At 34.9% G+C, this 72,089-nt stretch overlaps 1 protein-coding gene and 1 long non-coding RNA gene across 2 annotated transcripts; one reads left to right on the top strand and one right to left on the bottom strand.

The window, feature by feature from the left end:
* Window positions 1–30,621: 30,621 nt before the first annotated feature.
* On the bottom strand, window positions 30,622–35,408 carry LOC149806024 (uncharacterized). Its single transcript, XR_016419841.1, has 4 exons — window positions 35,283–35,408; window positions 33,477–33,581; window positions 31,235–31,342; window positions 30,622–30,855 (listed from the first exon to the last, which is right to left on the bottom strand). It is a non-coding gene; the product is annotated as an uncharacterized LOC149806024 (long non-coding RNA).
* LOC149806023 (noggin-2-like) lies at window positions 34,541–54,404 on the top strand. The gene is made up of 2 exons (XM_089950873.1): window positions 34,541–35,771; window positions 51,715–54,404. The coding sequence occupies exon 2, from the start codon at window positions 51,734–51,736 to the stop codon at window positions 52,466–52,468; it is 735 nt and encodes a 244-aa protein (XP_089806999.1). The 5' UTR covers window positions 34,541–35,771; window positions 51,715–51,733; the 3' UTR covers window positions 52,469–54,404.
* The last annotated feature ends 17,685 nt before the right edge of the window (window positions 54,405–72,089 follow it).

The raw sequence follows: 72,089 nt of genomic DNA, 5'->3' as shown, positions 1-72,089 counted from the left end.
AACATTTAGTGACTCATTTTGATCCTCGTTCTTCTGCTAGAAACGATGTGAAAGTAGATCGATGGTTTTGTGACCATTATGCTTATCTTTTGTCTCAAGCTAGGAAACGTAGTGTCCATCAATGGCCTAATGATTTCCAACAGTGGAAATCACAATTTCATTCACAACGTTGTCAGCCTTGCTTAAAGTAGATTGTATTTGAAGAAAAAAATGTTTGTGATTAGAAAAAAATTGTTTCATGTTATCATGTTGGATTATTGTTAAAAATGTTGTTGTTTAGTGTTAAGTGATTTTTGAATAAAAAAATGTTGTGTTTAGAAAAAAATGCCTTTGTCTTTTGTTTAGCTATAAGAATGTTGGATTGATGCTCTTTCATTTCTTACTATCCCTCTCATGAACGTTGCGGCTCGAAAACCGTGTGGGGGATGTTTTCCTTCACGTCCGCGCTTTCACTTTAAGAACCGGGTTGTTCCCAGTCTAGCCATCCATTGTCGACTCATCCTCCTAAGAAGATGTGCTCCAAACTAGCTAAGCTCAACGAAGCCTACGTGAATTTGCATAGGGTCAGACACAGTCTGATACCGAAGCCAGAAGAAATAGAGAATGTGAGAATGTTAAAAATCACTGAAGACCTGATAGAAGAGCTCTTCAGAGAAGAAATGAACAGGGAGAAAGAAGAATGGACAGAGAAGTACAGACTTCAGAAACAGCAGCAACAGCAGCAACAACAGCAACAGCAACAGCAACCTGAAGCTGACAGAGGCTTTGTCGATTGCCGTATCGACACCAAAGAGTTCTTCTTCTCTTTCCGAAGAAGCAGACCTATCGCCAGAAAGTCTATCCTCAGAGGACATCGCATTCTTAGAAACTAAAAAAGAATGCCATAGCAAAAACAAAAAAAAAAAAAAACAGCCCTTTTCAGGGCTACCCAATACTCTAGAAAAGAAATAACGATCGATTTGCCAATGTGTGTAGGTAAAGTAGTGTGAATATAAACACTAACTCTTTATTAATAGTGGAAGTGTATGTGTTTGTGTGTTTGTGTGATTGTGTTTGTAAGTGGTAAAATAGGTTGGTGTGGATAGTAGATTAAAATGATGTTAGTCTTTTTTGGCTGTTAGAGGTATATATTTTGGGTTAGATTGAATTGCTTTGCGTATGTGGATAGTCTATTGAAGTGATTTATAAAAATTTTACAATAGTGATGGGTAGCATAAAAAGTGAGTGAGTGTTTCTTTTAGGTCCGCGCGTTGTTGTTGTTGTTTGGTTCATGATCTAGGTAAGATGAATTTTATGTTATTAGGGGATGTTTTCCTTCACGTCCGCGCTTTCAGTATAAATTGAAACTCGTTCGGCAGTCCAGCTACCCTTGTTGATTGATCAACACCAAAAATGAACACGAGACTGGAGAAACTGTTGGAACTTCATGTGCATCTGGAATATGCCAGGCGCATATTAAATGAACTGGCCGCTGAAGCCATTGTCGAGGAGGGAAGGATAAGAGAGGAGGAGGAAAGAAGAAAAAAAGAAGAGGAGGAGAGAAGATATAAAGAAGAGGAGGAGGAAAAGGAGAGAAGAAAAAATTTCAGAATCCCAGAGAGTGAAAATTGGGATTCTGAAGCGACATATCCTGCCTCTGCTCTCTCCCCCCAAAAGGTAAAAAGTAACTGGGGGATAAGATGTGTATGTGGCGCCAGGCCTGGAAGGTGCCACCATTAACCAGGTGTCCATGAAGTTCCAAACAAAACAGCCCTTTTCAGGGCTAACCAATACTCTAGAAAAGAAATAACTATTAATTTGCCAGTGTGTAGAGGTAGAGTAGTGTGAATATAAACACTAACTCTTTATTAATAGTGGAAGTGTGTGTTTGTGTGTTTGTGTTTGTAAATGGTGAAGTAAGTTTGTGTGAATAGTAGATTATGGGTTTCTTAGCGTAAGTGAAGAGTATAGTTAGGGTTATATTATATGAAAAAAGTAGGGGATGTTTTCCTTCACGTCCGCGCGTTGTTGGGTCATGATCTAGGTAAGATCCATTTTATGTTTTTTAGGGGGATGTTTTCCTTCACGTTCGCGCTTTTCGTATAAGAACCCACAGTGTTGGTCGTTCAAACCATTCTGCAAAGAATAAAAAGAAGATGGCGTCAAACCAAATGGACAAATTACAAACCTTGCAAGACGTTTTAGACAACTTAGGAATAATGGAACAGATGCTAATAAGACTCGTTGAAGACCATTATTCCTATAGTCCCCATCGTGTAAAGATGGAAATTAACAATTTAAGGAAAGCAAAGGACAAGATTAGTGGTGTCATGAAAGAGATCAAGGAGGAGAAGGAGGATGAAGAGGAAAAGATAAGAATAAGAACATGGAACGAAAAAATTGAAAAAGAAGAGGAAAATGAGAAGAGGAAGAAAGAAGAAGAGGAGGAAGATAAGAAAGAAGAGAAGGAGAAAAAAAAGAAGAGAAAGAGTGTTGGAGATAAAATAAGAAGTTGGTGGAGGAAAAGAAGAAATTAGAAGAAGAAAACCCAAAGGCCCTTTTCAGGGCCAGCCATATTTCTCGAAAAGAGATAGTCTTTGAATTGCCTACCCCTTTTTTAAAAAAAAATCCCATGTTAAATTCCCCTTGTCCGTAGAGTGACCCACGATTTATTGCCATGTTAAATTCCCCTTGTCCGTAAAGTGGCCCACGATTTATTGCCATGTTAATTCCCCTTGTCCGTAGAGTGCCCCACGATTTTTCTCCATGTTAATTTTCCCTTGTCCGTAGAGTGCCCCAAGGGGTCTTGTAATGCTAATTCCCATTGTCCGTAGAGTGCCCCCCTTCACTACTCTCGTTCTTTTCAACCAATCACAAACAAATACTATATGTTCTCTACATTTGTTTCTCAGTACTGACCTTTCCACTGTGTAACAATCAATGCAAATCATATGTTAATCTAAAATACCTTCAAAGATGACTTCACGGTGAAGTTCTTGTCAAAGGTTGACCTGCTCTTTTTTGAGATGCTGGACTGTCAAGATAGCAGCATATAAACAGAACACAGATTTCATTTCCGGATCATCACCAAAGCCTTATTACTCACTGTGCACTGTCGCCGAAATACACACAGACAACAACACCATGAGCTCATATTATCAAGAATAAATAGTTACCTTTAAATCCCTACCAAAAATGCATAAATAAAACTCTTCTATCACCACCAAAATGAGAGAGGAAAAAATGTTCTAAAAATAGACTAGAACTACATTTGTGGGTACTGAACTGGAAGTATTAATTGTAACCCGATTCCTAATGGTGGAAACTCGACCTCACGCGCAAAATCAGAATTGTATAACCTGCCAGATTTATTCTACATTTCCATGCTGCAGAAGAGACGCAAGACACAAAGGCGTCTTTAAGGTTATAAAGGATATGCATTTCCTGCAAACACATTATTTGCAAGATCTCAGGCCTTTCCGCAAGCCGAAGGAAAACACCTCAAAACTGTAATGTGCTGCTCTGATTGAAACACACGATAACACAGGACTCCGCCCTATGTCCAGTTGCCTTATTGCATGTGGCTAATTGAGTAAATGACCGGACTTACTGCGAATGTACATTTAAATATCTCAGTTGTATTACATTGGAGAATTGTTTCCACTCGCGGAAAGACCTGAGATGTTGCGATTGCGCAATAAATTTCATATAAGAGTATGACCTACAAAATGACTGACTGGGATGGGTGTGGGGTGTGTTTGGTAATGGTGTTGCTGGTGATGTTTAAATATGAAACTGATAAGAGAATCTCTCAGGTTTAAAAAATGTTTTTTTTTTTTTTATAAAACTTCAATGATAAGGATAAGTGTGTTCAGACTTACTGATATAGGTTAGGTATTTGTTGTGCAATGCTAGCAAGAACAGCAGTACAAAACCTACGAATATGCAGCTTTCCTGTGATAATAGCTTCTGGATCAACAAGAATATTTCAACTTCGTTATTTGTTAAATATTTGTATATTTAAGGGCTACTTCCTAAACTATTGATCTCGTTACTTTTCATTTAACCAGCTATGATACATCAGGAAAACGTTTTAGGCTTAACTTTACAAATCAATGGATAATATTGGGAAACTTGTAGTTAGGGCAATTAACGAAACATATTATATACGTTATGTCTTTTCCAAAAGGTTTACAAGGAATTATAACTTGCATATCCAATCAGAGATAAACAAAAATAGTATCTACAAAACTGGCGCCTTATATCATTACTCGCTGAGGTCTACATTAGGATATACTGCCTAAAAGAATTATTAGTAATGAATAATATATACATGTATGATGACAAAACTGTTTTTATTAAAGGAGGATACATTGATAAAAATACAATGATTCTTTATAATGTAAGGCAAATCACTGATGAATTATATCTGCACGGTATCTTATAATTAACAGATTGTTAAGAAGCTTTTGATTCCATTTCATGGAAATGTATTCGTCATGTCCTAACCTTTTATAACTTTAGACCGACGATAAGACATTGAGTAAACACTTGTTTTTGTAATATCTCTCCAGGAGTATGTCACAACGTCTTTATATCTCAGCATTTTAATGCTTTTAGAGACTGAAGACAGGGTGACCCTCTATCTCCATATATTGAATTAATATGTGTGTAAATTTTGTTCATATGATTAGACAATAGAAACAAAAAAAAAAACGAAAATTAAATAAAAGGCATTAAACTGAAGAAAACAGAATATTTGCTTTCAAATCTTTTTAATCTTCCATTGATGTATTAAGTTTAGTTGCAAGGATCTCAGGCATGAAATCCAATAAAACAAAACCAAAGCAGTCTTAATAGGAAGCAAGGAGCTTAGTGCAGAAACCTTTTATCACACGTTAAAACTACAGTGGATTACTAAATTGATTCTTTGGCGTATAAAATTCTCAGTTGACTTAAATAAAATGGTACGGTTAATTTTGATAGTATAACACACATGAAAAGGACGTTTCTGATGAATTGCGTAAAACGAACTCTAAAACCAATTGATACAAAAACAGTTTTGAAATCTTAGTGATTTCAAAATTAAAACATTTGTTCATTTTCTTGCCAAATTCTCCGCAAAAATGTAATCAGTTAACCGAATGAAATATATTTCACATTTATATAGAAGTCAAACGTAGATAGAATTAAAAGAGAGATTATGTTTAAGAATATCCACAAATATTAAAGATACAGTATTAAAATATGTATTTTGTAATACACCTAGGGTATGTGCTTGTTGTAGTTACGTTCCCGTGTATAGCTTTGTTAGATTTTAGTAATTAGTTGTTGATTATGGGAACATATTTCTCAAACCGAGTAAATACCCAATTTCTATTACCAGACATCATAAATGTACAACATTCGCGAGGCTTTATGACAGAATGGATTGGTTTCGTAAAATACACCCTTCATAATTTCTTAACATAGGAAATTATCTGGATATTTTTAGGTATAAGTGCTTCGTAATTTAAGATAGGAAAAACGTCTTATGTTAGGTGTTAGGGTCGTGTTTTGTATTGCTTGTCGTGAGGTACTACTATTCGGTTCGGAAAAGCTTACCGAGGAACCATACAAACGTGAAACAAGAAAAATCCTGCAAGTGTAAATTTATTAGAAATTTCGTGACGTGTGGTCATTAGTTGTAGTGTTAGCGCGTTCAATAACCTTTAAGTTGACAACTACTGTAGTCCTTAAGTCCGTGGAAATAGTGGAAACGTGTACTGTCAAAGCCAAACTCATGCAGACGTTCTTTGATTCGCTCAGTAATGAGACCCCAATATTAGCTCGAAAAATAACTTGGATTCGTAGATATCTTACAACTAGAACACCATTTGTTCTCTTCTTTGCGAGATCAAAACATTGCCATATTAGATGGTGAATATATAAGTAAATTATAAAGGGACAATAAACTTGTTTAAAGTATGGTGATTATCGGCTTGGAAACTTTCATAGAAAGAAATATACTCCAAACAGGAGAAGATCTTACGACAGCGAACTTGCAGATGAACACACAAATAAAAGTAAACAAAGTACCAGTCATGTACAAGAAACCAGCACTTACTCTCTGTCTCTTTCTCGCTCGCCCATCATTATATTTTTAATTTATTGTCGTATCACTCATTTAGATATTATATTTAGAATCTGTTGGTAATTGTACGAGAAAAGAATTTAATGTTGTGACAAGGCGTAGTCTGATCTCGTTGTCATTTTGTATAGAAAGCAAAAGAAAGGTCTTGAGAAAAAGATGGCAATAACGTAACAGAAAGTGAGAAACGACCCCTTACATGATTGATAACATGCGAAACGTATCTTCTATACATTTTAGTACTTACTACTCTATTGATCTCTTAAATTGTTTGCTAGAAGCCAAGATCAGCCGCGAATGATGAGTCAACCCATGATAGTTCTCGTTACTTTTCATTTAACCTATAGTCCTCGTCTTACCAGTACACCACAAACATCAGAAAGATGGACCGCGTCATTAGCACAGTCTCAAGGGGATACAAAATGGAAAAGCTACATAAGAAATAGCCAATACATATGGAGAGACGAATAATACTTAATGCTTAGATCACAAGCTAAGTCAAATATTTACCAATTAACTTTATTTACCTGGAGTCAAACTGCAATTTATACTTTTCTTCTCTCAATAAAAGACAGAAATTCAAGAATGAGTTTAAATCTCGATTATCAATTCCCACATAAGAGCGATCATTGTGATGTCTCCGCTTCTATTGTAGAATGTCATCGTCGCAGCTTTGCTAATTCAATATAGCAGGGAAAGAGCGTATTGTTGTATCACGTACGTACAGTCTGGTTCTGACGCATCCCGCTTTATTTAGGCCCCCTGTGAGGACTCGATCTTCTCTAATTGGATTCATTTTGTTACACTTTCATTGAGCTGATCAGGGTGCTTCCACTGGAATGTGTAAGACTGTCAGCGGTTTTAAATTGGTGATCTTATTATCACGCTCTCTTCTTTATGCCCAAATTAACTTCTTTACTTTAACATTTCTGTTTGGCTGGATCAATACAACGATGAGTGGCTCTCCCACGGTTCTATGTATCACGAGCGACGTGTATTGGAGAGGAAACGAGCATCAAGAAGTACCGACTTATTGACTATTACCCATAAATTGAAGACTATAATATCCACTTTGCGGCAGGCTATTTTTTCTCTTTTGGTGGTTGTGGTGTTCGAGTGGAAATTTTGTGTTTTTATGAGCGTATTTGAACGTAGTTAAACACGGATACTTGGATATGCAGAGACTAAATTCAATTGCTCATTTGGCGATTAATGTGAAATTGTTTCAAATGAATCTTTATGTAAAGTATTAAGAGTCAAATATATATTCTGCATGAACGAAAATGTTGATTTCTGAAGTCATGCGTTGGTAAAATATGTCGACCACGAAACAGTATTAAAATATGCAATGGAGACTAGAAATGTAAAATTTATATTGAAGTGTAATATAAGTGTATCAGGCGGCTGTACAAAAAACACAAATACATTTGTCATCAGACATTTATACTGGTTATGCCAGAATCACACCTACCCACGCGAATATTTATTGGTATTGGTAGGGATTACTCCAACTACAAGTGTTCACACAAAGAACTTAGCACCCCTTTATATATATATATATATTTATGGGGACACATGCCCATAAATGTAATGTTCACAGATGACTCTTACGGAGAAGATTCACCGTATGTCATTTATTATAAATGGACTTTTAAAACGTAAGAAAAATGCACCTTTTTCTTTCTCCATTATAATACAATACATTCATATCCTCTTCAAAATTAAAATGACACAACCCTCCAACTTTCTGTACTATAAACAAAACAAACAAAAAACCATAACATGTCCCTCAGAATATCTGAGATGATAGTGACGTATTTAATATGGTTATGTCATACATTTTATTATACCGACCTTACCCCAACCCCTTTCTGGCTAAAATATGTTCAATATCCATTTTTAGCTGTGGCGAGCACTAAAACCCTGATCAGTATATTTAACCTTATCCTAGCCCTTATGCAAGCCAATTTAAGTTAGGTAACACTAAAAGCAGCTTACATGCACGGTCGGGGTGAGAATGGACCCTCTAACCTCAGAGCCATCCATTAACATAATGAAACACCGCAACCATTAACACGTATCTATTAACACGTATACCTTTTCAAACTCTTCAGAGAATGGAGAAACCGGACCGTTAAAGAAATTGCCATGGTAATGCTGATCCTTGTTTGAAAGCACCCTTTAACATCAACACACCCAACCCACCAAAAAACCTGGTCTTCAACCCGGTTAATGCCTCTGTTTTTTTAAGTTGAGTTTCCTCCTTTTGCAAACAACATGTATTCATGCATTCTTGACACTACACCAATAACGAGGACCAAAAAGATTTCACATCAGGTAGATTTATAAGTGAAAATGTTAGTGTTATATATGACTTCTTTTTTAAACTTAAACATTAAAAATACCCAAACTGATAATATATATTGATTTTAAAGCCGTTATTTCTTGGGATGTTATTATCAATATATATCGTTATTTTCATTTTGGTGCGTCATTAGTTCAATGGACGTATTTGTTTATAGATGTGGTAAATTATGTATTATACAAGATGACTTCATGTTTGAATTCTTATACTTAAAAAGAACATTGTCAAAATCAAATATTAGACTTGGCCAAAATATTAAATTTGACGGGAATTAAAGTGCATTTAACATTTTGGAGTAATATTTAAAACTGATTTATTTAATAGATGGGAAATTATTTCAAAGCGCATAATAGACGAGACAGTCGTAAATGAGAAATTTGGGTAAAAATTACCCTTCGTGATAAAGTGAGTATTAATAAATCATTGACAATATCTGAATGTACGCATTTATTTGTATCCGTACCCAATGCACTTTCTAAGTTAACTGCATCTTTCGAATTTTTATAAAATGAATTAATTTGGAAATTCAGGAGCTATTAAAATATAAAGGGATGCAATAATTATAAAGGAGGAAGATTAAAAATGACAAATGTAAAGTAATTGATTAATGCATTCAAACGCACATAGTGTATGTTTAAGGGTAATCACGAATGGTTCAACATCTCAACCATTGATTTTTCATAATATTTATATCATTTTTTTAAAAGTAGAACACTTTCAGTTATTACAAACTATTGTTGGAGAGATAGTATAGTATATTTGTAATGAAGTTTAAGAAAGTATGTCAAAATTTAGTGGTAGTTTATTGCACAATTTCGATATAATTCTAAAATTAAACCAGACTAATATATTATTGGGAATTCTGAGTAAAATAAAATATTAAAGTTTTGTTGTTGTGGATATTACAAATATTGTTTATAATAATTTCATTGAATTTTAAAGGTCTTCTCTATGCTTTCAAAAAGTTAAGTATATAGATGATACCAGTAACTTGTATTTAAGAAAAGATCTAAATATATTTGGAAAATGGTCTCCAGTCCATATGTATTAAAAAAGATGACAATTTATGTACTTACACTAATTGTTTTCTTTAAATTATTTTAACATAGTTTTGAAAAATTGAAAGAAAGATATATAACTAACTGCTGTATAATTGATTTTTGTTGTGTCAAAATCTTCGTTAATGGGATTGTAATTGTCAAAACATACCTTGTCACTTGGACAATTAGATAGATATGTTTAGTATTTTGAACTTTTTTATTACACGTAAACTTTACTTGACATCTATTCTGAAATATTGAATGATCATGTACTTTATGATAATAATAATAATAATAATAATAATAATAATAATAATAATAATAATAATAATAATAACAATAATAATAATAATAATAATACTCGTTATTAGTATCATCATCATCATCATCATCATCATCATCATCATCAGTAAAATAATAGATAACTAATAATAAAAATCCAAAACCAATTATACCAAAATATTTAGTGCTACCTTAGATGAAATCTGATACAGTCTAATCCATGTTTCCTGATAAGATGCATCACAGCCCCTATTAGACCACTGGAAATACAGAATTTAAATTCCTGGGATGATAAGGATATATTTCAAGAAGACTTAAACAGTATTAGCTGAAAACATTGACACCCTGTAAAAGGATGTTTTCAATTACAAATTTATGAACGTTTTAATGCTTTTAGAAAAAGTCAACGCGTTAGAAGAAAGAAGCAGATAAGCATTCTTTGAAACTTCTACGGGCTGTAAGAGTATTCGTTTACTCTAAAATCTTTTGGAGAGGTCCGCGTCCGCGAAGTAAGAATTTCCTTTATCAAATCACACAGCTAGCTGAGTGTTTGTGGTGAGTGATGGAAAGATATATGAATATGCATCGTGCCAGAGAAATGGAAACAAGACAAGAAACAACGAAAGTACAGAATACATTTAATAGATCAAAAGGTCCATTTAAACACTCAAAAACAAAAGACTGGGGTCGAATGTAACAGTAAGGCACGAAAAGCATGCTGGACTTGTAAGTGTTTAATTCTTATTTAATAACCACGTGCTTTCGTTTAGACACTAGTACGAATACTTTTAATAAGTTACTAGCAATGACGATTATTGTGACGGTAAACCGTCTATTGTTTATTGTGTCAAATTGATAATTAGTTTTATGATAACTGGGACTTCTCGAGATACGATTTTGCTTACCTGTACTACCTGTCAGGTGAAGTACTCGAGATACGATTTTGCTTACCTGTACTACCTGTCAGGTGAAGTACATTTAGTTTTCTCCATGTGAGTGAGAATAACCTTCGCTTTGCAAATACAATGACTACGCACAGAATACATTCCAATCACATGGTTCAGTGCTCATACCTTTTTTAAACCCTGGTCCCCGAAATGTGCAATAATTGTGATAAATACATTGTGGTTTTACAATCAATTCGACACTAAGTACCTGCGATATGCAAAAATGTAACTGCAGTTCAATAAATTTTTTGTCCAATTTTTAATATAGGATCCATAAAGAACTAAACTGTTGTCAATCTATCTAAGGGAGAACAGACTGGCAAAGAGAATCGTGTCAAAATATTTAATTTTATTCTAAATTATTTTATAATTACAAGAATCACAGAAAACTGCTTTGGCCGATTACAATCTACACGCATCTCTGACACATATCCTATATGATTTTAATTTTATATATCAAGCTGTTCCCATTAAAAAGAGTGTTATCTAGAATTCGTTTCATACAAAAGTCCTAATATATAATATAGACTGTTCAAATCGTGTATGTAATTCTTATTATCTACCGTATGTACTCGATTATAAAACGAGACCTATGGAAAACTGCAGAGATCCAGATCTGCCGTCGTGGATCTGGTTCTGTGCAATTTGTTTGGATTAATCAGTATAACGAACAATAGAGACCTTGATCTGCAGGCGCATTATGCTACTGGAGATCCGAATCTTTGCTGTTTACAATTTTGAGTCTACTTATAAGCGAGTACAGCTATTAATTTTAGAGGAAATGATTGGCGTTATCATATAAGTTTTGTAAATGTGGTTTAACTGTAAAGAGTCTAAATCAGTCAAAGTGTATATAATGAAAGTTATTACAGAGTTTGGAAAAAGCACATTGTGCGAAAGACAATGCAAGTCGGAAATCACTATTTGTCTATATTCAAAGCGCAATTTAAAAAACCCCAAACGAATCAGCACTATTGTTAGTAAACGGAAATAAGCCGTTCACACATTCTTAAAAGCTATGATAGAACTCTGAAAATGTTATGAGAGCGAAACTTTTGTTGAAATAAGCAATATAAGTTGAAAGTGTACATACCCAAACGTGAAGATTACTTAGTCCTATCACAAGTAATAGACTTTTCAGAGGTCGGGGTGTTTCAGTGATCAATGGGCTACCACCTTTATAGGAAGCATTAAGTTAAAATTGAGAAATATGGCAACAACAAGCAAATAAATAATTAAAATAAAACAAAAACCAACCAATTTTCTGCTAAGGGAAAGAATCATAGTTTTTGAGCGTATAGAGTACTCTCAACGGTCAGATCATACCCGGTGAATGTGTAAAATCTCAAGCAAACATTGCATGTCCTTTAACATTAAAATGAAACAATTATGAAGGTTTGGTCCACCGGACAATTAGGTATATATATATATATATATATATATATATATATATATATATATATATATATATATATATATATATATATATATATATATATATATATATATATATATATATATATATATATATGAACGCACACACACACATGAAGTATGCACTACAATATACCTTTTCATATAATGGTCTAAGCCCTTGTGAATATCCCACTCAAAAGCGAAAGCCGACATATTAGTCTTCGTGACCTCCTGGATTTTCTTATTACGTGTAATTAAGGGATGAATGTATATTAATACTAAGCAGAAAGGACACCAACATCATATCTTAATTTTTTTCCTTCTTTTTCTGGTAGGAATATTTTCTTATTTGGCATGTATCCGTCATAAAAATGTCAAAGAATAAGTAAATGATCGTTTATTGTGTAAAATTGAAAAACGCAAATAATGGCTCTTAAATAATATTTAAAAAATATAGTTTTGATTCTCTACCTAAGAGGTGGGATATTGTTTTGCCAGTAGTCTCACCGGAGAGCTAACGAAGATCTTGATTGGCTGGCACATTTTACTACGGTAGTTTCGGTTTCGGCTGCCAACCTGTCTTTTTTTAATGAAGTATTTACATTTGTGTAGGAAGACGTGCATACATTGTTGCTCAGTCTAAAAGGTAAATTCCAAATCTGATTTCAAGCTTTGTTAAACAGAATAAATTGATGTTTTTGAGGATGATTTCAGGCAACTTGACAACATAGTGACTGTGGCTAATTTTGATCATAAATATGCACGAACTTCGAAGTAGCGTCTTATGTTTTCATTCTTTGAATCTAGATGACGATACAAATTAAATAAACTGAGTCTTATTCATCTTTTTCACAAGGAAAGGTCTGTGGATACTGTAATGTTGAAAGAATGTCCTTCCTTGTCAATAGCACGTGAACTCTTTCCGCACCCAAAGTAGCCCAATGAAACAATGCCCTGCCTACCGTGTCTTATCTTCGTAAGCGAGAAAGCCGCCCAGAGAAAGCATCAAGAGTTGTTCACAACTTAAATAAAGCTGTTGAGAGCCACAATTCTGGCGATTTATTGATTAAGAGAGAGCTTTGATCTGAATAAAATCCAAAACCGTCCTCTTAAATCCGGCTGTAGATCTACCAACAATAAACGTGTCAGACGTTGGCCGCATGTATACCGTTAAATCAAGTTTAATATTTATCCGCCGTCAGTAAGAGCTTCTAGAAATGTTTCAAGTGTCAGGCAGCGAGAATAATGATGTATATCGAACAGTAGGGGTCCTACTAATAAAAGAAATAATCAGCAAGTATTAGTTTCAAATATTTTACTTCTAAATGCGTCCATTTTATGTATCTTTCGCCGATCAACAAGTGTCACTTTGCGTTCCCCTGTTCCCTCCCACGACGTCATCAGCCGTGCCCTCGAATAGCGTAGATAGCAAATGTCGGCCAGATTTACACTAAATAAATTGGAACACAGTGACCCATGTTTGAAAATATCTATATAAAGAATGCGAAGTAGCACCGTCTTCAATAATTTGTTTCTCGGGTTAGACACGTATGTACGAAAAGGAAAGGTAATCGATTAGTGTCTTTTTTCTTTGTGTTCTATTCATCGGAAGGCAAATATTCTGACAAAACAGTATAAGAACTATCTTTTTATGTACATGGGTTCACTAAACTGAGTTAACAATATTGAAAGAAGAAAAAAAAAACCCAGAAGATCTTTCTGCCTGACGATATCCCAAATAACAGTTGAACTTCTTGTTCTCGTAATCCTTGTTCTTCTTCTTTTCTTCTTCTTCTTTTTTCTTCTTCTTCTTCTTCTCATTGTTATTATTAATATTATCATTATTATTGAACGTCATGTGCAGGTGAGAGGGTTTTGATATGTATTGCCTGTTACCCAATACCGACTATGCTGAAATACAAAAACAAAAAAAAAACAAAACAAAATGAACTAACACTTAAACACCAGTCTCTTTGTTAATCCACAGTGAAAACTAATGCGATTTATAATCTATTTTTTAAATTAAAATTTATAAAATTTGCTACATCGCACATGAATCAAATAATATGTTCCAGTGGCGCTTAAACTTCATGAAATCAATATGGTAATTGATTCATTGTAAAAATAATACGTGTAAGCAAAACTTAACAATTTTGTGAAACCTGCAAGTTTTTGTCACTTTTGTTTTTAGTTTTTTTGGTAATAAAAACTAGATTTTTTTGTATTAAAAGGAAAGTAAATATTTCTCAATAAAAAGGCTGAAAATACTTTTAAAATAGAAAATCCCTTGCCTATTGTCTTCCTGAAGACCAGTAGTGTATCATTATTGAACATTGCTATGGCTAATAAAAGATCATGATCGAATATTTCTATGGTTAATAAAATATCATGATCGAATATTCATATGGCTAATGAAAGAAAATATTCGTATTTTCTTTATTATGTTCTGATACTGGGTGAATGCATCTGATTTGGGTTTCCTACTTTTTCACGTATATATGGCGTCCGAGACGTACATATAATTATGTGCTTTCTTCCTTGTGGTGCTTTTATATATGAGAAGTGTCCTGTATAATTTATAAAGTCGGTCTACACTGCTGAGTTCATACCTTACAATTTATAAAGTCGGTCTAAACACTGTTGAGTCTGATAACTGATTGTTACAATTTCTTTGAACGAAATTTTACCAGACTGCTATTCTTGAAGTGTCTTTGTTCCTACCGTAATCACCATCCTCTGAGAATACCCATTAATCAAAAACTTGATCGGAACGGATGATATCTAAATACGTGTCAGAAATCGTTCGATCTATATATTTGTCATATAACCAAATTAACAGCCCTGTCAACCATTCCTTTATAAAACGCCATTAAACTACAGTATTTAAATTGGTTTGAATCATCTGATTCATCTAATATAGAAAGAACACATACCACAGAAAGCAAGAGCAGCTGTGGATTCTTTTTTAATTCATGAAATAAATGAAATGTATAAGTCGTCTTTCCTATCATTAAAGTGTAATCTTTTCAATGCATTATACCAGAAAGCAATTTTCGCTAGCAAAACCTCTGTAGGCTGCTTTCGTTAACGATTCTAAACAAATGCGACATCTGTATTGTTGGCACATTAGTTGGTACAAACAAACAGCTAAAGAGAGATGTGGTGCCAAAATCTTCGCAAAGGAACGGGCTTATCTTCTCTTGGACCTTCCCCGGGGAAATCAGAGCCGCGCTTTTCTATTTATGAAGATAACTCTTGGGTAGAATTAACAACCAGCTAAAATAGTTGCTGACTATTAATTTGGCATGAGTCAACACTATCGGCAACACTGGTATCACACACTTCCAGGCTCTCTCTATCTTTGACTGGAAATTTAGATGGGCAGTACTTTTCTCTGACCAGCCCTTAATTGCCCGAAGCCCGTTTGCTTGCCAAAAAGCAAGTATTTTGATACTATATAGATAAGCAGCCAGACAGACAGACAGATCAAGACTGTCACGGGGAGAGGACACACTTACAAAGAACCGAGATTTATAAAAATTGATCAGAACTGAAAAATCATGACAAGCTTTGCCCCAGTTGAAAACTAATTTGCTGTAAATTGCACAACATATTTAATTTGCTCTGAAGGTCTAAATCATGGTATACGGCATCATATCACTCGTACTAAGTATTTACTATGCGGAACATGTCATAATCCACCACGACCAACAAAAATACATCACGTAACACTGCGGTAAGTGGGTTGACGTTTCAATTTTTTTCCTTCCCGATTAGATATATTACCTTTCATCTTTATATTGGAGTAGTAAAAATGTTTTATAAAATAGTTGGAACGAACAATGCTTTCCAAATTACATTTTGAAATAATATTCCATGTTAACAAGGTAACTCTCTCTCTCTCTCTCTCTCTCTCTCTCTCTCTCTCTCTCTCTCTCACACACACACACACACACACACACACAAAAAGCCCCACAATTCCTCAAATTTAACAAACGTCTACATTCATTCACTACTATTTCTTAATTTTTATGAACTGTTGGAATGCCGCTCTTCATGAGATGATTACAAAGCACCAGGGACGAACGTTTGTATTTCTCGTGTTAGCGATATACGACAAGATTGTTGTTTGTTATTTGTGGGTGATGTTCTTTCTATATCTCCAAGGCTTTCCATATGTTCATTAGATTGCAATACTGAACAAGGCTGCTTTCTTCATTAAGAAAACTTTAAACTGTAAGAATATACAATGTTTGAGAGAAAAATCCTGTGGTAGTAACGTTCAGTTCTTCTTGCAATATTTAAAAACTCATGATGAAACGAAAATATACTCAAGAATGTTACCATCTTTTATTTTTTGTTGCAAGTTAATCCCTCAGATGATTGTCAGACAGACTGCGTCCAGTTTGATTTATAGACTTGCTATGTATATTTAATTTGTATCATTTGTTGACTTTTCTTAATCATTATATGTTATATACATTTGTATTTTGTATCTGGCCTTGTCCATAATTAAGTTCACTGTGTACATTACCAGGGACATTTATTTTGTAAACAACATAATACATAACTAAAATTTTATCTATGATTATGTATTAAATGTTCAGATCATTATATTTGGAGGTAAACATATTTATTTAAATATGAGCCTAAGACATAGTTTTTCGCTTGGAAATTCCTAAACAATTTGGCAACTTTGAATGTTTTCTAGCGGAGGCTGACCTACATCCGGGATCTATTATTGTGTCATAGCTTTTTATATCACCAGTTATTATGTACTTTTGAGAGAGTAACGTATGTTAGGCGAAGTTGTTTGCATTTGAAACATGTATAGTGGAGAGAATGTTGGCATACCTATATATGTAATTTGGCTGACATTTCTTTGGATATTGTACTTATGGAAATTGTACATGATCAAAGCACACTGCTAACTAAAATGGCTGCTCCCTTGTGCTAAAAAAATTACCCTGAATTAGTCTAAAGTACACTATCTTTAGCAGCTATTAAAATAGAGAAAATAAACCAGACAATGTCAGCTTCTGAAAGCGCAATTGATAAATTGCTACATATAGAAAATGTAAAACTAGTTATTTTTAAAAAAAAATAAAACAAATTTTACATTTTTTTAATACAATTTACCTCTGAAGTCCAGGAAGTGAAAATGACCAAACGGAGCTAGCAGTTTTTGAAAGGTGCACATCTGGAGTAAGGCCAAGTTGTAAACTCTCTAACCCATTTTACACCCATCAATCATACACCAAAATAAAGGGAATTAAAGGCTATTTGAACAATACCTAGATATAGAAGGAATTTTTTTTAAATAGCCAGTATAACTAGTGAGGAAACTCGGGAATATTCTTTTTCTTTAAAATTCTAACCTTTGCAAAATAAAAATATTGTAGAGCGCCACCAATGCTGTTTAAAAACAAATTAATCATTCCTACTTTAGCAACCTAAGTGGAATCAGTCTTATTGTTGTGTTCAGTTCTTGCATTTGGTTGGATTTATTTATTTGAATCATTCACTGGAATAACACATTACTCATTAATACTTCTTGGACTAAATCATTATTTTGGAATTATAGCGAATTCAGTCGAGGACATTCTGGATTATATTGTTGTGATTCATCAAAATACTTTTTTTTATAAAAAATTTGTGACAAACATTCATCTCTTGCCTCTCTTTCTTCGCCTCTTATCTTGTCTATTTTCTTGTTTTCTTTTATTTCTTCTCCTTCATTTCTTCAACGTTTCTTTCATTTTTTTTCCATCTCTTTCCTTCCCCCTTTGTTTCTTTCCGTGACTACCGTTGTATCCACATGCATGTGGAGGAAATATTGCTGGTAATAAATTACAGATTTTAAGCTGATACATATAAATCACCAAACTTTCCTTTTCAGGCATAATCAAACTTTCCTTCTATTCCACTATAACTTGGGAATAACCAGACTCTCAGTTTTTTGCACCATAACAGGAATATCAGACGTTCCTTCCACTGCACTACAACTCAATCATTACATAACAGATCACCAAACTTTGCTTTTAATGCACTAAACATCAATTTGGCATTACAAATGTGGAGAATTTAAGTACTGATACTTGTACACACAATGATTTCAGGCTTTTGGATTATTTCATACACACGTAAACACATAAAAAAGATTGTTTTAATAAAATGAAAAAATGAAAATGAGAAAATGCTGTTTATATTACATTAGTATCAGATGCATGGTCACGTCAGTACAATACAAACTTAGCCAAAAACAGAGAGTAGAAACAGTGATAAAACTGGGACCGACAAAAACGTAACATTAATTATCTTTATATATATTTATCTATCTATCGAGTGAGCATCAGTTCAAAGTACTGATTACTTTCAAGTGTCTCTTCTTGTGTCTTTTCTTTGTTGGAAGGATATAAGGATTACAAGAGCAAATGAACGCCGCTAGAGCAGAAACCATCCAATACATTTGAACAAAAACTAGGATGCAGTTCGCCGATCTTCTTTCTGTGTGATTAGATTGAGTAAACAAGCTCCGTCTTTGTGTATTGTTTTGAATCGAATGTTTTCGGTATGTTGTATTGGTGTTCGTTGTCAGGAATATGAGAGACTTTTCTGGCGGTAAATGAACATCCTAATGAGTGCACATGATGTTACCCCTTTACTCCCGTAACTGTAACTAAAAAAAATGTTGATCCTATTAGTGCGAGAACGTGGGGCGCCACAATAGCAGGTATAATGTGTGGTTAGGTTTAATTTAGGTAATCACATTAACCGCCTCCGGTCACCATGGCTAGCTCTCACGACAGACTACAATTCTTGTCTCCACAGGGCCTTGTAATGATATGGAAACACCACCGACATTCATCCGCCCCCTTGTCAATCATCCGGGTAAAGGCCAAGACTGGGGCCTGCATTTGTTTGAAATTAGAGTGAACAAGATTTATTTTTTGTTTCTTTCATCACAAGTACAACAAGAAGAAAAGGAACTACGAAAATGGCAATAGAAACAATAATAATCACAATTGTAGTAGTATAAATAATAATAATAATAATAATAATAATAATAATAATAATAATAATAGTAATAATAATGACGACGACGACGACGATGATGATGATGAGAATGATCATCATCATCATCGCCTCCGTCGTCATCGTCGTCGTCCTCATCAATTCGCATCTATAGTGGAAACAATGGGCAACTACAAATGCTCTGTTCGTTCTATGTCCATTGTCCCGTAGGTCATAATATCGGGTTCCTATATCCATAAAGTCATTTCAAGACTGACAGAACTTACTATACCAATGCCATCTCAAGATTGACAGAACTTACTATACCAATGCATCATCATTATATCGTATTCTTAATACTCCTGTCTATAGATCAATGTCGGAGATGAGGTCAAAGGTCGATCAGAAATCTTTGATAAACAAATTAGATCAAATATGTATGCAATAATATCACGGAAGATCGCACACTACCTTTTCAGGGTGGGTTGTTTGCCCCGCGTCAAGTATATTATTTTCGTAAATTATTTCACTGATTTCATTCAGTTTAGTGACAATATATACGAAATCCGTAAGAAAGATAGTGTAAGTGCAAGTTAGATTAATAATTTTATTTGTATATCAATACAAGGGCAATAAATATCAAAAGTAAAAAATGACTATACAGTTCATATCTTTGTGTACGTTTTTAAAAATAAAATAAAATAAATGACTTGAATATTCGATCTATGAGGTGATTTAGCGAAAATTATAATATGAAATATTTGCCATTTACAATTTTAACTATTAAAAAAAATCAGTTACAAAGTATTAGTACATAATTAGCCCAATTCATTTGATTGTACACTACATGCACAAAGTAGAATCCAGTACACCGTTTACAGGCATACAGATTTGGAAGATGGATTTCTTTCATAACTTTCATTTGACATATAATAATAATTATATTCATAGTGCACAAACAATTGATACAATTGATGTTTGAGACACACTCGACTACGAAATATTATAAATACGAGAAAACTGATCGAGGAAATAGAAAAACAAAATACAAAATAAGATATGTAAAGATTAAGTAAATGAACCGAGCTTAAACTGGTATTAATGTGGAGGAAATGAAATCATAGAAAATCAGTAAAGAATTACATTTGAATCTAGAAAAGTGTTAAATAGGACCTCAGTGGGTTTGCATAAAAACATTCATGGCTTTTGATGTTTTGTAAAAAGTGTTTTAAATTTTCATCTACATGCCATTACGTATTTCTGAAAGGTTGAGTTAAATAATTCACAACGAGGACAGTATGATAAAATACTATGAACTTAGTGGCATACATTTTTAACAGAAGCAGATAAACAGGACAGTACATATAGTAATATGTGATTGTGATATTTCCTTCATGTATTTAACATAAAACTATACCATAATTTATCCAATCAGTATGCATATTGCATGGGTTTCTTTTCCAATATGAAATGAATGTATGCAACATACTTTTACCTGCTTACCTGCTGATGATAAATTTTTTTATTTGATCAGCAACTTTTTTTAAACATCTGAACAAAAGCATGGCTGGAGGTACCTGAAGGAATAACAAAAGCAGATAAAACAACAACATACACTTGACTGACGGGCCACAAGAATAACAATAAGTACGTCAATGTTTTGGGAAGCCAGTAACCATTGTTATGTTAGCTTCTAACAAACGTAAACACACATATGGAACAGTAATATTGAATACTGGAGATCATTGGCAGACAAAGATGAACCTATTGGTCGGACTTACTTCATTCTGCAAGATAGAAACGGAATAACAAATGAAGGTATTATATGGTTAAATCAAATTGTAGGGTCCTATGTAATCTGCATATCAGGTGAATATTTTCAACATAATTCCCGTTACACAGTCTGCTTCAACAGTATCAGATAATATTAAAGAGTAAAAGGACCTACTAATTTTGGACAGCAAAGTTACAATACTGATGATAACACGATGTATACATAAGACAAGTGAAATTAAAAGATGCTGTTTAAGACAATGGTCTCTTTCTATTACCGAATGACATTTCCATGCCTGGGTAATATCGTCATATAGAAGAACAAAATGTGTGTCTGTGTGTGTGATTTGGATTTTTAACAATTTTTCAGTCATATCGCTACGAGGTCTGCAGTATTTCAGTTTATAGTAATGTCTAGCAATGGGGCATCATGACATGTAGTCACGTTATTCCGACACCAGTTCTAACACTTACCTCCTAATGCTGAGGCAGCTGTTAGCAAAAGTTTGTTGAGTCTTTGGTATGACTCAGCCGGGGTTTGAACCCGCGATCCTCCGCATTCGATACGGACGGTCTAACCTCTCGGCTAGCAGAGCGGTCGAAGAACAATTTATATCGACTCGTTTAAATTAAGGTCCTACCATTACTGCTAATGAACGGTGTTCGACAGGCCGATACGATCAACATGCAACAGAATGACAAGACATTGTAGAGGGCAAAAGAGAAGGCAAAGAATGCAAATATTATTATGTATAGGATTAGGATGATGGAGAATACGCTTTATTCCTTCGGTTGTAGTGCTTTCCATATAAGTGTTTATGTACACATCCGGCACGATGCACCATAGCGATCATGAAGTGCAGACAACGAATAAACGATAAATGACAAAAACAATTATTTCTCATGAAATAATCAATCATTTATAGTGATACTAATTGTTGAAGGAGATGCAAATAACAAACCCACTAATGCGAAAACAAGTAATGCATGGTGATCGAAGAAAATAAACAATTTGGCCAGCACTCTTAAATAACAACTTATCCGACTACTAAGAATACCAGGTGTCCATCTTGTTACTTACAACGCTAACGGAAACAAAGAACTGACTTAGTATTTCAAGCCGTCTGAGAGTTTCCGAACGTTGATTAGCTTGAAATAGGAGACTTTGGAGTACGAAGGGTAGAAGATTAAATAGGAACTGATGGAGCGTAACGTGAAAAAGAAGGACACGAAGCAGTAGATTTAGGTGGAGCAAGAGTTTGAAAACAATTCCTTTTGGAGAACATTTTAAAGGTAGAACAATCGTGTATGAAGTCACTGCTATATCTGTAGTTACAGTATCAATTGTTACTATTTTTGAGTAACTGTTTCATTACTCTTTTCAATATAGTCTCAAAGTTTTCTCCAACGTTTTTAGATGTGCAGCCGATTGAATACTTATGCCCTAGAAATCTTAATGAATTCAGTGTTTTTGTATTCTCGTCAAGCTCTTACTCGAAGGTATTTTATCATTTTTTGCTGGCAATCATATACATAGTGTTTGAATAGTTCAAACATCTTTTTAGCTTGTGTGCATCGGATAGATCAGATAGATGTCCAAATCATCGTCATTAACGCCTTCAGGTTTCGTATAAATTAATGATCTACGGTAGAAGTCAGTTGACGGAACATATAACATTGCAACCTTGAATCTGGTGTAATATTTTGTTTCGACCATTTTAAAGGTTTTACTTGTGCCTTGTGATTTATCAGGAAGTTTTTGTGATCATTTTGAAGCCTTTGTGTGTGATATTCTCTTTTCTGTTATTTGCGATTGTCTCTATAATCCTTTCATTTTAAAAATCGCTTTTTGATTGTATTCTTTATGTCACGGGTTGCAGTAAGTGCGCGTTCTTCAAAATGTCTTTTTATTTACATTTCGAGCTGTCTCAGAATCAAATAATTTAGGTAAGTAGTCAGATTTCGAATTAACTGGCAATAATTTCAGTAAAAAAGAGCAAATCATTTACAAGTAACATGTCTAATTTTCTTGAAATCGTGTTCAATTAAGTTTCCAAATTGCAGTGTAAATAAAGTGGAAGATAGTGAACAAAACAAAAACAAATCAATAAACAATACAGTTAACAATGTCTTCAACTAAGTGATACCCATATCGCTTATCTAGCAGATCCTGTGCAAGACAAATGGTTACGGCTCATAAAAATTTAAGCAAAGACGAGTAGATTCTCAAATGCGTAATACACTTGAGGATAATAATTTAAATGATATTAAGTTGTGGAGGGAAAACTGATAATAAATTATCATCTACAAAAGGCATTAGTACTTAAGGGGAAATGATGATTATACGCAATATCTTTCAAGTTGAATATTAAACCTTTTAGTTGTGGGTGGGTGCTTTTCACATAGGATTACACGTAGTCAGATAACATGTCCCTTACTAGTTGGATGTAACAAAGACCTCACTTGAGGTACCAATATTTACGGTATAAACAAATTGCATACATGCTCTCTACAAGGAATAATGTTTTAAAAAATGGTTTTAAAAACAAAATCATTTTTTATTTAGTCAAGATGTAAACTAAAGACGGAAGTATTATTAAAACTTCTTGCACTTTAAAATAGATGCTTTAACTTACATATAAATGGCAGCAATATTATTAATTAATGGTGGAGCAACCGCTAAGGGTCTGTCATTTATAATATACAACTATCGTTTCAAACGATTGAATCATAAGGAACTAATCAAAAGTGAATTATGCACGACAAGATAATGGATAAATTACAAAGTTTAATGAAAACGGATAAAATATGCTGGATTACTTGAATTAAAGATTTAGAGAACGGGTTTGGTGACCTCGACAGTAAGAGATTGGATGATGCTTTTATTTCATATGCGTCTAATCACCCCGATGCACCTGCATTGCATGAAAATACTTTTAAACCTGAAAAGCTAAGACAGACTTAATGATTGTTACCAGTGATCAAGTGAAGTACGAGTATATATTCAATGGTCTTATAATGGGTGTTAGTGTGTATGTTACTTATAAGTTTTGTACGTAGTAAATAGTATAAGGAGTTAAAGACCCCAGTCCAACACATCGTTAAATACATACACAATTGGCAAGAGTAAACCTGAGTACACTTTACAGAGAGCAATGTCAAAGCTACGCCTAAACATATAGGTGGTTTATAGCGTTTCGTTTTAATATAAAAGTGAATGGAGATGCCAGTAACGATGAAGCAAGAAGATGAGACATAATGCACGTAAAAGACATCGCCATATCCTACGGAAGCTATATTCTTTTCAAGCTAATAACACCTTCTTTAGATACAGAAATGATTGGTTACCTGTTTCAGTTAGGAGAAATAGGATTCAACAAGGTAATATGAATGATAAGCATACTATTTCTATGATGGACGTTTAACGCACAAAACTTGGTACTGGAGTCATTTTTGCATATGGAAAGAATCTCCGAATACTTATTGACCTTCAGGTACAAATAAGTCATTGTTCACAGTGTTTTGTCCTCTTTCACATCATTTCTGATTTAACATTATACTTGCAAAAACTTCTGAAGTGCAACAATGTGCTATCCAAAACTTTGAACTTAAAAACATTTTTTTACAGTACGATATCATTACTTTGGAATTAATTGAACAATCGGTATATAACACGTATATAAATGGAATTGCTTTTTTAACGATTGCATCATGGGTGAGAGAACTGTTAAAATAGCAGAGTAATGGGAGAACCGTTAAAATAGCAGCCTAATGAGAGAACCGTTAAAATAGCAGCCTAATGAGAGAACCGTTAAAATAGCAGCCTACACAAATAGCATGAATATCACAATTTGATTTTCACAGCATGAGTGTATTTTTCTATTGTTCAAAAATAAGTGGATAAAATTATCAATAATGTTGTTCAATTCAGAAATTAGAACTAAAATCTTAGTACTATTTAGAAGTCCTGTCCGATATGATTAATTCTCGGAGTCTTACACTTGACAACAGGTTATAGAAGCCGCTAAGTATTTCTTCAATGAACAACAAATGGATACGGAAATTGGTGACAAAGTACTCCAAATGTTTATACTGACAGTCATGTGCCTGACTTGATACACACAATAGTAGTTTGCGAGCCACTGTTCTTAAATTAGCCAAAATTTAACAAGGTATTCACTTTAAAATCAACAAAAAAAGTGTAGATGCTCACAACATCGATCTTTTTTTTTTTTCAAATGCACAGGTAAATGTTCAAAACAATGAACTAAACCAGTAAAGCTTAAAAGCAAGACTGTATTGTTGCAGGTCTGATAAAAAGAGAATTTGAAGAGCGGCTAATTTGGAAAGTTTGGACTGAATCAAATAAAGCTGAATACAATCTTTTTTCAAATAACATCGTTGTCATGTCTTCCACGTTTCTGTTCAACACAAATATTACAGAAATCGATTACTCAGATAGGAAATAAATTGGATAAGGGGTCAGATCTACTACTTGATGTCTATCAAGGTCCAGATTCTTTTCTAGGATTGCTGACTCTAGGAATCCGATGAAGAGAAAATAAGAGCAAATGATCCTATCAAGCTAGCGTTAGCTGAAGATATTTCGAAACACGTGTTTTTCTGATGGTAAAAAAGTACGACTTAAAGTGAATACGCATTCTTTTAACATCAGGGATAAAATGAAAAGGAAAATTTCGTTTGGTTGCGTATTCTTGTACATCTTTCTTTTCATCTTTATGATCAAAGCCAATGAGTTCAATTACTAATACAAACATTGCCTGTTTATTTGCAGACTATAGTTCCTGTCCCTGTCCACATTTAAATATCATAACAACAGACTTTCTGAATATGGTCTCAAATCAATCTGGGCAGCTGATTTTTAAAATCATTATTGTAGCATTTAATTATAAATAGGCGCTATGGTCAGACGTCGCACAGAACAAATTTCCGCGAGTTTATCTATTATTCTTGATTTTTTTAAGATATAACTTGAACTAGTAGAGAAAATTAATAACATGTTTTATGTCGACAACTTCCGGATATACAACATTATGATTTTGATGCAGACCTTAATAAGTAAAATAATGCTTACTGGTGCAAATTGCATAGAAAAATATTGATTTTTACCGGAGTCTGAAGCGATACATCTTTCACTCCGGCTCATGATCCAACAATTCTTGCCTCGAGTCAAAACCTAAATGGAATATATAACGTGAAATTACCTTTATAAAACCACGCAACGACACTGTTTTACTAGTACATCGGTGTAACTTCGCTAGTAATGTGTTCATTTTGATTTTTAAGGAGAGGTCTGGTACATCTTTTTAAATTTTTATCATTGTTCTCGTTTCCCGATACAGTATTTGAAAAGAAACACAAGTAAATGTTTGCAGGAGCGTCTTCATGTACTATCTACTTCCGTATAAGCTGGCATACAATTGATGTGCCATATGAAAACCGACATACTGCTTCATACTAAATTACTGTCCTCATATCAATGTTGACGGAGCATGCTTGCTTTTCTTAAAGCAATTTCTGTTGGCTAAGACGATGTATATCGCAGACCCTTGCAGACTTAAACTGTTGAATGTATATTTTTGATACACAGCATATGGGCTTACACGTATGTTAAAGAGTCCATATAATTTCAGTGTAATACGTTACTTTCTGAAATTGTACAGTGTCTTATGTAGCAGGAGGGAATGTTTGCTTTGGCAGAATATTTACCGCGAAGCATTAGGCACGTACGATAGACGGTGACGGTGAAGGGAGAGAACTTGCTATAATATATAACCTCTGCAATCAGTGCATGCAGCAGAGTCTGAAACATTAACAATTAGCCACGAGAACATGAGTTACATGTCCTTTCTCGTCCTTTTCTGTGTAGCAAGTAGTCTTCCTAAAGCAGAATCACACACCTGTTCAACAGCTGCAAGTATCTTCAAGCTTTAAATAGACCACCAGACGTACTCCTCAACACTGCCACTTAAACAAACAAACAAACAAACAAAACAGAACAAAATGTTTCTTTCATTCCAAGCTAAAGAAATAATATATAGCGTTGCTTCCAAGCTTTTTTGGAAAGCTAATGCGTGTACCGCATTATGATTGTAGACAGAAGGTCATCACCTTGTGTCTGGAAGCAACATACTGTGATAACATAGCCGCTCTTTTGCCATTTCAAAGATGGTGGTATTTTGGCACTTTTCCTCGGCATTAGTTAATCAAAAGCCAGGGTTTTCCTCATTATGTAGGCGAAGAGAAAGCCTTCCGGGAGTAACACAGGGTGCTTACAAGTGTTATGTTAGATGACTATTTCCCTAAAGTAATAGACAAAAATATATGTACTTTGATTCCAGATGTTGCAATTCAACCTTTTGCCAATATTCATTCAGAACCTTTTTGTATTGATGGAATGTTTCAACTCAGAAAGTATACAAGATGTAATGCATGAATGCATCTGCATTTATATTTCTCCTTTACACTACTTTTATTACTGAACTGAACTGAATTATTTTAATTTCGATGCACATCACGAGGAATTGTGCACGGAGATAGCGCCTGTGACATCAGTGTGGTAAGTAAAACAAATATACATTGAAGGCACAAACACATAAATATATTGACTATGTTCTACGCAACATGATTACTGAAGACAGCACAATGCACTCAAAATGAGCAAGAAAACGAACACTGACCGTCAATATCGGTGAAGAAAGTGGAGGGTGGGTGGGTGGAGGTTTTTACTTATTTAAACCCCCTTACTACACTTTGCAGTGACAACAGGAAAATAGTTTTCCATTTTAAGCAATACGGACCGTCCCTTTACAAAATCGAACTCCACAGAAGAAAGATCTTAGGTCCACCACCTTATTGTATATTTAAAACAATAAATGGGTCTCTTTTGGACCGACTTTCCTTTTTTTGGTGTTATTAGTATATATTTAAAACAATAAATGGGTCTCTTTTGGACCGACTTTCCTTTTTTTGGTGTTATTAGTATATATTTAAAACAATAAATGGGTCTCTTTTGGGCCGACTTTCCTTTTTTTGGGTGATAGCTTTTCATTATTTGGTTAGTATTGTCCATTTCTATGGAGTGATGTATATGAATTGTGTGCAGTGAAGTAGGAAATTTGCGAAGTATGCATGCTTTAATAATTACTATTTTATATTTGATTTCTCCACGCAGGATATTACTAGTGTATTCATAAACAAAGGCATGCAGTTATTTACTCATACCTCTTGAAGGGTTTGTGTATTAATTTTGGTGTATGTACGTATTGTTCAATATATGCCATTATTTACTCATACCTATTGAATGGTTTGTGTATTAATTTTGGTGTATGTACGTATTGTTCAATATATACCAAGATCATTATATATTTCATTTGTGATTTCATTATATATTTCATTATATATTTCATTTGTGATTTCATTCGTGTAACTAATCTCTCTCCGCATCGTATATGTTTACTTATAATTCTGTGAAGTCATATTAATTTTGTGTCGTTATTGATGTAAATTATCAATTTGTTGTTGTTGGGGAATGGTGTATTCCACGTTGTGAAAAATTGTAGCTCGATCCCATTTGCCTACATGTATGCCAATAAAATGTTTAAACGGAATAGACATTAACAGCCAGATGAAAAGGCTGTTTCATAGACAATGGAAACCAAAAGTCCATTGAAAAAAATACAAGTGACGGATTAGTGAATTATCTAAAAATGCAATGTTACACAAATATAATTAAATGTCTACATTTCTGTGCTGTTATTTTGTTTGTTTACGAAAACGAATTTGGCTGGACAACACACAAGATAGTTTAATTTATAGTTTGATGGCACACTCCTTCTTACTGACGGGAGTACTGACGAATAAAAAATAGAACAAGAAAGAAAGAACAAACGTATAAATAAATACATGCATTAAAAAGGAAGTACTTGGAATGTCCTTAACATTCAAATCGTTTCCGTTCGTCACATTGTTCACGTTCATAATAAAAAAAAGAAGAAAATAAATGACCAACAAATTATACTCTATGGCCACAAGTCTCGGTTTATCGGACATGATTACTTTTTATTTATCAGTGCATTAGTAATTAGCTGATACAAACCTCGATATCGTTAGATGTGAGTCATCATGTATAATGATACAAGCCTCGATATCGTTAGCTGTGAGTCATCATGTAGAATGATACAAACCTCGATATCGTTAGCTGTGAGTCATCATATAGAATGATACAAGCCTCGATATCGTTAGATGTGAGTCATCATGTAGAATGATACAAGCCTCCATATCGTTAGATGTGAGTCATCATGCAGAATGATACAAGGACTTGAAGTTACAGTATGAAGGTGAATGTATCATTTCTATAGGAAAAGTGTTCCATAATGAACCAGAGATTTATCTAAAATAGGAAGAACGAGATCATGGAATAAAAAAGATACTGTTTGGAGAAAAAAAAACGGTGATCACAATTGTATGTTAGAGGGATTTGGTGACATAAGATAGAAACTCACGCAAAAGGCAATTTACCTTTTGTACATCATGCGACCATTTTGCAATATAACACGTTCACGAAATGGTAACCAATTCAACATGGAAAACATTTCAACGATGATGTGAGCATATCTGTTTTAACAATGATTCTCGTAATTTGTTTTGTAATTATAACAAGCTGATGAGATGCGACGTTGCGAGTATTCCGTGATCGAATTAAGTTATCCATATGCTTATAAACTTGTCCGTAATATCCGGACAAAAGGTCGACAGTGGCATGCAACGTGTCGTCACTCTATGTACAGACACGGATATGCTTGTAATATCTTGTCCCAATAAAATATCATCCGGTGATACATTTTAAAAAGATTTCAATTTCATAAAAGTGAGATACAGACACTAATAGCTAGATCTGTTTGCGAGAAATAGTTTAACCTCTCACCTACGAATTTGTGACCATTTTCTGGACCATTAGAGCAGCGTGTAGTAGAGCGAGGCTTAGTCCTATCTAATAAGATAACTTCTTAATCAACCTTTACTGTTCACGGTCATGTTTCCATTAATTGCTTATTGCCTCATTTCATTTCATGATAAGTGGCAAAAATTCAACACTTTTTATGGCAACACTAGGTCTATTTCTGTACAAAAGAATTCCCAATCATTCACTATCACACTGATTTGATAAAAGGGACTGCTATATCAGCGTTGTCGCCCTTCCAATCTTATCTGCCTTGCACCTCGGGAGGAGCTCTGGACTTTGTTTAGGTAGGTAAAATACTGTGAATTCCATGTAAGTATGTAGATGATGTTTGATGAGTCACTGTATTAGATGTAAATGTAGGTTGGCACGCGAGTTATTTTGAAGACAGGCTAATAGTTGAATGTAACTAAATGTTCCAATTCCAAGCTACATCCCTTCGATTAAATGATGATTATGAGGAGGAGTAGAATGATGATGAAAAGGATGACAATAATGATGTCGCTTGACATGGAAACGGCGATGATGACGAAATCAATGAGGAGGTTAACGGTAAAACAAGAAGAAAAACGGCAAAAGCCACCAGCAGAATGAAACAAAGTAAAGCATTTCATGAAGAGTGTACGTGTTCCGAAATATATGTCATCAAAATAAATTTATTTTATTTTCAAAGCAATAATCTAGATCTTGAATGAACATAAGTCACTTGAAGCAGCACCGCGTGTTTTGTTTCTTCTTTCTTTTCTTTAACACATAAGATATGTCTTGCCTGTATCAATCCGAACATATGTTTGAATCCTGAAAATGCTCGGGATCATTTCCAAATGCAATCTAGAGGATTATCTTGGAACAATGTTTCATCATGCGGAATACTTCAGTACACTTGGTACAATCTAAACAGCACTTTCGAAGATGCATCCTCCTTCCTGAAATATATCAACATTTGTTTCGTATCACCGTTCTGTATGTGTTTGAGGAATGATTCCAAAGCTTCCGTTTCAGATGTCGCTATTGAGCTCGACATATTTTCGGATATAAAATGCTCTGAAACAATATATACTCGGTCTCATTAACACTTTCTTATCGTCTTTACGATTATATGTACAATATAGCAATACTATATTCGATGTTGATTTCGCGCGTTAACAATAATCGATCGCAGAGACAGCAATAGAACTAGAAACGAATACTTGATAACAAGCCATTCATCATTACCGTTCCTATATCCGCATAACTAGTCGATGTTAATAACCGAAATTTTTAAGTGAAGATACGGTTTATTGTTTACGTAGAATAGTAACAGACCTAGTTAACTAACTCCTCACTTGTATGTGTCGTCAGATGACGTAATTGTCCTATGGGATTTCTGGACTGGTACTCTTGTTTCAGAAGACGTTACTCATCACAAAATGTCTGAAACATAGGAAAGGTGGATAGTACACATACATAATCTTGATACATTATTCACGTACATGCCCAATCAACGGGGTGGGATATCGACCGGACCTCAACCCCTAAGGGACCTCGGCTTTTTGCGGTTATTTAAGATCTCTTAAATACTCTGATTGTGCGTTTAGTTGTCTTTCAAATATTTATATAATAAATTGTATGGGCTTGCTTTGGCATTCGATTCATTTCAAAACTTCTATATAACCAGGGCGTAGGGGCCCCAAACTCGAAAGGTGGCTCAGGCCTTTCTCAACCTCTGAAAGAGCCTGTTTCAGTATTAATTCACTTATCATTCTCTGTCGCTAGATGGCGTGCGTGTATATACTATGATATCTCTCAAGCAATTCTCTGTTCAGAAGGCTTTGCTCACTGGTATACTTTTTAGAACAGGGGACCCAAAAGGCTACACAGTAAAACGTGCCTTGAACGACCAACACAAAAGTGGTCGCTCTTGAGAGAGTCTGTGCAGGATGACCTCTTTTCAATGTCGAAATTCAGCTGGGTTTCAACGAAGAAAAAAAACCCGCATAATTACAGAACATATCATTTTTCCATCATTCAAAGTTCTTGTTAAAAAGTTATATATATATATATATATATATATATATATATATATATATATATATATATATATATATATATATATATATATACACAAACACAAGTGTGTTGCTGTTGTTGTTGTTGTAGGGTTTAACGCCATTTTTCAGCATACGATAGGCTATACATGGCGGCCAGTATTAATGGTGGAGGAAGAACCCGGGAAAACCCCGGAAAGAACCACCGACCCAAGAGAAGCTACTGTCAAGCTTTCTCACATATCCACATTGGCTGAATCCAAGACTCGAACCCACGCAGACAGAGGTGAGATGGCAATGATCCGTAACGGAGAGCTCTTTAGACCACTCGGCCACTCGGGGCCCCCACAAGTGTGTAAGAGATACTCTAAGTTCAACAGATGAGATCCCAGACCTTAACACGTTCATCCTTGTGAATGAGTTTTACGATAGCAACATCCAAAAACCAACAGACGAGATCCCATAGCGCGTTCAGCCCATGGACGGGTTTTATGACAGTAAGATCCCTAAGGCAATAAAGAATAAAATAACTACGGAATAAAATAATGTGGAAAACACCCAGCAAAACAATCATTTAATACAAAAAAATAAGAAAAGGAAGTCATTTATCTTGGTCAATACTTACATGCGATTTAAAGCAGTAAGCTTTGCGCTTCTCCGAAAGCAGGGTGAACAGATTTCTCATGATGACATTATCGGCATTGTGCGACTATATAACAGACAAACAACGCGAACCTACGAACATTCTATGTAATTTCGTGACTAGTATCGTTTAAAGACATACTAGTTCATCCGAAACACTGATTTGGGAAAGGTTCGTAAGTCGGGTTACGGTCATCTGGATAGACCTCTACCCGGTAACCGTACTTATCTATTCATTTTTTGCGAGACTCGATTCGGAAAAATGTGCACTCCACCTGCAGGCTCAGCAATCGTGGTTACATATAATTAAATACAGACCTGTTGTCTTTATATCTGGTTGTAAGATTCGGTCATTCACTGAAGTCTTGAAATACATATTTTCAAGAACAAATTAGTAGCGCTTAGGATGTGTCTTTCAAGCTATTATGTGTGTGTGTGTGTGTGTGTGTGTGTGTGTGTGTGTGATTTAGCTTGTTAACGTAGCTTTAACAATTTTTCAGTCATATCGCTACGATGTCTGCAGTGTGGCAGTTTAAATTGATGTCTAGCACTGGGGCATCATGCCGCAGACATTTAGCATGATGTCCCATCCAGTCACATTATCCTGACACCAGGCCGACCAGTCCTAATACTAACTTCTTAATGTTGTGCGCCTAGTGAGGCAGCTGTTAGTACAATTATTAGAAGGCTTTGGTATGACTCGGCCGGGATTCGAACCCACGACCTCCCGCATCCGAGGCGGGCGCTCTAACCAATAGGCCACTGGAGCGGTCTTCAATCTCGTGCATTTATATAGTATACTTTTTCCAATCACGATGATTTTGGTGGTAAATGATAGGAGGCGGGTCATAGCATATGTCTATTAAGTCGAATTTTACTGTATGTCTGGAGGAGTAACACCAAGGTCATAAGCAGCTCTGGTCTTTGGACATCTTGTTCAACCGCTGGTCCCTTTAACACTCAATGAACTCATTTGGTCCAAACTATAAAAAAAGGATTGAAATCACAGAAAAATGTTATACTCAAAATGATCTTGTAGCTATGAAAATGCCCCGCCCCAACCCCAAACTCGGCAGAATGAGTAAATGAAAAAGAATACGGTACAATTTAGACGCTGTCAATCTAAGCTTAATTTGCATCGTATTGGTAGCTTTAGTAATTTCATAATTAAGTATTGTAAACTGGTTATGGCCTCTGATTCTCTTTGCAGCAGTAGTCAGAAGTATCGATTTTTTAATATCAGAAATAGATTTACTAAGAGGTCAATTTAAACCAAGGCTGCTTGTTTGCCACGAAAAATAGATAGAACTCAGCCTAGGGAAGCATGTGGGAGGAATCGTACCAATAATTAATTTCTGCAATGCCTCAGCCATATAAAAATTTTGTGGGAGATGCAGTGATTCAGGCTGGGTGATGGTAGTGCCACCATCACTCTCCTACTCCCTTTCTCCCCCGTAGACGGCAGGATGGCCGGAATACATACATATATTCATACATACATACATACATACATACATGTACATACATACATACATACATACATACATACATACATACATACATGTACATACATACATACATACATACATACATACATACATACACGCATATATATATACACATGATACATTCCGAGCAATATTCTTTTGATATAGAACTTGTGGAATGACAAGTTAACAAATTCGCATTTCAAAATTTTGTATAGCTGATTGAAATAGATGAACACACTCCAGCAAATGTATATTCCATTCCGCCAACCTAAATCAATGAAATTTAGAAGTTTGAAAACTTGATATCTAGTGTATGATCTTTGCGACCTAGCTTCATGCTATTGCTTGTAATACAAACTCCCGTCCCAAGATCTCAGTATAAAATTTCCGATTCATTCAGGTGCCCATTATTTCTCGCCCAATTCACGAATGTTGCTCTGTTATTTAATTCGTCTTGATGTTTTCTAAACACGCTCTTTCGCATACACCTTTTATACGACGAAAGTTAAGTGTTTCTCCCTGAACAATACCACGTAAAAGTTGAGAGCCATTCTAAACCTTCCATTAGGTCCCAGTTAGTACGCAAGAGACTTGTTTTCCACAAATCAGTTTTCTCTGTGGAACTATTAAGAAGGGAACCTATTTCCACTTCTGATCTGTAGTGGCGCCTCAAGATCGCACACTAGCGCTATAACCACGTATCAATTCGGCTGGCGCGTTTGATTTGTCTATCCAGCGTTATCCTATTGTCAATATCACACTCAATCGACAGGCTTCACAAATCTTGTTAGACTATATTGTAATATACTTAATCCCGCACAAAAGCCGCAGATTGCCACTCTACCTTGCCGCGGTTGGATTTTTTACTCATTTGTTTACTAATAACGGCATGCAGCGGTGTTGAAACGGGCTTTGATTGGCTGTCAAAGGAGAAAGAACGAGACATGATATTCATGTGAAATAGATCAGTGAGTAGTCGCAAGCCACGCCCATAGTTTTCACGTGGCCAGAAAAACTGATTCAAGTTTTACATAGAGACCAATTGACCGTACAACTTCAGTGTGTCTTCATTAGGCAACGACGGAGCGACTTAAGGAATTTCACGATGACTAAAAAACAACCTGTCACAAACACATTAATGTGCTACAAAGATTTATAATGGATAAAATCGGCGTGGAGCTTGAATATAGTTACCTGTCATTTGCTGTGAGCACTCCTGAGTCTGTATCAAAGAAAACTCAAAAGAGAAAAGCGGTAGACTTTTTGTTCTAACATCATGATCAACCGTGATTCTCATAAACACCTGTAGGAACAAGTTGCTGGCAAGGTGCTTCAGGGACCCTAGGTCTAGACAGTGCGGTGTAATTATTTTTTTTTTACTCCAAGCATATCATGTATTTGTTATTAAAATGAAGGTATAGCAGTCAAGGGAATCACTAATTGTCGGACCATTCATCGGATTCATCATGACGCACTTCGGCGCGTGCAAAAATATACAGTATTTACGATGCAAAGTCGAATACGTGTAAACACTTAATTTAGAAGCCAGGTTATTTGCAATACTTTTTGGGGACAACATTATGTGTTTAAGTTTATATACATCCATGGATTTACGTTTTGCCGGAGCTGAGAGCTGGAGTTTCAAGTACGATTTACAAATGTAGCGGATATCTTACATAAAAGGTGAGTCTTACTTTATTTTTGAGTCTCTGTAATATTATCAAAACTCTTGAGTTAAGGAAAAAAATAGGTTTCAGTTTTGTTGTCTTCTGTTAGATAATTCTAAGAAGATACCAAGCATTTAAGATACAAAATAGCCTTAAATCACAAGTAGGAATTGCTCCTAATTGAAAGTTTTTCGTTTTGAATTCAATGGAAGTTGATTTATTTAGTAAAACACTATCTCAGTTTTGTTTACGTTGTACTAGATCCAGTACGTAATTGCTTACTAAACAGTTTTTAAAATGGGTTATTCTATTGTGAATGTTTTCTTTAACGTTTTCCGGCCATGTTCTGGATCAATCTGCCATCTCCTCAGTTTGCATTGTGCTAAGCTCCATAGTTTTTACAATCTTCTTTCAGTCAAATTGGATCTTACATAATTAGATAAAATATTATCTCACAACCGAATCATACATGCAGCCAATTATAACATTGTCTATTGATATGTTTCGGAGTTACATGTTTTTCTGATAGGTATTTCATTCATTGAGCACCCATCATCATTTGCAAACTCATCCATTGGTTGATATATCACCGAAAACCTCCACTATCTAGTTACATAACGCAGGTGACACATAAAACATTTCTTGAAGCATTGTTTATGTTCATATCTTAATTGCTTTCACGTTAATACGTAAGTTATCTGCAGAGATCCGTTAATTACTTGTATGCGGTTCAGGTATCAAGTACAGGTGTGCCATTCGAAAGACACTGTCCGACAATGAGCTGCTGATTGGCTTCCCTTGTACTTCATTCATCTTTTATTTAACAAAGATAAAGACGAGCATAAACACAAGGCCATTTTGTTGTTATACGCCTACTTCCCTGGTTAAATGTCTTTTCTACTAAAGGGGTTCTTGTTTTTGCACAGACCCCGTGCTGTACTTCGGGAGACATGCGTCTGATATTCAGATAAGCAGTCGTGCAAATAAATGCTGTAGTTTTGCGAAACAGTGTCATGTTTATACCACCAGGTAACAATTACTGAGAAGAAAGAGGGGTTCTGTAAAAGCAACACATAACACGGTCAAAATCGGTATTACGTGCACGGTGAAAGTTGCGTTACATAACCAAGGCGAACAACCGGAATTTCTATCTTCCACATTGTGCTAGTACTTGTAAAATAAGTCATTGAAGACGGGACTCTATTGGAAGTCCTGTTTCCTAAGTTTCCAAATGGTTTACAGCATAGCTACAAGACTGATTCGCGCAATAAACAGGGCCCGCATGTTACCGCATCAACATATATTGTTTTAGTGGACATATTATTATTATTATTATTATTATTGTTGTTGTTGTTGTATTGCTGGATAGTTCTACACCATTGTTTTCTCCCATTTGAAACCTTACCTTAGGTGCTTTGTAAATACGGTTCACTGTTTGATACTTACAAATACAATCAAATCATTAAAAACCAGAGTGATATGCTTGTTATTCAGTTGCCCACTAATTGGCGGATGTATAACACTTGTACATATTATCAAAAGGAAATAATGCTTTAATACCTAGATAAAGGTCATCGATGATTTGTTGACGATATAACTCGCATCCTTTATACTCATTCCGTCTTTCCCTCTTCAAACTTTGATATATTGACCATCGCTTGCTACGGTAACGGAACCCTCTCTAAATACACAAATATTATTTTGTACAAACTCATTCTCTGCAGGGGTCGTTTTTATTCATACCTTCTTAAATAGCCATAAGTACCAAGTTTACAGAGTTTACATCCACTTGTCTTTGACATGATAAACAAAAAGCTTTACACAGGCCATTATCAAGGATAGAAACAAGGAATGAAAGTTTTCTTCCGATGCAAACGAACGCATTGCATGAAAATGTTCGTTCAGTTCATATTAGCAGACACGTCTTTTGTGCAATTTGTACAGGGCCCAGGGAGCTGGTTTATAACTGAGGTTTTTCTTGTGCGCGCGCGCGCGCACGCACACACACACACACAAACACACTCTCTCTCTCTCTCTCTCTCTCGATCAATCGATCAAACTTTTGGTGTTATTCTTGGATGGTAAACGCCGGGAGGTTTCAATAAATAGAAAGAAAGTTTTTTCCATGCAAAATTTTATTATATAATATTCACCGTCTGTCCTGATTTTATTGTTAAACGTAAAGAATCACGCATTGTGAAAAAAAAAAAAAACATCAATGAAGCACCTTAGACAATTAGACAAGAATCAATCAAACTTCATGAATTTCGTTGCGAGAAGAGAATACATGAGTGAAGTGTATCCTTCTATTCAATATTTCACATACTTCTGCAGCTTAAATATACATAAAAAATTCACTGTACTGTAAACATGTAGACAGAAAGCTTCTCATTAGCTTGTAATGTGTCCACATTACCGTGTATTTGGTACTATTACTTTTTGCCTTCTATTTTCTAAACTACCAACTTAATCATTGTATCGTTTTGCGTATTATCCGTTTAAGTAAGAGATAAATAAATGAACTTTGCTATTTCGCGTGATTTTGTAAGATACGGGACAGTCCTTGATAAATAAATCAGAGAAAAGACGTACATAAAAAATGAATAGCGTTTAAAGAAAATGGTCGATCATTCATATTAATTTATCGACGTCACCCAAACTGTATCCCTTTATTCGATTACGCACTTTGTCATAAATTAGGTAAATGATTACTCTTTTATTTGTTGAGACCATTTTGAATATGCCAAGGTATTACAACGTCTTTTATAAATATCTGGTGAATATATTTCCTCTTTTCTTTTTGCAAAGCCCCGCCTGCAAGTGCTCGTGCTTTTACAACTAACATCTGATCATTAAAAGAAAAATCATTGTTATGTTAACCCGGTCAGAACATTTGAGGCTTGTTTGCTTGCATATTTTCGCAGATGTTACGTCAAGCGGAATTATTTAATTGTGCAAATACTGATGGAAATGAGTTATGGACTATATCTGTCTCTATTCAATAGGCCACATGCCATTACTTAATAAACAGTCTGATAAAAAGTGAACTTTAAACGACAGTAAGGTGCCAATAAAGGCGCGTATAGTGTGAGATCGTGGTAGTGATAGAGAATTTGGGTGTCATCTGCCGCGGGTGAAATCTTGCTGGTGTAATAAAGACCAAACTAAGGGTTCCACATATAGTTTCTGACAGTCGATATATAGATACTGGAACGGTTAGAATACTGTCATTCCTTTGAAAGATATATAATAATACAAGTTTCTGATATAACAAACAGGAATACTTGTGTGAGAGAGTCTTGTTATTTGTACCACAAAATGTATCTTGTAATCTTATATCGATATACTACTAATATTTCTAAGTAAACGATATTCTAGTGTGCATGGACAAAGGGTGCTATTCGGCTATTTAGTTTCATTTGTTACAACAAATATATTGACTTAAAACAGGCATTTCATAAATCTATACAAGACTACGTTGTCGTCTGCTTTCAGATTATCTAAAATGGATATCTTGGATTATACACTTAATTTAGTATTTGGTTTCAATTATACAGAAAAGGTTTCTTTAAATCATTTCTCTTTTCCTCTCGTGCTTGCACACAGCGGCTCATGATCGCCTGGTGTATTTCATACAGTAAGTTGATTCGATACGGTGTGCCGTAATGTCAGGTGACACATGTATCATTGAGGATTCGCTTGTTCTTTGATACATAGTTTTGCTAGACCCACTGCAACAAAACCATTCGGCAAGCTTCATTGATATCTTTTGTTCGAATCTTGAGTTGTGAAGAATACGGAGCAACATCGTACGTGCAAGGTATCGTCATTAAAATGTTCAGGCATTGGTGCCTTATTGATTTCACTGAAATTTATGTCACGGAATGGAAAGGCCACTTTTAATACCTCTTTTAGTAAAATTGTAATTGTATAAAAGAACAGACACTGTATTGAGTATGACGGTATCAAGCAGCGCTCATGTGAGAACGGTCCATTTTAAGGCATATAATCTTTATGTAAAACATGGATCTTTAGTATGCGGTATGGTAGAGCTCTCGTATGATAAAAGTCCACTTTAAGGCCGAAAATAGGCATAAAAAGGGTATTGAGTGTGATGGTATGTAGCAGCTCTCATACGATAAGTCCACTTTAAGGTTTAGATCTGTATAAAAGTTGTGTTGAGTTCATACTCCAATGTAAGGCCTAAAAGCTTCTGCCAAATCGAGTGCATACTGGAACTGCATGCATATCGAATCGCTCCATCAAGAAACAACACTCGTATAGTAGATGTTTATTTAACTCCATCCTTACTGGTATTGTGTTTTTTTTCCTAATGTGGCTCATTAGGTTCTTTTTTCAGTGCATCCTTTATTGTTGTAGCAATTGGTGCTATGACTATAGGATGGTAGATTACTGCCATTGTTTGTATTCTTCAATAAGCGCTTTTATAACTCAGCTACGATGACGATCAATTTAACGCATTTAAAGCCTTGTATTAATGATACATTTACTCTGAAACACCTGTGTGTCCAAATAAATTTTAAAAGTGCAATAAATCAAAATTGTATATCGCGTCTTCTTGACATTATTTAACCCATTCAGCAGGAAAGAGAAGTTCTATTCATTGACTTCAAGTGCCACTAAATCGTGTTTGGGGTCATCTTAATGCAGACGAGAATTATAACAAATCTGGAAGAACAGATTAATAGTCAGAACGGTTCCAGTTCACTTTAATAATTCATGTATACAGTGCGAGAGCCTTTATAACTTAATCACGTAAATAAGAATGAAGGACTAGGTTCTAAGTTTCATAAAAATTAGATAGTAGCTGTAAAGGAAGAAACTGTTATCAAAAAGAAACACACACATACACACACACACACACACACACACACACACACACAGAAGGAAACAATAGCAGCAATATTAAATGGCTCATTCATAAATGGCTCATCCTAGACTGGAAAAGGAATTTAACTTTTATGACCTTATTATGGAAACAAAATAAGGGAAACCATTCTCTAATATTTGAATAGGGTAAGTCTCTTTATTGTTCAATGTGATTAAAATCGATATAAACATAATAAGTAGATGTTTCAGCCATTTATATAATAAGTAAATCTAACGGGGTCTGATAAAGGTTTATGCGCTGGTGGGCGACCTTTACAATGTTCGGTTAGTTTTAGTGATCCGTCTAAAGTGTATACGATGTTACCGAGAGGCTTCGTGTGAAGCGTTTTGTTCCGAATGTTTATCACTTTCATAAATGTGAAATTTGTAATATGATTCGTAAATCGAAAGATCAACAGAACAAGAGATCGTATTGGTGTCTGTCAGACACCTAGCTTTTCATAAGATTGCTTTATTTTTGTACATATTTTCTTTATAAAAACAACGACAATAATACTTTAATTCAAATTTGAATCCTTTACTCAGTGAAACCTGCGAGCAACTTAAAGAATAGATCTTGTCATGTTTAATATTATTACAGTGATTCCTTGTGTTCGTGATTTGCTTGCACACCAGACAAACAGAGACAAATTGTCAGTATCAGAAAACATTAAACTTTAATAGTCTTCCAAGAACAAGACTCAAAAGGATCACGATTGTCAGGGATACATTCTCAGGTTAGCATTTGAACACATTGGATGATTTAATGTTTTACAAGTACAAAGTAAATGCAGCTGTTGTCTTTGGATTTGTTTGTGGTGGTAACGAGAAAAATATATTTGCAAATTTCAATAAAGAAATTCTTAAGCTATATTAATAACGGTTTCTGTAATAAAAGAACACCGTACACCCTATTAATGTTTTTTAATTCTATTTACTACCTCAGAGATAAAGAAATGTATATTTGTTTGTTGAAGTACCAATCACAGTTGTTGAGGATGAGTACTATTGACAGACATGCTTATTCTTTTTAGGAAGCAGTGAAAGGTTTAACAGTCTATGCTTTTGTAGTTTGATGCAGTCACAAGGCTTTACAAATTTACACTTTAATTAACGCCCATTGCACTGGAGGTTCCAACAACATCAATGATTAGTTCCCAACCGCACAAGTGTTGGCGTACTGAATTTTGGTCTTAGAACTGAGGAAACCAGGAATCTAGAAGGAAGCCGCCCACTGCTTGAACATATCAGGACCTGAGATCCTAGCTATCGAAAGCGAACGTGTTACTGCTGCACTTTTTATACATCAAACAACACGATGCAGATATCCACACACGTTTGCAAAGCGTTAAATGCATTAATACACTTTTTAAAATGAAAAGCTGATTTTAGTGTTGCAGTTATTTTAAATAAAAAATAGAATAAGTAAGAACTTTGTAACAGTGAAAAATAGTATCGCAACATAAAGAGAAAATAATAAAAGTTGTCTATTTTCTTATGAAGCTGTTATATACTACTTTGGAGAGAATAGTCTTTGCTGTGAAAAAAAAAAAAAAAAACACTAAAATTAGATTGAAAGGTGTACCATTAATAAAAACAATCTCTGATATGCGATTTTAAAAATGGATTTGTACTGGTCAAAGTCACTCGAAACGAGGTCCCTTCCCTTCCCCTTCCCCATGTTTTGCGAAGTTTGGAAGATGCTGTTGGCATATAGCATATTCATGTGTCCCAGGCATTGGGAAAACTAGGAACGTATACTTCAACAAACAATAGTCCTCTATGATTCATAGGAATTCGTGAAAACATAAGTTGATCTTTCACCTGAAGTGAAAGCTTCCTGTTTACATTATGTCGCTTTTAATTAATGCCGCATGTCACATTTTGTCCATGACAATTGAAATATATAAATTGAGAGTGACATTTTTGCAGTATGGAATAATAAGTAATCGTACTAGATTGCTAAAGATGGGTCTGTAATTTAGGTTAACTTTGCAAAATTATTTTTGTTCAAAGATTTTTATCTTCAGCAGAGGAACTTTTCGTTAAAACACGCCCCGGATATAAACAATGTAAACCAGTTTTTTTAATTAAGTTTAGGGCTTGTCCATACTTAATTTGAGTGTATTGTATCATTATTATAATATCCGCTGAAAAAGGTATAAACTTGGTCCACAGGTCACCTACCATGAAAACGAAGTTTACTTCGTCCAGTAGGTTGATACGAAGATAAAAAGACTGTATATCATTTTTTTAAACTTCTTTAGCAGTTCAGGTTACCACTGAATCCAACTCCCATTCCCGCCGTCGGTTTTGTTCTTTGATCAGTTGTATAGAATGTGCATAAAAATATGCGTGGAATATAATATATTCAGTATTTTATTTTAAAGTGAAAATTATCATCAAGTACTTAGTTGTAAACAGAAATCTGCAGAGGCAGTAGTTTTTCTCAGAATTCTTTTAACACAATATAACATTGAATTGCCAATTTACTCTAGTCCTTTAGGTGTTATTTTTCTGGCAGTAATAAATTTCAAGGCAAACTGGCTTATCTGGCCGTATTTTCTTTGTACAGCTTTTTCGTTGCAACTCATAATCCCGTATTATCTTTGTTAAGTAAAATGTTTCAACTGTAACTTGAGTTTTTCAACGGTGCGATCTGAAATCAGTTAATGTGTCAACATTGTGCATACTCCACAAAATATTTCCTACACACATTGCCAGGTAGTCTACGCTGAAAACGAATTGAATATCAGTTGGAAATTCAACGTATACATAGAAAGGACATTTCTAGTTTGAATTATTCGAATATTGCACAGATTACCTTTAATCAAACCGAATCGCTTCTCTGTCTGTAAAGGTAATTGAGTTAACTGATATTCCCCCAGCCCCGCTGCCCCATTGTCTGGACTTCTGGGCCCCGTGGAGACAGCGAAGGACCTAAATCCAATTCACCTTGACATATCGATATTTGACTGGCCTGTAATTAGCCCAGGGCGAACTGACACGATTACAGTCGCCAGCTTCTCGTAAGAACCGCTTTGATCAAGCTAATTTGTCATGGAGTGGTCAAGATTTAAATATCGGCTATTCGAGACCCATAACTTGTCAATTATTCCCGCCCCGCACCAAAATTAATACCGAATCGATATCATTATCCTGTATAATGTCGAGACATGACGAAGGTTCGTTGAAGTGTGTGTCTGCCAGTTATCGTAATTTTACAACCCGTTGTATGAACTTTATTTCAATTTATGGGAAACTGATACTCAGTATCAACGTGATAAAGTCATTTAGGTTGAAGCAATGAATTTGTTTTGATTGTTTCATTCTGGTATAAAGAATTTAGCCAATCACGATATAAACAAATCAGATACAAATTAATGCAAGCTTGAGAAAGAGAATGATATACCGCTTGATTGTGTCTATTTCCTCTTTTGTCCTAATAATTTACATTTTCTGATCTGCAACTTTAAAAAAAATATTTATTAGTTAATAATATAGAAAGATGTGTGTTTATATATACTCACGCACACACAAACAAACGAGAAAGATAATTATCCTGTAATTGCTGAAATGTGACTCCACTAAGACAAAACTTGACATCTGCCACTTGTTTTACACGTTATCAATTGTCGCTTTAACTGTATTCCTAGAAGTAGTACTTACGCTCATTATAGTTCTAAATATCTGCATGGTCACACTAATATATCAGATTATATCCTTTATTTACGAAGTATGCATTTAGTCGAGAGGGTATCTGGGTTTGGTGCGTGCAAAGAAATCACGGGTAAAGAAACTAGCGAGAACAGATTCAATTCTGATTAAGGGATGAATGATAATTTCTATCCTGTACGATACTATTCTTTTTCCATGTATGAGTAACAATATATTGTTTTCCACTTCATTAGTAAATTATTTCCTTATATCTACTCAAAAACGTACACTTATTGTTATTATGTCTTTTTAAGTTAAAAATCATTAATTTGCACGGATATATTTCTTTATTAGATGCGATTAACGACTTTATCATTACATCGATAAAAAATAATTCCAAATTTTTTCAATACTTTTAAGGCAGGGACCTTTTTCAAGTTTTGCTTGTGTCCATAATTCTACAGATTGTGTATTTTGTGAAACTAATGGCACCTTTCGAACAAAATAACATGAATAAGAAAATTGAAATGGGCCTAAATTTGGAAATACAGATTTCAATATTATGCATAATGGCAGATATATTTCCTAAATGTGAAAGAGGTAGTTCCAAAAGTGATTTTGCTACTGTGGCGATAACAGTGGTATCCACACAGTGACGAATATCATTTTTCTCCCATTGAAATATATAATTATTTCATTATGAAACATAATATAAAACATCGTTTCGAAACACAAGAGCTTCCAGAATATAGCATTGTTTCCAGCCACAAACTTTATAATACATTTTCTAGTCACAAATAATGCTCAAACAGCCAACAGAAGTTATATAATTTCCTCCATCATTTGATTTCGGTCATCCAAAGTCGAATAACAAGACACTGCAATGTGTTTCACTACATCATCAACAAAGAGGACTCATCCTCGATTTTTTTTCAGTGTCATCGACGTCAATCAGTACCATAATGTATCCACTCCCGTAAGACAAATCAACACGATACAACCACTTTTATAAGATAACGCAGCGGCCCCGGGGGTTCGAGCGATCTAGGACGCTCGCCTTTACAGATCACTCACCCATTTCACCTTCCAGCGTGAGTTCGTGTCTCGCATGACCGACGTGGATATGTGCGAAATCTTACACGTAGCTGCCCTTGGATAGGTGGTTCTTTCCCCATCAAATACACTAGCGTGAATAGAACGCCTATAATGTGCTGAAAAATTGTTAAACACCACAAAATGGTATGATAAATGAACACTATATATCCAGTCCTCAAGACAAATCCGTACCATATATCCATTTCTATAAGACGAATCAACACCATATATCCGTTCCTATAAGACGAATCATCACCATCTATCCATTCCTGTAAGACGAATCAATACCATTGGAGATGAACAAACACCGTATATCGATTCATATAAGACGAATCAATATCATTTGGGATGAATCAATACCCTATATCCATTCCTTTAAGACGACTCAACACCTTCTATCCATTCCTATAAGACAAATCAACACCATATATCCCATTCCTGTAAGACAAATCAACGCCATATATCCATTCCTGTAGTACGAAGTAATACCATCTATCCATTCTTATTAGATGAAGCAACAAAGGTTAGCTTCCATAGTAGAAACCTGTCAATCTTGTCATGGATTTGATTGAATCGCGATGAAAATCGTGTCCAAATTGTTCATTTTTTCGGATGTTACCTCGTTTCCATGTCAATAAGTTTCTTTGTAATAATGCTCTTCCAACATCTTTTATCCGGAAAATATACCCGTGAATGTGAATTAGTTTACAACCTTAGTAAATTCATATTTTTCCAAAATGGTTTATGTGTCTGATATAGAACATTTGTAATCGTGATTTGTCACGTAAATTATATTTCCCGTATTCTAGAAATATGATTCTCTCTACAATCTTGTCACACGAAATCCCACAATATCTTCAAAAGCATATCAACTGAAAGTCCTCCAAAAATAGCAACCGAAAGCCCCCTCCAAATAAAGAATAGCAATAAAACTCACCCAAAACAATAGCAACCGAAAGCTCCCTTAACTATAGCAATAGAAACGGCCCGACCCTCACAAAAAAGAATTGCAGCCGAAAGCCACAAAATCACCCAAATCTTGTAGAGCATATCACTAGTCATCCTTCACAGAATAGCTACCGAAAGCCCCCTAAGCATAGCATGTGAAACGCACACAAATAAAAGCAACGAAAAAGTCCCACAAAAATCAGCAATTTAAATTTGTTACTATATAATTCCAATGTCAAGAGTCCAACACATGCTATTTTGAAAATAATGGATGCCTTGTGACAAAATTTTTGAAATGTATGAATGAAAATCACATAGCTGTTGCAACATAATCCATTGTTTGTTTGGTTTTATCTTGGCCCTATATTTAGTTTCCATCTTGGGCATTAGCCACCAGTACTGCCTACAGAGGGCGACAATTTCTTTCGGTTGGTTGCAAACTTTTAATGGAATTATTCTGTCTACAGAGTATTGCGATAACTGATAGAAATTGAGAGAGAGAGAGAGATACAGACAGACAGAGACTGGCGATCCAATTTTCCTAAATGAAAGTAGAGTTTTGTTAAAACGTGTTGTAGAGCACGCTTGTTGGGTTTCTTCCAAGTTAAGAAATCTGAACTACGTCTGGTATTGTCGACTTTGTTACAGCTAAAAATGTTCGATTTTAATATCTTCTGGCTTCTCGCATTCGCGATTAAATAATAGTTTCAATTGATGATGATAGTTTATATTTGTTTCATCTGAACTTTTGAAGTGTAATTATTTTAAAGGTGTTTCATAAATCGCATTCTTTTATTTTCTCAAGTCTGACTTGCTTTCAATTGTTTAGAAAAGCTTTTACTTTGCAAGAGAATTCTTGCTCGGTTGCATGCTATTTCCAATAATCCATACGGACTGTGAAATATGCGCCATGAATCTTAAACCCTGACCACTTGTATTCAATTAAACTGAGAAAGTCTAAAGCGCGAAAATGTGATCGTTATTCTTTTTGTAGAGCATTGGTAGAGGTTGTTCGTTTTTGTTTTTGTTGATTTAACGACACTTTTAACACATTCTTGGCTATATCATGCTGAGCAAATTGGAGCTAAGAACCTTCCCCACGGACACTGAGAGGCAGCCGGCCCAGGCTGGCCTGGGCAGGTATCCAACTTGAAACCCATAAATAACGAATTTAACCATCTACCAAATAAGCTGTCGCTATCGTGTTTCCCATAATGAAAAAGAATTCAAAACATTAAATGATGGTATGAAAGAGTATATTTCAGTTAGATTGCCCGTAGTTATATATACTAGCGTTACGAATAGCTAAATCCTGTCCTCCTCCGATATATATATATATATATATATATATATATATATATATATATATATATATATATATATATATATCAGGCTGTATTTATATTTAACGTTGTGTGTAATTAGACGTGACACACATGTATTGCCCAAAAGCATCTTTTGCTTTTTTTTGTAGTACGTACGTATAAATTTTACGTATAAATTAATCAGTTGCATACGTAGAGACGAAAACGAAGATAATTACAAACTACGTGACAAGTCTAACATACCTACTTCTTTTGTCTGACATCTCATACCGTCTTTTCGATATGACATTATGACATATACAATGTTTCTAATGGGAATAAAGTCTCCAATACACTAGTATCATTTTACCTGTGGTAAGAGAATGTTGATATGATAAAGGGACTTCGAACCACAATCTCTTCTTACCACAGATGCGCGCGCACACACACACACACACACGCACACACACACACACACACACACACACACACACACACACCGGACCTCAGGACACTGATAGAAATCAATATATTTGTTGTACAGAGTAGAAGCGTAGAAGGACAAAATCCAGATATCGGCCGGGGTCAATAGATGATGGATCACGATAACTCTAATTATTTATCTGCGATCATCTTGGCGTGGCCGACCACCTCAGTTTGAGTTATTGTATTTACATTATCGCCATACGTCATCCTCTGTAGACAGAGATATGTGGGGCATTTCTATTGTGGCGAGTTAGCCCCGGTTACCCGTGTATTGCCTTGACCGTAGCTATCATAAAGAAAATGCAGTATGATAAAATGATACCCTAGCGATGACGTTGCAATATTGTAAATAGAATTTGCGATTCTCAAACAAGAGTTTTTACCTGTATCGCAAAATACCGATATCTTGTAGCTACTGTAGAATCAAAAGCACAATGAGGTATCAACTAAAGACGAGTAATTTTCGTGTTTAGATCTTGACATTGACTTCTCTTTCGCAAACATGGTATTATTAGAGTGTATGAACGTTCTGGTGAATGAGGCGGAAGTAAAACACCTTTTAAAATTTTATCTTAAGTATCACATGTTTGAAGTTCGCGTTACATTTGCAATCAATAAAATGAATTCAATAATATTCATACTTTGAATTAAATTCCACATGAGAAAAACGAGTAACTTTAACATCGGTGCTTACAGTATTGCAAACGTCAGAATTACGCTGCAAATTCAAACAAATGCCATTGTACAATGATCTTGATGGCTTAGGAATTAGACTCACATTATACGTATATTTTGATTTACCGCTAATGAGCTGTGTCACAATGCATTAATTAACCATCTGGACAAGGTCGGCATCTTTTGATCCTAAGCGAGGCTAATCCAAGTAACGGAGTCCCCGATTATCCAGAAAAGTGAGAAGAAAACTGAGAATTTATATCCGCACAGAGAAGAGGAGATTAGCCGTTGAACGGATTATAAATTGAATTATACAGTCAATATGTGCTTGCTTTATCTTTATGGTCTTCATAATTTGTTTTCCAATCGATTTTAATGATATTTACAATGAACAAGTATCTTAATTTTCATTATAAATTTGTATGCATTCCACTGTATAGACTGGGTCTATAATAATAATAATAATAATAATAATAATAATAATAAATAACGTTTGCAATGGATGAAGCTTTAGCCTGACTTGGATCGTATCTTTCAGTCGATCTTAAAAAAGAATTTCTGAAAATGAATTATATATATATATATATATATATATATATATATATATATATATATATATATATATATATATATATATATGCTGCTTACCGTAAGCAGTGGAACTTTTGATGACTTGAAACATAATACATTATCTTAACATCCTACACTCGAATATTTGTTATCACTTAAAGGACTGGTTTAGTTCTCGACTAGTGTGCCACACTCAAATGACTAACTCAGTTAATGAATTTTTGATATCACTTAACGGATTAGCTCAGATTTTGACTACGTGATATCACTCAAAGTACCATCTCAGTTTTCGAATACTTGGTTGCACTCAAACGACTAGATCAGATATCGAATACTTGGTATCACTCGAAGAAATAGTTCATTTCTTGGTAATGCTTAAAGGACTAGCCCTAATTTCTTACAGTTTCGTGAATATGTGCACAAGGGGTGGGGATGGGGAGTAAATCGTTCTCAACATTTTGAAGATAAAAGGGTTGCTTCTCGTGCGTCCTGAGCACCCACATTTTTTACCCCAGCTGGCCGTATTCATCTTTCTATGTTTGTTGAACTGCATCGAATTCAATTGCCTTACATTGTCAGACTAACGTCTTGAACAGCCGTAAAACTGTGTCTTTTCAACTATGCATGTGCTGTACATATAAACACAATAGTACATTTATTCTTCATATTTCCTTTATCAAAGCTTGATACTTTTTAGTGTCATATATATTCATGTCTTTCTTTTCTGACTCAAATATTTATTTCCAGTTTCGAGATAACGTGTCATGTAGTAAGAAGCTTGTTTCAAGATACATTTAAGAATTATGGTCGACTATTTTCACTTTGCATGCAAAAGATGTTTTAATATAAATGGTTATTGTATATTGATGATCCTGATGCAATAATGCCGTTGAAATCGCCCACAGATTCGATGTTGAGTAACTTAAATGCTTGGAGTTTCATTTTTTCACTCGAATACTTGATGTTTATTGTACTGCTTACATTACGCCGAGTCACCTTGTAAGCGATCAGTCTTACAATTGACCGAATAAAGATGACGTATTTTAGGTAAATATTGGTTGAGTAATCTTCGCTCTTTGCAGGATACAAGCCATTTCAAAACGTAATACTTCTTTAGCCCATTATATCGTTTAATACATTGTTAACTACTTTTCAAATCAGTTAGCATCGAATTTAGACTCTATCCATACATATTATGTGCAGTTTTATTTGGAAGTTTTTTCTTCTGTGACTTCTTGCAGATCAGAGAATCTTGCTTCCAGCTAAAGCTAAAATTCCATCTATTATTTTGTAAGGAATACAAGTCGTTTAAACATGAATGATTTAAAGTTTATGACTGCCATTTGTTTTTATACGCCGACGTGTCGTCGAAATCTATTTACTCTCCTATTTGGTAACATTTTACTCCATATCAAGGGGATTTGGATACAAAAATATTTAATAGATTTATAAATAAATCTAAGATCATTTCGTATCACAAAGGTCAAGGACATATTTCGTATCATGTGTGTCAATGTCACATTTCAAAATCTTATTATGAATGTTTGCAAGCTTTAATACATCATCAAAGTGACTGGTTTAGCGTTAATAATGCTTCCTTAGTGCGTTTCTTTATGTCTTGAAACGCCACGTTTCAACATTAACTAAACATTCATAGCATTGTCACATATACAGTTATGTATGAATGCAAAATAAACAAAATACTATAAGGACAAGGTACGCTTGGAATAGAAAACGTTCTCGAAAATGCACTTTACTTGAATGATCACATAAGCTTATGCATGTATCATTTATTTATAACTTTACCACCTGAGCACAGGATGACCTGTGAGCACATGATAAAGCTAGGCATTGTATTATCAGAGGTCAAGCAAAAATGCTGCTAGACTACAACTATATTAGTATGCCTCACCATGACAGCTGTAAAGGGAATATAATATTACCCTAGTCTGCCCGTCTATAAAATTACATTATTACATTTTGTATGTTTTATATAACTTACAAATACAATATTAATTTCATTTTTGCGAATTTGCAAGAAATTCAGAGCTACTTTGCGTAAAATGTTTGAAAATATGTTGTCTTATTGAATTTAACATTCCTCTAAGCTTTAGAGGAAAAAAATCTGATAAATATCAGCTTTGCTGTTTCTTTGATAATACTAGTAACACACTGTATATGAGTTTAGTTTTCTTTAAGGGGACATGTCTTCTTTCTAAATAACCTATATTTAATAACGCATTTTCTATGACTTTATATCAGAACACAAACAAATATAGTAGCTGTGTTTGTCAAAGTATCTAAATAAATGGTCCCTTTATTCTTATGTTACAGGAATAGGAGGAGAGTGAAAATGGATTTCCAAAGAATTTTGTTTCTGCTATCCCTTTGGGTTTCTCAGCGAGTGGAGGGATCTCATTCGTTCCTGGGACTACTGAAAGAATCTGACTTCGGTGATTCCTCGCCAAACTCTCTTAGCCACAGGGGCAATACAAGGCCCTCACCATCTGACGAGTTACCGGTTCAGGGAATTATTGAGAACCCGGATACACGATTAAATCCACCGGATGAAGATCTGAACTACAACTCGTTAAGACGCATTTTAGGAAAAAATTATGATAAGAATTTCATGTCAGTTGTAAGGCCGATAGAAAGTATAATAAAACCCAACGGGACACTGGTGTATAAAAAACGAAAAGGTAGGCCTATGGGCCGAAAACCTGATCACATAAAAAAAATTGGTTCACCTATCAAATACGGAGGCGATGCACGTGCTTCCGGACTAATTGTAGGTAGAAAAACTAAAAAGAAATTCCAAAAATATATTTGGAATTATACACACTGTCCAGTATTTCATGTGTGGAAGGACCTAGGAATCAGATTTTGGCCCCAATGGTTTCGGGAAGGAAGGTGCTTTCGGGGTCGTTCATGTTCTATACCTCCAGGCATGCAGTGTCGACCAAGCCAGTCGGCAAAGAAGACAATTTTAAGATGGTACTGTAAACAAAACATAGAAGGGGAAATATCAAACTGTCAGTGGATTCCAATTCAGTACCCCGTCATCACAGAATGCTCGTGCGCGTGTTAATTCTCTTTCACAGGGGGCATATTGTTTTCTTCACTTTGCAGTAATAAGAGAACGATAAAATTGTGCCATGTTTCATGAAACATGAGAATGACAAAATGTGCTGATCTTGCATATTTTTTTTAGTAATTATTATTGTAATGTGATATGGATCGGTGAATTCCTTCTAGAATGTTGGACCAACATTAGTTTCTTTTTATAGTCTTTGTGAGAGTGCGTTTTAACAGGTTTTAGATGATGGTGCCCACACAAATGGTATGCCTTTGCATGTGCTACTGCAGTTCACTAAGTAGCTAGAATATCTAGGATATAACACTTTTTTACCCCCAGTGTATTAGTGCAATAAAGAGAAAACAATGTTACACACTGGATTCATATTCTTAGCGCCCTCTGTTGGACTGTGAGAGATGCGCCAGTCAAATCTGTCATAATGTCATTTGCCGATGTAAACAATGCTTTGAGTTAATTGAACTCCACAAGAATTTCTTTTATCTTTAAGAGCTGAGTGTGCTCTTGTATATACGTTTGAGAGGATTGTAGAGCAACAAGGCCGCAAACACGGCTTACCTTGCCGAGACCTCTGGTGTATTGCTCGTGACATACAATGAATCTGTTCCTGGTGCCAGTTAGGTATGGTCCGGTCGGAATGTTTGGCGCCCGTACTGGGTTGTAGTGTGTTTAATACACGTAGAGGAGACGTATTTTCTTATATGTATATACAGGTCTATTTGTATATATATATATATATATATATATATATATATATATATATATATATATATATATATATATATATATATATATATATATATATATATATAATGTTCTTAGGTAGATAGATGAGATACACGGGCACGACTTGTCATCGTTTGGGTAGTCAGAATAGGATTTTTGTAAAGCTCGTTGCATTCATAAAATTCAAGCCAACAGTCAACCTTCACACTAAAGAACATAATGCGGTTAACATATCTTCTCATTGGTAGTACCTCTAATATAAATGCTATCTATAACAGACATTATGGAGACGTTGAGTTGTCAACAATTTTATGTAAATAGTTTTGTCGTATGCATATCTACCTCATCGAAGTGGCATTTTGTGGATAGTAGTGCCATTGACCTAATTACAGCTGTACCATTCCGCCGCAGTCATTGCATGTTCGCTATATTATTGGTCCTGATGGAATGTAACCCTGTTACAGTTTAAGAAATGAAACTTGATAGGGAAATGAAAATCATTCTGGTCGGTTTTTGGCGTTTTGCACAATATTATTAGACATTTTGACGCACTTCTGATCTGAATGGGCGAGTATATATAAAAGTTGAATGAATTTTGATACAATGAGCCAAAGAAGATGATATCGCCTAATGACGACTCTCACGAATGACCTTTGACCTTTGATTGTATTTTTTCACACCGTTTGTCACGGTACGATGACAATCTCAGAAAGAAACTACAACTAACTTAATCATTTTAAGATTTTTATATTGTCTAGATTTTTTTACATCATGGATTTGACAACATTTTAGTGAATCCAATACTTTTGATTTGTTTGACGTTTAAAGATTAATCCGCTGATATATTCATCATATAGACAACATTACACTACATTTCTGTTACCTGTTAATACCCTTATCTTTAAACTTTGAATAGCTTAGCTATGGTCACAACTACTTATAGACTTGCTGTCATGCTTACTGTCAAGCTATGTAGTTGGTTGCATATGAAGTGTTGCTTTGCACTGACAGTGACGACTAACACTACAAATCTCGTCACAGATGCCAAGTGATTTCCTTGGCACCTGGTAGGTGAAAAGTTAAGTAAGTCAAGTGTACCCGAAACGATTGGCGAAGCGTATCCTAATAAGTGACAAATATCAGACGGTCGACCCGCAGTTTTATTTATTGATGTCAATTAAAGCGAATAATTTATTCTAACAAAGTCTTTCATAGTTGTTCTTTTGTAGTTTTCATTGTAGGTACAAACGATACGCCGTTAAATGAAAGAATTTCTGTTCTGTTATAGTTTGCTTTCAGACTAGATGGCGCTTCATCAAAACTCCCTGATTCATTAAGTGAACTCAGGATCATTAGACATAGAGTTAAATACGCAACAATTTGTGTAGAGATCGTTATGACACGTACAACACGATATACAAAGAAACAAAATGAACGATGGCTGTCTTTAGCTGTCTATTTTCCACTGAGCAATTTAACCACATATTTCAAAGAATTGGTAAGAATTATGACGTGGAGACTGCAGTAAAATTTAATTGAAATTTTTCTTCAGCAATGATTAGACGTAAACTGTACAACATGAACTCTGCATTGAACATTGATTTTTGACTTGAAAAAAAGTCTCCACTTAAAACATGTACCTTGTTATAGTAATAATCGGTTTCAGGTCAAACTGACGAAAATAGGGTGACCGCAGATGTTTGATAAAATTCCATAATTTAAAACTGTTGGGCTTTCCCTGAAGTTTGCGGGTAAGATTTCGAAAGTATTAGGCCTGTATGTTTTCGTTTAAACTAACTTTGGAAAAATCCGTTAGATCTTTTTCTGCTCTAATGTTTTTGTTTTTGTTTTATCAGTCAATATGCACGCGCGTATTTAACTTTACTTACGGGAGATATGCCGGTTTATTTGTTATTAGTAATATATCGTTCCAGGGGTAATTCACCGAAAATTCTTTTTCCACCGAAATCCACAGAACAACAAAAATCTTATGATTTGCAGGGAAAATGTCAGCAAGTTTTGACAGTGTGAAAAATGAGAAAACATATGCATTTCAATTTATGCAGTATTATACATGATAATTTTTAGCTCTGTCTCCGCTTTCTATAGACAATTTGTGCAGAAATTAAAGCTTTCTTGAATAACTCGATTCTAGCCCAGATATGGGTGAATTTCTCCAATTTCTATGCATGCGATTGGTTATAACCACTTGAGCTAAGTGTAACTTGAAACGTGTACATGACTTTATGAGTACGTTTAGACGCTTAAAAGTGACACAAAACAAATAAAGGCATGCATAATGTAGTAAATATAGCTCTATAAATGTCTTCCCCTCCCATGTTACAAATTACCAGAGTTCGTCGACTTAAGGCGTTACAGACGTTGAAAGCATAGAGGTAACAATACACGTTTCTTACAGTGATACCCAGTGCCGGATTACCAAATAGGCAGAGTAGGCACCGGCCTAGGGGCCCCACGACCACTGATAAAAAATAATATTGATAAAACGTATTAGGAGATAATTTGCGGGGGGGGGGGGCAATATTTCGACTGCCTAAGGGCCTAAGGGCCTCCACAGGATTTAATCCGGCACTGGTAATGCCATCACTTTTGTGTACGCGGATTGACCTATCTCCAGTAGCATTGTTCAAATAAAAGCACCCAGTTCGCTTTCACTTTTAAATTCTTCTGCCCGCATTAGTTGCGAACTTCAGTTGCGTGTGGTCTCTCTTTTGAACCATTATATCGGTTGCCCATTTCTGCGACCGCCACCTCTCACTTTCAGACTTATGGAAAGAGAAAACATCTTTTGGATGATGAAATAAAAAAAATTAGAAAACTGAACAGAGTAATCTCAGTCAAAATTTGTTTTCAACTTATATATATATATTCGTCCCTGTCTCGTAATTTAATATTTTGTTCTTCCGCTTTACGTCAATGCATCCGTTCAAAAGTTTACATCAGCTCTTTGTCAATGATTTGTCTCTTTCTGTCTTCGCAAGTGTGTTGCTGACTTCGAAGTACTTATTTTTTATTTTGTATCACAGATACATAGCCGATATTGAAGAACTTTATTAATGTCAACAAAGACAACAGCAGGCAAAGGAGTGAGACGACACGACAGTTTGGTATACGTCTGCTTGGTGTAACGACCATATATTTCGTGTGTAGGTAAAAAGTTAACCAACCTTTGGAGCAGATAAAAATCATGTCATCGCGCCAGCTCCTCAGGTTTACACTAGCCATCCATATGTTTTCAGATCAAAAGATACTGTCCAGAGTTGGCGAAAACGCTCTGAGATATGTAAGTAAGGCACAGTAACCTTATTAAAATGGTAATGGTGTGTCATCTAATATCGTGTTTTGTGAAAACAGGGCACCTTAAAATTATTAAAATCACAATGATCTGCCACTTTATAAGGCTACTTTACTCCCCTTTTTTATCATCATATAATGTTGGAAACAGAAATTTCGTCAGCAGGCACACATTACATGCAAGTATATTTGCAATTAACAAAGGTAAATTTGCGATTAGGGTTTCATTAAAAAGTTGTCTTTTCGAAATTGTTTTGATACGATGGTTTTGGTTGAAAGTATTTCAGCTCTGCGTGGTAGTTGTTTCGCCCAATTTACTCAAAGCGGAAAAAGTAGCTTTGCTTTAACTTTTCCTCTGCTAATTTTTGAATCTATTTTGAATGTCTCACATTTAGTGGTCGACTGTAAGCTCAAATGGTTGACATCATAATTTCTCCTACAATTACGTGTCATTGTCAGTTGCAAGCTGGACTATTATCCCGTTTCCAGTATTAAAAAATATATAGTCCAAATCTCCACCATTAATTACAATCTTGCTCTTCCCAGATCTGCGATTAGGAGGCCTCAATTTATTTAACTTGCTGCGGCGAAGACGGGGCTACCCTTTGATGAAGGCAGCCATTGTTTAAACATTGTGCTTAGATGGCCCATCCAACGTGTTATCGCTAATACCCTGGTAAACAGTGCTTGTCTCTTTTGACCCCATTTAAGGCTGGCATTGACACATCACTCTGTCTCGAGAAAGATGAAGCCTTTTAAAGTAACCGAACAAACGTCACCCTTTTAACCCTGTAACTTTGCTTAATGCTGTTCTACTCAAGTGAATAGCTCCAAAAATCCACAAAGAAAGGGCAGGGATCATATAACAACACTGATAGCATTGTTTTGCAAATCCTAATATTGTGTCACTTTGCACTTATAGTTGTTAATGAGCGCTTGTTTCAGAAAGCTTCCTCGACGTATTTTGACATTTAGCGCACTTTGTTCTTCTTCAAAGAACAGTTTGTTGCATATTGAGTAGTTAATGTTCGATAATACAACGGCTGCAAACAATTTCACAATATAAAGGTGTTATCTCACTATTATCAGCCAACGACTCACTGGCTGGAAGCATCACTTCAACCAATAATTTACGATTTCGTCAAAAAAAAGAGATGTTCTAGTTTACAATGCAACCCGTCTGGAAGAAGAACCACCCTACACTGTCATAACAGTAATGTGTATATAATACAAGGATCAGGTTATACATGGTTTGACGTTTTTAAAATGTTCCTAAACTTCAGTGAAATTGTCATGGGTAACAGTATTTCATTGGAAGCGTCGACATTAATTATTTCCTGTACAGGAGTTATTTACGATGAAAACTGGAGACTACCATTATTATAAATAAACTCTAATTTCGTACACTTGATAAGGCATTGTTTTGTATTTTATCATCTTTTTCATATACATTGCGTCAACTCGAGGACGAAGGAATGATAGGTGTCACTGAAGCTTGACGTTTGATGGTCTTCAGATGGTTATTATTTTTTTCCAGATCGTACCCGCTGTAGATATAAAACAAGAATGGACAGTCGTGAATATTTTTACTTCACAGTAGAATCATTTCAAAAGACATTTCTTACCTATGCGAAAGTTTTGCTATCCCTCTCAAAGATATATTCTATCAGGATATTCATCTGTATCCATTCAATCATTCCAAGCATCACGCGATTCCTTCTGGTTTTACTCGACATGTCACAGTGAAAGTGAAAAGACATTCCCAGTTTAAGATAGATACAAACGGAAGTTTAAACTAGCAATATTCTGGTCAACGCTGAATAAATTACTCGATTTATGTACAGCATTTCGACAAATGAGTGCTGGAGATTCCATTCAGGGTCTAGCCAGTCGTAAACAACCGTCTGTATATTTTCCTCGAGTGATGCATGGAATGAATGCATTCAGTCAAGGGATAGACCATTTAATTCGCTGGGGGGGGGGGGGAATGGGATTTCCTTTCCAAAAGGGATGTTATATTTTTAAAATCACAAATTATTTTTATTTGTTTCAACTGGTGGATAGAACAAGGGGTTTTGTTCTACATATCATAGGAGGGGATTTTTTTAAACACAATCCTAGGCACCACCCCATTCCCCGAGATATAAATGGTCGGTCCCCCAAGTATCTTGCGAGATAATATCATAGAGGGACAAGCAGCTCTTTTGCATAGGTACGAAACTTCTTTAGACTTTAAATGATTTTACAATAAAGGTAGCAAAATGACGACCGTCCGTCCTTGGCTTTATATATAAAGAGGTTACGAGCTTGGAAAAAAAAAACAGTTAACACTCTTTAAAGTTAAGCAGAAACTAATGGGTGAGACATTGTTTTGATTTTGATCATCCATTTAATACACATTGCGTTAACTCAGGAATGAACATCTGAAAGCCCACGGCAGAAATATCCACTTGATCTATATCTTGCAATCGCTTTGTGGGGACATTATGTTTTCTGTTTATATTTTGGGGATGTTCTATCTGTTACATTGGCGCTTTCCTTGGTCTGACAAAAAGCGAGCAAAAATGTCACAAACACTCGAAGCTATAATTATTATTATTGTAGCATATTTCTGTTGCCATGCGGGCAACTTTCACCTGCAGATGTTTGTAGCTGAATTGCTATTCTAAACACGTTTAACTAGAACTGTACAAACTTGCGTTCGATGTGGCAACCTATAGTACCCCGTTTGACACAGGTTGGAAGGCAACCTAAAGAACCCCGTTTGACACCGGTTGCAGAGGTAACCTATATTACTCCGTTTGAAACGATTTACAAACGCAGTCTATATTATCCATTTTGAAATGTGCTGCCTCTAATACTCCGTTTGACATAGCTTGTTGAGGCAACCTATGTTATCCAGTCTGAAATCGGTTGCAAAGGCAACCTGTATTACCCCAGCTGACACGGGTTGCAAAGGCAACCTGTATTACCCCAGTTGACACGGGTTGCAAAGGCAACCTGTATTACCCCAGTTGACACGGGTTGCAAAGGCAACCTGTATTACCCCAGCTGACACGGGTTGCAAAGGCAACCTGTATTACCCCAGTTGACACGGGTTGCAAAGGCAACCTGTATTACCCCAGTTGACACGGGTTGCAAAGGCAACCTGTATTATCCACTTATCAGATATCCAGTGGAAGTGCGTGAATGATAATGATGCAGGTCCAACGTTAGTCCGAGTTTCCTCTGACCCTTGCCACAACAGTTTTAATATTTGGACATTTATGTTGAGGTCTAGGGTCAGAGTCCACTGCCTATCGAAAAGTTGGTGTCGGCATAGGGTAGCCGCATTCTAGCCGGCCTAGTAAGCTTGAACGACTTTTCAGCGACATATACCAACATGAAGTCGGTATGAATATGATCTATGTTCTCAATAATCGTGAGCATAGCATTCGTCATGTCTTTAATCCGTTGACAGACGAGACAAAAGTACATCGTTGCTGAAAACTGAACTGGATCTCGCCATTTACATTCCTAGTCACATGACCACAAATCTCGCAACCTACATGTCAATGATATCAGTAGTCAAACAGTCACGTGATATCGACAATAAGCACATTTCGAAAAATGTTGTACATGAAATTTTGAAATATTATATAGAAGTCACTTAATGTTTGTAAATATATATAATGGACATTTAATTTTCAACATATTCATTATGAGAACAACGACAGAAACCTATCGGTGTCGCAGCGGGGTAGAGAAAACCTTTATCGACAAGTACCGAGCGCGTGCCAGCGATATTTTTTGGTATCACTTGACTACCGCATTTACACGAGGTTTCTGCTTTATGAATCTGGTTGTCTTCAAGTTGCTGCAACATTTACCGATTTCCGGTTGTTGTTTACAGAACAAATATTGTGAGAAAGTTGTGTTCTTTCATTTTTTTGTGAAAATTACCTGACTTTCGTTAATATGTTTGACTCGTTTTCCTACAGCAACACTAGAAATGGTTTATTGCTGATATCACGTGACTAAATAACCTCTGATGTCATTGACATGTAGTTTGCGAAACTTGTGTAGTCATGTGACTAGGAATGCAAATGGCGAGATCCAGGTTAAATTTCAGCAACGCTGTAGTTTCGTCTCGTCTGTCAGCGGATTAAAGATACAAGGAATGCTATGTTCGCATTTTCCGAGAAAATAAATGATATTCCCATCGATTTCATGCAGGTATATGTCGATGAAAAGCACGGTACAGTTGAAAGTGTTCTTTCTTTATTTGAGCATGTGTTTTAAAAGATATGGCACATGCTATCTTATCTTATATGATCGTAGAATTGAAATTGGTTCTATCTATCTTTGAGCAGATCATTCAAAAGTTTCGACTACTTTCTACTGTCCTTTAGTACTGAAAAGTTTAAAGTGGTTATAGGTTTCTTTGAAACGTTTAGTCCAGTTTCTACTGTCTTATATTACTGGACAATATAAAGCGGTTTTAGGTGTCTGAGCAGAGCTTTGAAACGTTTTGTCCATTTTCTACTGTCCTATATTATTGGACAATTTAAAGTGGTTATATGTGTCTTTGAGCAGATGCTTCAGAAGGTTAGTCCTAATTCTATTGTCCTATAGCATTGTACAACTAAAAGTGGTCAAGGTGTCTTTGAGCAGTTGTATGAAAAGTTTAGTCTCATTTATAGAGTCCTATATTATTGGACAATTTAAGGAGGTTCTGGGCGTCTTTGAGCAGATGTATGTAAAGTTAGTCTGATTTATATTGTTCTGTGTTACTGGACACTTTAAGGTGGATCTAGATGTCTTTGAGCAGATGCTTCAGATGGTTAGTCCTAATTCTCTTGTCCTATAGCATTGTATAACTAAGAGTGTTTAGGTGTCTTTGAGTTGATGTTCCCAGTTCTACTGCCCAGTGGTATCATACACTCAAAAAGTGTTCTTGGTGACCTTGAGCAGTTGTTTGAAACGTTGAGTCTTAAACTATTATGCAGTTGAAAGTATTTTATTGTCTTTTAGCGGGCTGCCATATGGCTCTTGTCATCACATAGCTTACGATAGGCTGATATATGGGGTGTATTAAATGTTTCCGTGTGTCTCTTCTACATAAAAGGTCTGAACAATAGAGTTGTGACGATTTTCTAAATAATCGAAGATCAGTCTGGAAAGTCAAAAGACCAATGATTTTGTATATTCGAATATAAACGATTAAAGGTTTCTTTTTTAACTGTTGGAATTTTTTTGTGGTCGAATGTTTTAGAAAAAGTAAACTACGTTGATTAATAGCTAATATAGCCATCATCACGCGAAAAACAAGGCTGACAACAAATGTACCGGTAAACTACTCGACGTCTCTTCTATAGAAGTAACTTAACCATTATCCAATAGACAAACATGAAATTATCCACAAAACAGATATAAAAAGACATCTCTAACCGATCAAACTCAGTAATCTATCGTTTATGTTAACCAATAATCATCTATCCTTAAATTAAAACCGTTTCAAACACTACCGAATACCAGATATGCAACCAAGGAGTGTGCCTGCACGCTAGCGCTCACGTGTGCTTCTGCTTGCTGTTGTGGGGTGAAACGCCATTTTCAGCACAAGATAGGCTATACATGGCGGCCAGTATAAATGGTGGTTGAAGAACCCCGGAAAAGCCCGGAAAGTACACCGACCAATGAAAAGCTAATTGCAAGATGATTTCTCACATCCGAGAGGCCGTGTGGTCTAAAGCGCTGTCCGTTACGGATCACTGCCATCTCACCTCTGTCTGCGTGGGTTCGAGTCTCGGATTCAGCCAACGTGGGTATGTGAGAAAGCTTGCCAGTAGCTTCTCGTGGGTCGGTGGTTTTTTCTTGGGTTTTCCCTGGTTCTTCCTCCACCATTAATGCTGGCCGCCATGTATAGCCTATCGTGTGCTGAAAAACGGCGTTAAACCCTACAACAATAACAACAACAACAAGACCATTCGGCCACTCGGGGCTCCTGCTTCTGCTTGTTCAATAAGTTTATTTCAAAAGGTTCGACCAAAGTTTACATCGTTTTACTATAAGTAGTCTAGTAATTGTGCATGCTGTGCCACCTACACTCATATTTATTATCATTATTATTATTATTATTATTATTTAAAACTCTCGATCACCTACCACTCCTATCAATCAAAATTGTTTAAAAAAGCACAGACATCGACGGTCAGTTATTTCAATTCAAAGCCTTACGTAAGTAATCTTCGCCTTCGTATAATTTGTCTTTTACTTCAGAGACTATCGTCGTGATAGCTGTTAATGATCTATATATCTTAAGTGTATGTTGTTTTAGGTACAAATTCAGTAAGTATATGTCGCCATAAATAATCAATGTCAGCTCAGTATATACATGAGTGTACTTCTAGCGTGTATTTCAGTGAATACATTTAGCCACAAATAATTGATACCGTACGGTATTTATCAGACTACGTCGTGTCGTATGACCCTAAGAGGCTATTTACAAGGCTATACTCATCAAGTACGTAAGTCCATTATGAATTGTAACTGAAACAATCAACTTATATAAATGTCATTATTATTAACAGCACAAATTCGAGCTTAGCAACAGTAAAATGGCAGTAGTGTTAACTTACACGACTTACTTTCATGAACGGCAAAACAACAGTTATACTGTGTCCGATATTGTTGTCTTATGTCACGTGTTTAGGCTCGAATAAACAGTAAAACAAGCTTTGAAAAATAAAGAATAATTTATTTACCTGGAAAAATTCTATAAAAATGAAAGAATATGAACTTACGATTTTATAGAATCAAATCCAAAATAATCCAAGAATAATCTAAGAATAAAAGTTTTGAGGTCCTAATAACAAGATGTTCTACTGATTTCAAGATCGAATCCCGACGAAGAATCCAAGATGGAAGACGATGACGTATGCTGAAATCTGAAGTGTTGAAGTCTACAGTTCCTTGTAGAAACAAGAATTATCACTCCGGTTTCTGATAGCTGAATAAAGTTTTATTAAAAAACTGTCCTTGTTCAACAATTTTACATGAGCACACGTATTTTCAAGAAAAATAACAGAATTATTCCTTTTGAATCCATTTAATTTGAAATAAATCCAGTCCAAGTAATTTGAAATAACTCCAAACAGAACAATATACAACTTCCAGTTTAACAGCCCAGCTTCTACTGAGAATAATGCTTCAAAACAGAGGTTATATGGTCTTCAAAACGTAAATAAGGGGTCACGTGATCATGTTCTGGAAGCTTATAGAAAGTAAGTAATTCTTAAAGATCATGTACACCCAGTGTGACCCTGACGAAAACCAATCAGTTTACTCTAAGTAATAAAAAATATAAAAAATTGTTTACATCTTAAACACGAAGTCCCATCATGACCTCGACAAAAAACAATCATTTTAAAATAAAATAGAACTTGTTTACTTGGTTGCTGCTAATTTTCAATCAAGGTCAGGATCTAGATCAGCGCTTTATGTTTATAAAACAATTAGTCAAGGTCAAACTATTTTCTGAAAAATGTAACATCTCTAGAAAATAAATTTACATTACAATAGCATGTAATAAAAAATAAAATATGTAAAACTGACAGACAATTAAATTTATATATATATATATATATATATATATATATATATATATATATATATATATATATATATATATATATATATATATATATATATATATATATACACATATATATATATATATATATATATATATATATATATATATATATATATATATATATATATATATATATATATATATATATATTAAATCAGATACAATTAAATCAAATATATATAACAGTAGAACTGAAAAAATTAACGTATTTGAACGGATGGTGATATTAGATTAATCAATTGATTAGTTAACAACAATTATTCAGATGATAATTGACTTTATAAACTGAAACATACTTTCAGTAAATATGAATTGTTTCAAATTACAAGTGATGCTACAATACCTTAGTGGTAGTTCGCATCACTTAATCTTGACTAATAGTCTAGTGCGTAAGTAAACAGCCAGTATAATGTTGAAAAGTGTGAAGGGGCAAATTTCTGGAGATCTAATAAGAATACATTAGTTGAGACCAGAGAACCATTAATTAGATTTATTGAGACAGGCGCGTATCATATCGCCATACTACCGTGTACGGTAATGTCCTTTAGAGGGAGAATTATGTTCCTAATTAAGCATTTGTTTATACAGCAGCCAGACAGACTATTAGGGACACGGAAAACTTCATTTTCATGGTAAAGATGTCTCAATTGAGAAATCGCAGAAACTCTGTAACTCAAACTACCAAGTCAAGCTGACCCTGACTTTGGCGCCTCTGAAAAAAGGCGGCAGAGATATTTGATTCTGATTGGTTACGTTAAATAAGGGGCGTATTTCCACACAAAAATTCTAGGTTTTAATATCGCCCACATCGGAAATTTTAATCAGTCTAAGCTTTTCCTGCAAGAGGAAACCCAAAAGTAGGACTCCGTGAGATTTGCAAGAAATTCCTCGTAAAAGAACTGTTGTCCAAAGGGGACTATTGTCGAAAGGAACCGACGAAATAATTTGCCGGTTAGAGGGAGGAACGTTGAAAGCAAAGGTAGTGTGACAATTCCATGTAATTTGTTGATGACATATATAATGCTTTGCTGAATTTATTTACTTGCATTTGCATGAATCATTTTTCTACATTCGTATAACAATTTGCTTGATGATGTATAGCTGTGTTGGGTTTATTCATAGGAAGTCGTACATTAATCTTCTTTAGATAAGTTTGACGAATTGTTTGCATTTGTCGTCTTGTTTGCATAAGAATTAAATTCTAAGAATTTAACGCATTACATTAGTTAATACGATTACGAGAATCCGTGTGAATTCACCGAATTTAGAAGATTTCACGTATTATTAAGAGTGTGTATTGACTGAAACGATTTAGTAATTGATGTAATGTATCCCATTTATTCGCTGTATAAATTGAGGCTGGCTCAGAACCCCAGGCCTCGCGTATGGTGCCTTAATGTGTAAGGTCAATCCTGCGACGTATTAATTTCTGAAACGTGTTCTGAGAGTATCCTGAGACGGATGGTGGAAAGTATCATCCTGAGATCAAAGGTTCTGAACAGCTACAGTGGAAGCAGAACAAACTGAGGACAAGCAGGTTATGCAATCGTACAAGACGTTGACTTCGATTGTTCACTCGATCCTATAATGAACTAAATCTATCAGTAAACAGATCGGCTGTTTTATTTAAATCTATTTGCGTTTTCTTTGTAATTCGGTGAAAGTTTCATTTCTAAAAGCAGAGTATATTCCAGATGTAATGAATTTTCACGGTTGTTTTATGTAATTGATTAAATTGTTTGTTTACATGTACGGGGGCTCTTGTTGGTTTGTTCTATATACCTGCTCAGATCTCTATTTCACCTATAAGTTTCACCACTTATATTTATATTTACTCGAACCGGGCAAGAACATCGAGGGCGGTCAACCCCTAGATAACGAAAACCAAAAATTAAGCGGGACACCCACCAGGGAAAACAATCCACGCCTTTACAGAAAGTAAAACAGATGTTGTCACCTAGGATGGTTCGAACCACGATAATAGTTGTCTTCAAGAATTGACAAAGATGAGCAGAGGTGAGTATATGGACTTTTGCAAACATTAAAAGTCAAGATTAAGAGTCATGAGTTATATGTCAATGATATAAACGGTTAGAAAATATAATTTATTTATCAGATGTAATAAATACACGATACGACAATACATTTGAGACCTTAAGACACTTACAATAAATATTTGGACATAAATTGTACATGCTTTGATCATATATTTTAAACTTTTTGAACACAGTATATCCAGCCACCCTCTATATCAAATTTTTCGTGCACTTTAAATGACAGTCGCTGATAGGTTACATACAACGCCTTGTTGCTCTTTAAATGTATTTTATGTAAAAGTGCTATTAGTTCACCAGGTATCCTTGCAACATCAAATGCAATCGAAACCGAAAGTACCGTATTTTTTCCATCAGTAAAATGCAAAGTGAATTACAACACATTACAGAGTTTCTGTATAACATTCAAATATGTAAGCTATTATGTATTTTTTTAATTTGTATTGTTTGTTGGCTTTTCTCCATGATTTTTATGTTATGTATATCTGTATTCTGTACTTGAACTTTATCAGAAACCATGTTAATGGTGTATCTGACCTGAGACATTTATTTTGTTAACAACATAATGCATAGCTAATATTTCTCTATGACCGTGGTTTAAATATTCAGATCATTATTCATTGTAAACATGTTGTTTACTTCAATTTCAGTTACTGACACAGTCTAGATTCTGACCGTAGAAACATCCAGGATGGAAATTTCCTATTAAGTTGAGAGATTATTATCAGAAAACGGTAATTGCGACCTAGATCATGTAGAAGGGTGTATAGTCTTGTTTACTTTGGGTCTCTTCATTCTTCCGTAAACATAAGAAGCAGAATCAGTCGTATTGTTGTGCTCAGTTTTTAATTTGGATGGATTTGTTCATTTATTCAAATTACTATTAACTGAAATTACAAAGTGCCCAATAATATTCTTGGACTAAATCATTAGTTTGGAATTACAATGAATTCAGACAAGGACATTTTGGATTATATTATTGTGATAAATCATAAGACTGTTAACACATGACCAAATTTCCAGGCCATTGGTACATTAGCACTTTCTAGACTACAGGCATATCAAAACATGAAATATTGGAATATATTTGGAACACCACTGTAATTCAGTTGGAACATATACATTTTGACCTGTGATATAATTTTTAGGACAACTAAGGATTTAATTCACAATACTATAAATTCAATTTAAGTTTTCACTTTGCATTCTATAGAAATAAATTAGTTGTTGAATGTTACAAACTTGTTGGTTATCGCTCTTTTCAATTACTTAGTTTAAGACCACTGAGAGGTAACAGAGCTAGAAGAACCCCAAAACAAGAGTCGTCGTCAAGTGAAAGGTTGTTTATACGTGCGAATATAACAAATACTTTTACTCTAATCACCTAATGACCATACATCACGAAACTCAATTTCACCCAATTTTTGTTGTTTGTTTCACATTTATATGATTCGTCAGTAAGTCCTTCTAGGCCAGACATTAGTATTTCGCATAATACAATACAAAACAGGACTCAAACACTTAAATACAAAGATTTTTTTCTATTTTAAATTACTAAACATTTGTGCCTAAAATATAATTCCCTGATATAAAAAATTGGCGAGGGTCGCTTTTAAGAAACTAATCGATGCTGTCGTAAGGTCTCGTGAATGTTGTACGCTATGATGTCTGCTTTTATTAATATCTTTCCAACACCGACTCCCCATAAAACAAAACCATTAACACTAAAATCTAACAAAGCTTTAAACGGAGACGTAAACAAATATTACTTACCCTAAGTTCATTATATTATTTTGCTGAACTGGGGAGTACTTAAAAGTTGTAAACGTTTGGTTCTAAAGTAGTATTTTCGTACTTTGAACATTTCTTGTTATCTATGCATGAAATATTACTCTTTTGATTCTTCATGATTTGAAGCCTTTGGGTTTGAGTGTTCGCGGCTTGCTAATTCAACATGATTCTTTTAATTTAATTTTATGTGCTACATTTTAAATTATAAACCATGGGAACTAAGATATGCAAATATATTTATTAATTAAAGAATAAGTTTGGTTTCTATAAGTTATCACCCATAATAATGGGTACATGCCATTGAAGATGTGGAAATGGAACCAACATGGAGTAGGCGGGGAAGCTATACAAATTCATAAATTAAGCCAATATTTCCATTTTTTGATCAAAATCACTGCCGAAATTTCGAACACTGGTCATATTTTTAGACACAAAAACGAAAATTGTCTTGCTTCATACCAACATTTATTCCAAAGGGACTGACAAATATCAGTACCTTCATTGATCAAGTTACCTACCAAGGCTCTGCGCCCAAAGCACCCCCTACAGTCAAGCATTTAGAATCGAGAGAACTATGTTCTAAACTGTGGGGTGCAGAGAGCTGTCACCAACACCTGGCAATGCAGGGCTACAACAAAGGTCTAACACAGGAAGCAATAGAAAAAGTCAAGCAAACAATCCGTGCGGACACTGTCGCTGACTAACCACTGAATCGTGTGAAGCGCTCAGATAGCCCTCAAATAGGTTGTACCATTCAAAAACACTGGCTAACCATTGAATAGTGTGAACTGTTCATATAATCCTTCAGTAGGTCGTACCGTTAAAAAGCACTGACTAACCATTGAATCGTGCAAACCCCTCAGATAGCCCTCAAGTAGATCATACCATTCAAAAACACTTGCTAACCATCTATTCGTGTGAACCGCTCAGGTAGCCCTCAAGAAGGTCGACCATTTAAAAACTCTGGTTAACCATTGAATCGTGTGAACTGCTTAAAATAATCTTTCTACACAGACCAGTTATAAGATTCCGTACACCTCAAAATTTGAGAGACGTGCTAGTCAGGGCAAAGTTAAAGCCACTCCTAAATCAAACAGCAGTTGGGATATGAAAGCTTTGTGGAGACAAAGGATGCAATACGTTCCAACACATAAAAGAAACAAACACATCATTAAGCACAGTCATGGGCGAAAAGTTAAACAGCCAGAGCCAGACTATACCATATCATGCAGCACAGAATAGTTACCTCATTACATGCAAGGAATGCAGCATGCTGTGTGTTGGAGAAACCAAAAAATTAAATAAATATTAGAATTAATCTCAAACGATTAGATTGGCAAACTTGAAAAGAAATGGAGAAAAGCCTCGAGGCGAAATATCCCGCGTACTGCTGCTTGTCAGTTTACTTTCATATCTACAAGAATGCTCCTAACCAACATTGACTTGTCTATCTATCTATCTATCTATCTGATATATATATATATATATATATATATATATATATATATATATATATATATATATATATATATATATATATATATATATATATATATATATATATAATTTAAGCATATTTCAGGAGTGTTTTTGCATGTTTTCTATGAAAAAACTCATTGACAGTATTAACTGTATCTAATGGTAAAGTATTCTGTATTTATTGTTTTCATTATTTTTCACCCTTTAAAAACCGACTGTTAAAGATGGTACCTGATTTGTAATGTGACTGCATGTAATTGATACATTTATGCCAGTTTGTTTGGGGCCAAAAGCAATAGTCTGGTGCACCTATGTGTCGTTTTAAAAATTTCACTTGAATTAAAGTAAATCATTACAGCTTTGTGATCGAATGATGATTTACTAAGTCAAGTTTTACAGTCATAAAAAGTTTCGTTTATTAAGATGCAAAGGTTTACCTCGAGACAAACTTCAGTCACAGAGTGCTCAGCAAAAAGAGACATGTTTGCAAAAGTGTTTGTGGGGCGGTGGGACTGCGTCTGTGTGTACATTGAATTGAAGTCAAATAAATTTGGTGTGTTTTGTATATTTGCTAACAAAGTACTGTTGTGTGATCAGAATCTGGATTGAGCAAATTGTCTATTAAAATTACAGTGACGAAATCACAAACTATTGGCCATAATAGATTTTTTTTTTAAAAACTGTTGAGTAATTTTTGCAGTGCTTTCTATGGACCATAGAGTGTTTGCCAATAAACTTATCTTTCAACGTGTGAACAAAGCATTTTCCAAAGACGTAGGAACAAAATGTTATTCTGATTGTTTGATTGTATTGCATTTAGCATGTTTTAAGGAAAACCGGAGCATTAAGTACAGAGAGCTGATATAAAAACAAACGTCACTTCATCTACCTTCGTATTTGCATTTCTTTTTTGCACGCTTGTTTACTTATAGACGAAAATTTTACAAAGAGAAAAATATACCATTCTTATAATAGCGATGAAAAGGTTAATTTAAAACCTATTTGCGGAAGGAATCACTACAGTTATCTGTTACAAGAACTTATTTTAAGAATTAAAACGATGGCGTCTCTGTGCCTACTTTTGCCTTGGCAATAAATAGCATATACAAAGAGCAAGCAATTGAAATTGAATAGTAACGGTAATATTATGATTAAAAGAGAGTCTTGAAATTATCTACTTGGATAAACATGTCTGCAATGAATACTGCAGCATTTATTCTTTTAGGTCACGCAGTGCAACGTAAAGTATAGATGCTAGGTGCATCGTAATAAAGCTTTCATATTCATGAGCGGATTTCCATGCACGTTAGAAATTGTTAAAGCAAATCTTGCATATAAACGACAGTAAGAGGATCTATAAATCTGGTTGCTTCACGACATATGCCCTTGACATAGGTGTCTCTATACATTCATACATGTACATGTTCATTGTGTGTAGTCTCTGCATGGATTAAACCGATGGCTTTCTAATTCAAGACTGACAGGTATTGAGATATATTTAAGAATTATTAAAAAAAACACGTTTATATGAAATATGTAAAGTGATGTCCAGTCAAAAGTATTCTACAAGAACATTTAGCAGATACGGTAGCGACAAGTTGCGATGTACATTATATATGAAGTGAGAATGGATGTTTTGGACAGAAATACACAAATTATGTCGATTTAGGACAGGTGTCTTCTCTACAGAGAATTTTAATCTGATCAAGACTGAATGGAATATAGACTGGTATCAGCAGGACTGAATGACATATAGACTGGAATGAAGACGGAATGGTATAGAGAGTGGTATCAAGACTGAATGGTATATAGACTGGTATCAGCAGGACTGAATGGCATATAGACTGGTATGAAGACGGAATGGTATAGAGAGTGGTATTAAGTCTGAATGGTATACAGACTGGTATTAGCAGGACTGAATGGTTGTATATAGGAAGATTTCACTTAACATAGACTGCCATGAAGACGGAATGGTATAGAGAGTGGTATCAAGACGGACTAGTATCTAGACTGGTATCAAAGTCAAATGGAGTATAGACTGGTATCAACAAGACTGATTGGTATAAAGACCGATATCAACAAGGCTCAATGGCATATAGACTGGTGTCAAGACTGAATGGTATATAGACTGGTAGCTCCGTAAAGACAAATCTTGTTTACACAGATTGTAGGGAGGAACATTTCAGTGAAGCAAACGCAGGGGTTGTATATAGGAAGATTTCACTTAACCAAACGCATAGGTTTTATAGTGAAACATTTCACTGAATCAAAATCTAATGAATTGAAAATATTTGTAGGAAATGTAAAGTTTATTGTTTTTGTTTTTGTTGTTGTTGTTGTTGTTGTTCTTCTTCTTCTTCTTCTTATTATTATTATTATTATTATTATTATTATTTTGTTTCAATTCTGTAGGTAATTTTGCATGCAATGGAAGGCTGGAATCTAAAAACTTTATCATGATATCGCGGCCGATAAACTGTTGTTCACGGATATAAACAGAGTGATTTCAACATGCCAAATGTTGAAAACAGTCACCACTCACTGATTTGTGATAATAAGAACAGGAAGAAAGCAATATGCACAACATATTATTTTCATCCTTGCTTAAAGGTTT

This window comes from Sinohyriopsis cumingii, chromosome 2 (assembly GCF_028554795.1).
Source record: "Sinohyriopsis cumingii isolate HCF-2022 chromosome 2, ASM2855479v2, whole genome shotgun sequence".
In the NCBI taxonomy this organism is placed as follows: domain Eukaryota; kingdom Metazoa; phylum Mollusca; class Bivalvia; order Unionida; family Unionidae; genus Sinohyriopsis; species Sinohyriopsis cumingii.
Note: the sequence above shows the minus strand (reverse complement) of the source record. Positions and strands in the feature narration are given on the sequence as shown.

Excerpts from the sequence above, each read along its gene's own strand:
- LOC149806023 (XM_089950873.1), top strand. The coding sequence starts at position 51,734 with ATGGATTTCCAAAGAATTTTGTTTCTGCTATCCCTTTGGGTTTCTCAG.